The 72,089-nt window shown below is 34.3% G+C and overlaps 1 protein-coding gene across 2 annotated transcripts; it reads left to right on the top strand.

Moving 5' to 3' along the window:
- The first annotated feature begins 31,346 nt into the window (after nt 1-31,346).
- LOC123555298 (FMRFamide peptide receptor frpr-18-like) lies at nt 31,347-50,568 on the top strand. 2 transcript variants are annotated; one of them, XM_045345955.2, is made up of 2 exons: nt 31,347-31,464; nt 48,693-50,568. In XM_045345955.2, exon 2 carries the CDS (start codon nt 48,716-48,718, stop codon nt 49,868-49,870), a length of 1,155 nt encoding a protein of 384 aa, XP_045201890.1. In that variant the 5' UTR covers nt 31,347-31,464; nt 48,693-48,715; the 3' UTR covers nt 49,871-50,568. The 2 variants fall into 2 exon arrangements, with proteins under 2 accessions (XP_045201890.1, XP_045201888.1); XM_045345953.2 differs by lacking the exon at nt 31,347-31,464 and adding an exon at nt 40,501-40,655.
- Nucleotides 50,569-72,089: the final 21,521 nt, after the last annotated feature.

Below are 72,089 nucleotides of genomic sequence, written 5' to 3'. Positions count from 1 at the left end.
AATTGAGATATAGTAATATAGTACGTAATACAGTCAATCTAACACGAGCAGAATGCAGGTTTTGGTCAAAACTTGCACAAAAACATGCCAGAAATCCAAAAACAGTCACTTCAAATCAATTTGTCCCTTCAATAGTTTTTGTACTGTCAACTGTATGACCAAAAACGAATGTGTCGATCTCACCTTACACATGTGGCTATCGAAAGGGTATATCAGCAGTTCGATCAAATGGCAAATAAGCATGTACTTACATGTTTTTTGAAAATAAACCTCCCGTTTCTTTGTTTACACCGCCATCTCTGCCAAGATGACATTGAATTCTCGCTTAAAAACCCGAAAGACATTATATACATCCGACCCCCTGTATAAGCTTGTGGTAAGAATCGACATCTTTAGAGATTATCGTAAATTTCTTCAGAATGTTGAAACTTCATAGGATGATTGGTCATGCAGAGGAGATGACCCCTATTGATTTTGGGGTCACTCCTTTAAAGGTCAAGGTCGCAGTGGACAGAAAATGGAAATCCATTTCCAGTTTATAACTTCAGCACCATTTGACCTAGACACTTCAAACTTCATAAGGAGATAAGAATAACAGAGTAGGTGACCCGTATTGTTTTGTGGGGGTCACTTCCTCAAAGGTCAAGGTCACAGGGGACTGAACATAGAAAACTCTTTCCAATCAATAACTTGAGAACCACTTGACCCAGAATGTTGAAACTTAATAGGATAATTGGACATGCAGTGTAAGTGACCCCAGATGATTTTGGGGTCACTTGATCAAAGGTCAAGGTCACAGCAGCCCGAACATGGAAAACCGTATCCAATTCATAACTTGAGAACCACTAGGCCCAGAATGTTGAAACTTGGATGATTGAACATGCCAAATAGGTGATCCCTATTGCAGCCAACCATCAGTGTCTCTTTGACTTTCGCTCTTCTCCCCTATTGACTTCTTGCATATACGACTATGCAGTGGGGGAGACATGCGCTTTTTTACAAAAGCATCTTCTAGTTTACATTTGAGTATCTAACAAATGATTCGTTTTACGTGTTTGATGTTCCCCGCGTACTTCCGTTCTGGAAAAGCAATCCAAAGAACATCGCTCAGAAGAAAGAAATGTATTTGTTTTCGTCTAATGCAACCATTTTCGTACAAAAAGGAGTGTCCTAATGATTTTTAATTAGAAAATATGTCTCGATTTAGAAGTTAACGTTCGGGTATGAAAAACATAGGCGTGTCTAGTTCGCCAAATATCTTCAAGCGCACTTTAAATACAGCCATGTCTTTCATACACAGATGTAAACTACCTAGTCTGTTTATGCTCTGACTTCCGGCACGCTGAGTACGTTGGTGTAATTATACCTAGATTGACCATATGAATATGTTGTACGTTTATGTGGTACGCCAAATTTGCTTGAAAATTTATGTTCAACTTTTTAAGGTGATTTGCGGGGTTCCTACGAAAATTTCGAAGTATAAGATATAAGACTTATATTAGGTCTGTATGTACTAACATTTCCTGTCTTTCATTTGGAGAAAAAAGAAAATCGTTCCGAGTCCACATTTCCTTTGAAGAGCGCCACCCAGCGGCATATGTATTTTTCAAGGAAATCGCCGTTTTTCTGTAATAATCTCATTAAAATTAATGTTATTAAATTTTTTCAAACACAGGAATATAGCTAAATTCAATGTTATTGTTTACATGTTGCATTTTGTAAATTATTTTATTTAGAAAATGCTTAAATAAAGAGATATCCGTAGTAGGGGTGGGAAAAAATGGCGACAATATTCAATGTGTTTCATGGCCGTTTAGCCGAAATGAAATAAAACGGAACGGTCAAAGTTCTTGATTTTCAAATATATTCTTCTTTAATCATTTCTGAACAAGAAAATAAAATAAAAATATGGGGTCTTCACGGCAGATTTTTTGTAAATTTAATTTTTATTTGTTTTGGTAATGTAAATATTGTGACGTTGATACGTCATTTATGGTGTTAACAACACACAAACGTTTTGTTCATTATGTCCTTGAAAGATACATTTTTGTATATTCAGGATGATGAAAGTACACACAATTGAAATGTTTTTACTAAATAGATTCACATTATTTACAGTGTTAAGTAATTTACAATCTAAGTATATCATCTAGAAATATACTTCAATGTCAGTTCAACAATTTCCTTAAAGACGCTAATTAATTTGTTTATATTATTATGTAAAATGTCATTTAAAAATCATGACCACGGACACCCTTGCCGTTTCAGTCAGGGTATTAAAATTTCAGCCTGTCTCAAATTCTATTAGCCTAGCTGTCTGCAAGAACAGAGTCTACATTCACATGGATTTCTGAATACTGGCGTCGTAATTAGCATTGCGTGCAACCAATACGCATCTGCTAAATTGTTTTATCCATTTTTGAAACAGTTTTAGAACTAACTTAATGCTTGAAGACTTCACTGTAATCAATTCATGGTACATTTTTAAGCCGTGGATCTCCAACGCAATGATCACAGTAATTCATTTAGGAATATATCCAGTCGGTGTTGCTTGTAGACTTCACTATAATCATTTTAATTATGATACACTTGTGATCCATGAAATGCAAAACTGTGAAAATAAAATCAACAGAAAAATCTGACACGGCGCTTCAAAACGCATAAATGTAAAATCTCCATTTGATGCTTGCATATCGTAACTTCTGTTCACTTTGCGCTCAGTGTCACGGACATTCTTTATGCGATGTTGCTTATTGCAGTCTATCGTAGCTGGAGCGGTCTTCTGTGCATGTCCTGCACTGATTATCAATCGGAGCGCATCGTCGCACCACGTAATTTTACGCACACCTATTTCGACGCCATTTTTGTTTCGACCACGTTCTCAATTAACTTGGGGTTTCCGATGACGTAGTTACTCGGTGTAATGACAGAAAACATCATGGTTACTTTTACCGATAAAAAAGTTGGAAAGTTCAGGATTTGAAGATATTTATCAACTTACATTTACCCTATACATATTTTTTAATGTTTCTACTAATGCAAATTTTCATCCATTTTAAAAACATCCCTGTGGAAGCTTAGATTAAAAAAATTACTGGAAATTTTGTTGTACGTCTGCAGCCGACTTTGGTGCTATCAATGTCACATCACTGCCATGTGACATATGTAGTTGCACTATTTTATGCACTGTTTTGGAAGGTGTACGCATTATCTATCAATGCGATCATTACTACACACTTCATTTTTTTCTCTTGTCAAGTAGGCTGCGAACACTGGGTTCATCTAAAGTTTTGTATAAAACAAAATGTGCCAAATTCCTCTGTAAACATTGCAGTCCAGAAAAATGAAAGAAAAAACATCAGACAGTGTGTATAAAAAATCAGAGTGATTATTTATATTCTTAGCCCCTTATGTTCATGAATGTTAAAATGTTTTCAGATTTATTTATATCATTTGGCCTTAATATTGATTATCTACTTGCATCTGCTTTTGTGTCAAGTTTTATTGCAGCATCCATGACAGTTATGGTGTAGCACATTAATTGCAGTGATTTGCACAAATATTTAAGCCAATCAAAAGCTTCGTAACAAGTTTCATGTAAGATGCGTCGAAATAGGTGTGTTAGAAAAAAGTATCGCCGACCACACTAGTTGTTGTTTACCTTTTGATTTCTGGCAGTCAGTTGTTTAGAATAAGATGTTATTGGTATGATTCAATGCATAAAAGGTTAGTGCACATGCAACATCTAATAGAGTCACGTATGTTACTGAATGAAAAAGCGCGTCGAAACTGGTGAGTCTGGGACACGGCAAAAATACGCATATTATTGTACGACAGCATGCATTTAGTGTATAATATGTATAATATACTGACAAAAGGTAAGGGTTAGTATTACAATGGTCACAAAATATATACATTAAAGATAATTTCATTCAAATTGCTTGAATCCGGTATATACCGCGGTCTGTAATTTATACAGGCGTTCCAGGTCTGCTGTGAGTTGCAGTCCTGAAATATCCGAATTTATTCGCATCTGCGTCAAAATGCACTTTTACACTAAAAGCCAGTCAAATATTTTGTTTTAAGCATTCTGGCGAAAACATTTCAAAATACATATAAATGGTGGTTTTATTTATTTCTTAGTTTTATCCGTCTTTTAAAATTTTTGAAACACCAAAAGAAATGAACGAGATGAAATCATAGTGGTTACTTTTTTGATATTACATTCAGCACTGGAATACCATACTTTGATTTTGGAATAAAACCGTCATCAAATAAGAATGATCCCAATTTGCCGCCAAAATTCTATAATCGAAACTTTTTGTATGTACAACAGTGAACCATGTCGAAAGTGCGTTTCCTTGAAAACATCTGACAGAAACAGCGGGTCTGAACAATGAACGCATGCCTCTAAACCTTTCGCAAGAGCAGCCTCAGTTAAACCACCCTTCTTCCATCTTTCCATCCTAAAATATCGTCTGCGTCGACTGTATTTGTTTTATATTATTTTCGGAATGTTTTGAAGCGAAATGAGTGAGAGTTTTATTTTTGTTCTGTCATTTTGAAGCAAGTTTTCAATATAGGTTTAAAAAGCAATAAATATAATACACAGAATTATAATGAAAATCAAAACCTCTAAATAAAGTTACATATCGTAACAAAAAAGAAACACATTGATGTTTTAGCCACCTTCAAAATGTTCTTTTTCGTTAAAAATGTATTTCATTTTTGTCTGGAAAACAGTTTCACCACATTTCGTATCTTGTATTTTCGTTGTTAGCTAGTCACTTGAAATATTGAAAAACAATAAGGAATGTCGTTCACTTTCGCACTTAAACTTTTCATACAAAAGGTAAAATGAGCCGCGCCATGAGAAAACTAACATAATGGTTTTGCCTTCGCGCAGTCTGGTCAGGATCCATGCTGTTCGCTAACAGTTTCTCTAATTGCAATAGGCTTTGAAAGCGAACAGCATGGAGTCTTGACAAGACCGCGCGGATGCGAAGGCTCGTCTGGATCCATGCTGATCGCAAAGCCACTATGTTGGCTTTCACATGGCGCGGCTCAATGTAAATTTGCAAATCACTCTTTTTTTCTATTTTCTTGTCGGGGAATAATTAAAGAAACCTATGTTTGAAAATAAAGAATTTTGACAGCTCCGTTTTAATTCATAGCGGATAAACTGATAAAATTTTTTCTACACTCCCACTCCCGTCCCCCCAACACTTTACTAACCCTTTAATACGGAGCCATCATAAAAATTTCAACCACTTATACCATATTCAGTAGTTATAGTACATGTTTTAGCGCGACATATTCACATTTTGTGCCAAACTTGGTGAACATGAACATGTTGAACAAATTCACCGAAAGTGTGGGCAAGTACCTTTAACTGACTCTGATATATATTACTAGATAATATACTTTGACTGCAAAATACGCAACAATGTACATCATGTGAATATATTCAAATAAAAAAAATTCTAAAGATTTTTGTGAACTCTGAAGGTCCTGTTTATATCAATGAAAGACATGAAATCAGCGTTTGCGCGACGTTAACGCCGACATTGTATATCAACGTCACAAAATTTATATAACCAAAACAAATAAAAAGTAAATTTGCAAAAAATCTGCCGAGAAGACCCCCTATTTTTATGCCCCCGAAGGGAGGCATATAGTTTTTGAACCGTCTGTCCGTTTGTCGGTCTGTCAGTCTGTCCGCAATTTTCGTGTCCGGTCCATATCTTTGTCATCGATGGATGGATTTTCAAATAACTTGGCATGAATGTGTACCACAGTAAGACGACGTGTCGCGCGCAAGACCCAGGTCCGTAGCTCAAAGGTCAAGGTCACACTTAGACATTAAAGGAGAGTGCATTGATGGGCGTGTCCGGTCCATATCTTTGTAATCAATGGATATATTTTCAAATAACTTGGCATGAATGTGTACCACAGTAAGACGACGTGTCGCGCGCAAGACCCAGGTCCGTAGCTCAAAGGTCAAGGTCACACTTAGACGTTAAAGGTCATTTTTCATGATAGTGCATTGATGGGCGTGTCCGGTCCATATCTTTGTCATTCATGCATGGATTTTAAAATAACAACGCATGAATGTGTGACACAGTAAGACGATGTGTCGCGCGCAAGACCCAGCTCCGTAGGTCAAAGGTCCTAAACTCTAACATCGGCCATAACTACTCATTCAAAGTGCCATCGGGGGCATATGTCATCCTATGGAGACAGCTCTTGTTATATTATTTTCTTGTTCAGAAAGGATTAAAGAAGAATAAATTTAAAAATCAAGAACTTTGACCGTTCCGTTTTATTTTATTTCGCTAAACGGCCAAGAAATACATTGAATATTTTCGCTATTTTTCCCCACCCCTACTACGGATATCTCTTAATTTAAGCATTTTCCAAATAAAATAATTTACAAAACGCAACATGTAAACAATAACATTGAATTTAGCTATATTCCTGAGTTTGAAAAAATGTAACAACATTAATTTTAATGAGATTATCACAGTAAAACGGCGATTTCCCTTGAAAAATACATATGCCGCCAGGTGGCGCTCTTCAAAGGAAATGTGGACTCGGAACGAATTTCTTTTTTCTCCAAATGAAAGACAGGAGATGTTAGTACATACAGACCTAATATCAGTCTTATATCTCATACTTCGAAATTTTCGTAGGAACCCCGCAAATCACCTTCAAAAGTTGAACATAAATTTTCAAGCAAATTTGGCGTGCCACATAAACGTACGAAGTAGGTTAAAATAGTACATTTGGATAATCTATACTGGTATTGCAACCGTATCGTTCAGTAGCTCAGCAGAGATATTATATTTCTTTGTTCCACAACGTTCCACAAGGGCCAGAAGTAGAGGGCGTAAAAGATGCTGCCTCGTTATTCAACAAGACCTCTTATTATTTCGCTTGACTGATGATGTGACCTAACTCTTGATAAGTTTCGTTATGAAGTACAAACAGATAGCGGTATCTGCGTTTTATTTTTATATTACTAATGAGATAAAAGGGTCGTTATCTTGATTTTTAATTTTTAGTTTAATCTGAATTGAATCGGTGTAAGTAGAAACACTTAATACACTTGTAATTTGCTTAAGTTAATGTATTTTTACCTGCAAAGGTTAACAATGATGAATTAACCCCAGATAGCAGCGGTAATTACCATTAACTTCTCCAGTGCATTTCACTAGTACCCCCACAGGTATCACTCACTTTTATTCCTGTATTGTTGGGGGACACTTGTCAATACTCGAAATTATTTTACTTTTGAAATCTACTTAGGATGAAATAGCCAAGTCGTTTTTAGTTGTTATCAAAAGCGGTATCGTGCGTAGATGCGATTTGCAAGCTGATATTTGTTCCGAAAAAAATCTTATAATTCTTATAGTTTGCTACTTAGGGTTTTCGGGAACAGTTTAAATTATAGTTTGTTGCGTTAAATGAATCGATTATTTTGAATAATGAATTGTATTTCTCAGGGAGTTCAAACATAGCGAGCTTAATTTTAGTTTCTGAGCTTCCTTGGAAATGGGAATATTTCAGAATTTGTTCAGCTTTTTACAGGGATGTTGGTTATTACTCAACTCTTGAAAAAAAAAAAAGAATGCCAACAGCAAATCAATTGCAACTTGGGAGTGCTCAAGAGATGTGCTACACACATCAAACATAAAACATACACTGAAGTGTTCTAATGTTCGTGCTTAGGTCTACAACGATTCCGTCAAAATCATCGGTTTCCAGTTTGTAACAAAATATGACTTTGTCTTCTGGCCTGTTTCGTCGGGCCCTTAAGGGTGTTTCTCTTGTTGCTCTGTCTTCTGAAAGGGCATTGGGTACATACGTTTTTGGTTCTGAAAGTTTGCTTTTTATATTTTTATACACGAGCATTTTTTGTGTTTTACATGCCATGCCTTTTTGTTTCCATTACGTGTGTTAGAGATTCACCTGGAGGGGATTACTTTTATTTACACTGTCCCGTGTCTTTGGAACATGATGGGGGTAAGAGTGAGGATGGGTGCGCACCATAAACCGGTTTAAGCTCCCCAGTGGTGTTTTTGCCACTGACCGTTCCAAGGCGGTGCCCCACTGTGTTCCTTTGTTTGTTTGTTTTGTCCTCTTGTGTAGGCTTTGTGTATGTGGGTATGTTCCTTTGTTTGTTCGTTTTGTCCTCGTGTGTTGACTTTGTGTGTGTGCACGTGTATGTGTGTGCGTGTTTGTGGTGTGCACGTCTGCGTGCTGTAGGTCTCGTTTTTGGGAGGCTGCGATTTTGGTACGTGGCATTCCCTGTTTGATATTTGTCTTTGTGTTTTTTTTTGGTCTGTCAAATATATGCTTTAAGTCACAGTACTGTTGCAATATATAAAATCACGAAACATTGACCTAACAATTAAATATTATTTTTCTAGAGTGTCTTTTGCATTAATTACTGGTATTATGAACCGTTTGATCTAAATTCTTCAGTGTAACAAACCTCCCTCGCAGGCATTTTTATTTGCTATTCTATATACCATCGGCTGGCGATTTATTTTATGGCAGCTAAAATTGAATGGGTTATAGTTTTCGGGTAAGCCACTAGCTAAAACCTAAACTATCGTTGTATTTTGATATCTGTCTGCACTCGTGACTAACGGAGCAAAACATCAATACTTTAAGAAAGTAATTCTAAATTCAACATGAAAAAATAAATTTTGGTTTATGATGATTTATAACATTAATACCAAATTGTATTGTAATGTGGCTTGCTCTCTCTCTCTCTCTCTCTCTCTCTCTCTGTGAGTTTAAAGGGTGCCATTCCAAACACTTAATTAAACTTACTTCAAAGTTTTAAAACTTACTATAAAAGTTAACATTCAAACCAGAGACTAATAATATGTTCTGCTGAGGTGCTGCTTGTGTCTGACGTAATATCAGAAGGGTCCGTGTGAGTCACCTTATAACAACAGGTGTGATTTAACCTTTAAACCCAGAAGAAGCGTATACAACTTGCACCGTCTGTAGTTTACAACAGGTGTGTCGCTACACTATATATAATGTTTGAAGTGAAACACACGAGTAAGATATTTATTAAGTTACATAAAAGAAGGTCATTATTGTCTAACATTTAAACATGATGCAAATTGTAATGAAGCAGACTTAACTATGTTCAAACATGTGTTTATAGTCTGTTTGTGAAATTCATTGTATCACTGCAGGAAACATATGAGAAAGCTAATTTTCACCAGAACACTTCTTCACTGCAGGTGAGTTTTTGCTGTATCTTACTCAATGAATCTGTTGCGGGAACAGTTGTATAGTTGTTTAATGAATGAGGTACGATACCTAGAATCGGAATCACAAGTTTTATAAAAAGTAAACTTTGTTGAAAACGGCAACATTACTTAGATTTTGTGCGATGTATGCCTTCTTCATATTATTTCAATTCTTCTCATTTACTTGTTCTTTTAAAGCATTCCTCTTACAGTTGTTCATTTCAAAGTTATTATATTAGCCGATCCATGAGAAAACCTGTACTAGTGATGTGATATAATTATTACATTATTAATTAAAATATTGAAAAAATCATTGTTTTTCTTACGGTCATACTAGTTTCATGCAGAAACTAGTATATTGTAATTCATTACAAACACATTTCATTCGTGTTGTTGGTGATGTTAAGTTTGTGATACGCATAATTTGTCGCATAAATGACATGAAAAATACACGCCATGTACGACGACTACATACTGCTTTTATGGCGTTCTTAACGTCACGACTCCAATCCTTTCGGTAATTTTCTTAAAAGCATTTAAGTCTTAAAATAGTGAATATAATTATTTCTCCAACATGAATTTGGGGAGACATATTGAACCAGTTCTTTTCACCCAATCAGGGATATGCTGATCACGAAACAGGCAAGCATACGCATTAACAAGTTTGTTATGATTTTCAGTTGTTCCCTGTTCAAAATAAGCGATTAATTTCTTGCGGTATGTTTCTTCCTTCACCGGCATTAACGGCAAATTTACAAACGTTTATCCGAATGTACATCGCGAAAATACATTAGTTGCCGCTTTGTCTACCTCGCAACACCGGCGCATATCTGCGTACGCGAGATATACAAGGGCAGTGCCGTAAAGGGAAATGCCTAGCTGGTTGCCAGCAGCAAAACGGCGTACGCCGCAAATCTAGAACAAATTGAACCATTGATTTATGTCGTGTCCGTCTATCTGTCAGTCCATAAGTCTGTGTCACAGAGTTTGTCCAAGCAACTCCTCTGTCACCATTAGACGTTTTACACCAAATTTCTGGATTCTTCATTGCCAATCCTAGTTGTGCATATCGTGCAATTTCCTGTTTGATGATTTTCAGCAGAATTCTTGCCCTGGATTCATTAAATTTTATGATGTTTTCGGCATTTTACTTATATTATAGAGCAGATTTCCACCCATACTTATAGGAGCGGTCAGTGCTAAGCCTCATCGTGCATGTTGTCGGCATTTTTCTTCTTTGATGATTTTCAGCACAGTTATAAACCTTAATTCACCAAATTGTATGATGTTTTGGCCACTTCTCGTTTAAATGGGCGGATTGCCACCCAAATGGTCAGTGCTAAGCCTCATCGTGCATATTGTCGTCAGTTTCCTGTTTGATGATTTTCAGCAGAATTCTTACCCTTGATGGTTTTTGGCCATTTCTCTTATATACATGGACGGATTGCCACCCAAACTTACAGGAGTGGTCAGTACTTAGCCGCACTGTGCATGTTGACGGCATTCTCTGGTTCAGTAATTTGCAATAGTGTTATGATCCTTTAGTTGTTGTAATTTACCTTGTCCGGGCTCCGATACAATCTTTCTTTTCTTTCCTCAAACTATTTTTTGTTATAATAATTAGTTATATTATTATTTAAAACTAATAAGTGTGATAAAGACATACATTCTGTATTGAGTATTATGGCTAAATGCAAGTCCCTGATTAGTTTTTTTAATATGAAGCAATTTGACTCAAATCACAGTTCCTTATTTTGAGCAAGAAAAGTAAAACAATTTCTTTTAATGTTCATATATATAAATTATGTAAGTGATACCTAAAGGATAAATGAGCCCTAAGAGGAAAAGCCTGCTAAACCTGAATGCTGATTGGGACAGATTGGGGGGGTGGGTGGTGGGTTGCGACCACGCTCCCACGGAAAAAAAATGAATTGCAGAACAGCTCTAGAGCATTTTATATACTCTCCCCACTATTTTGATATGATAACTATACCTGTGAACATCATGAGCATGCCCTGACCTCAGAACCTGAGACTATTCGAGGGGGACGGGAGACCCTATCCTGCAAAACATTTGATTTTTAATATTCTGTCGAGTTTTAAGAGAAAGCATTTCTGTCCACAAGTGTTTTACTTTTTATCTGAAGAAGTTAGTATTCTAAATGATATATTTAGGACAGCAGTGGTCTACTGGTTAAAGTGTGGGCCACTCAGTCCAGGGATCGTGTGTTCGAGCCCCACTTGGGTAACAACCACGCTTTCCCATATGACACAGTACTGGGTTTTTCCAGGAAGCGGACTCGAGAGTGGTTCAAATAGGCTTGAAGCTTTCGTCACAAGCTAGAACAGATTAGTATATACTAGATGATTATTTTATTATAAAGCGTTAAAATTATAACATTGTTACTCACATGCGTTGCTGCGCATATTATCGTGTTAAAAATGTTTAATGATTTTCAGCGGAATCATGGCCCCTTGATTTGTCAAATGTTTGGATCTGTGCTACTTATCCTATACCATTAGTTAGAATTTCACAGGAGATACCACTGCCAAACCTAGTTGGAATATTATAGTTCAGTGATTTTCCCTGAAGGTATGTCCATTGAATTGTAGCATTTTACAATTTCAACATGGTAAGTGGTGGGAGAATACTTTTTGCGTGAAAAACAACGGTTACTCTAGTTTATTCAAATCTTCATATTTAAAAGATAAAAGAGTTTTCTTCATGAATAATTTATTATCTCAATTTTAAATTATTGTCACAAATACAGGTTTTACCATGGAACGACCCCTAACATATTTTCTGTCGCTCATCTGACCATAATATATTATGTAATATCACACATGTTTTTGTATACTCAACAACACTATATCTCAACATTTTGTAAGAAATACCAAATGTTTACAGGTTTGTAATACAATGTCTTCTCTATATCTTATTGTATAAAATGGTACCATGCATGCATTTATGATAGGAGTAATGCATCGCATAAAGATCTGGGACACGCTTCTCAAAAGTTCTTAAGTTTCATCCTAAGTTCTAAGTACACATTTATTTTATAGGATCTAACTTGTATCATTTTATAAAGGTGTTGTTATTAATTTGTTCGAACGGGTCTTATTTTGTTTATGTCAGATCCTAAGTACTAAAAATAATCTCCATGAAGCATCTTATAAAGTTGTAACATTGTCCTAAATTAGCTTCAAGAAACGGATCCAGACATTTTATACCAAGGTTTTTGTCATGGCTTTTAACTACCATCAATTAAAAAGGTACTGTCCATAGATGGAAATAATTTATAGATATGACATTTATGGATAGATTAAAGTGTTTTGAATATTCAGTCAAATATTGGTTTTATCCGTCGGCATGATTGACAATCCAGTCAAAATCGGTTTGAATGTGTCAATTAATTTTGATGCAATATCTTGAAAAATGCAAATTAGCTACTGTCGTGGCGCATGAACATGCACATTGTCTCGTAAAAAGAATATCGCTGCACACGATATCTGACGGCTGCAATATATAAAGGATGTTTACGTTTGGAGTGTCACGTGATGATTTACTAATAGATATTCGGGCTTCACATTTAACGGTAGCCGACTTCAAAACAAAACTATTATAACTGTATTGATGCAGAATGCGTCAAATACGACCGTCTTTACCTCTAGTCCATATTTATAAGCATAGACTGTGACTTTAACGAGTGCGAAAAATCGAGGTGTTAATTTATAATCCTGACATCGACCTTTGTTAAATTGCTAGGAGAAGCCTAAGCGCATCGGATTCATCCGTGATCGATCACGCATAATCATCGACAATTACGCGAAATTTAAGTAAATGTCAAAAGAAAATGTCAATGGGAATAATTTCTGAGGTCTCAATAATTCTATTCTCAAGTTCATATGTTATTGATAGAATGTGAAATCGTTTTTGCATCGCTTAGCGATTTCCGTGGTAAATTCCTTTGACAAATAATTTATGCATGAATTATTTTGTATTAGCAATTAGGAGTGACCTGTCGCTTTTATTTTTAGATTTGGATTTTCCAGATTTTTCCATTTATTAAATAAGGGTTTGAAAGATATTTGACGTTTTAAAAACTATAAATATATTTTAAATTATGTACAGATTAAAACTGCATCGGTAGCTCAGTTGGTACAATTGAAGAATCTTGTTAGTGATTTAACTTTTTCGATTAGGAGGCTGTGAGTTCGAATCCCACACAGGGCGATTTGTTTTATGATTGGATTTGTTTTATTTACATTTTTCATGTTTTTTTTTATTTCATTTTATTTCATCATTTCATTTTTAATTTCATTCGTACAATTTCAATAAATTCAATACATTTCAAACACACGCGTCCAATGAAGCATCTTCACACTCGCTGGCGGTGTTAGTGTCTTCCGAATCAGTGTCATCAGCTAATTGAAATGACCAAATTTTCAAGTGCTGTATCAACCATGTTTAATAATTAACAATCAAGAAGATATTTGAAAATCTATGTTATATGCGAAAATAGCAAAGAATACAAGTAATGCGACTCAAATACATGTTTAACATTATCATCATTTTAAACTGTATGTTAGCAAAATATTACTTTAAAAAAATGAAAAGAATATATTGATCTCCGTTGGAATTCGAACTCACAAAAGTTAGGTTCTACAGCCGTCACGCTTACCACTGCACCACTGCGTCTAATTGTCGAAGAAGGCAGTCATTTAAATATTTATTATAAAAATAAGTTATAAAAAGGTAGGGTACCCCTTTACTGAAGTGGTTTATTCCAGTAACCTTTCAAATCTATTAATAAAAGCGACAGGTCACTCCTAAATGCTAGTAAATGTACATTATACACTTTGACTGTAAATTAGTTTGCATAATATTGCTTTCGTTTAAAACTTAAAATGTAGTACAAAAATGTTTGTTTTCTATATTTGTCAATTTTAGTTTGTTTTTTTTTTTTTTTTTTTTTTTTTTGTATGAATTATTTCACAAAACGCTCCATTCATGACGACGTTATATGTAATTTTGAAGTAAAGCTGTTCGCTTTGCACTTGTGAAATGTCAATTTAATTTAAAGTTCATAATTCCCTAATCTTACGTTACAGTCAGTCTTAGTTTTTGATACATAGCACGCATGCATATTGTTGTCAGAACTCAACATATACTTAAAGGCACTGGCCTGCGGATTGTGCGACAACAAAAAGGTATCATGAAATGAATGCTGTATTTCTTACGAAAGGTTTGAAACTTAATAACTTACAGACTATATGTTATGGAAACACATGAGAATTAGCTGTTTACACTTTTTTACACTGAAAATTAAAAAATTATTCGAGGAAACTACCTTAATCATAAATATCTATATTCTACGGTCGCTAGATACATATTCCTCCGGTAGGCCGCCCGCTTAGCTCATTAGGTAAGAGCGTTGGTCTACGGATCGCGGGGTCGTGAGTTCGATCCTCGGGCGGGGCGTATGTTCTCCGTGACTATTTGATAAACGACACTGTGTCTGAAATCATTAGTCCTCCACCTTTGGTTCATGTGGGGAAGTTGGCAGTTACTTGCGGAGAACAGGTTTGTACTGGTACAGAATCCAGGAACACTGGTTAGGTTAACTGCCCGCCGTAACATGACTGAAATACTGTTGAAAAACGGCGTTAAGGTTTCGATGGAGGCCTTGAGAAACAAAAATCAAACAACACCAAATCATAGAAAGGAAGAGTTGTTTGACATGAAAATTGAACAGCATGTAAAACATGTATATTACTTTACGAAACAAGTGTCAGTATACTGATATAAACATTGAATTCCGGAAAAGGGCTGCCTAAAGGGGCTCCACTTCCGGACAGTTAAACGCCTTTAAAAACTCACCATTTTCAAAGAACAGTTACACATGTTCGTTTTGATGCATTTACAATAGCGTGCGAGTGGTGAAATTTCGCATAACAAGGTGGAACACAGTTTTCAGCAATTGTTTATCTTTATTTCTTTACAAATGGCATTCATTTTCAAAGGGAGACAACTGTTCCCGATTATTTTAAGTACAAATGGCATTCATTTTCAAAGGGAAACAACTTTTTCCGATTATTTTAAGTAATCTTTGAGAAAAAGTTGTCTCCCTTTGAAAATGAATGCCATTTGTAAAGAAAAAAAGATAAACAATTGCTGAAAACTATGTTCCACCTTGTTACGTGAAATTTCACCACTCGCACGCTATTGCAAATGCATCAAAACAAACACGTGTAACAGTTCTTTGAAAATGGTGAGTTTTTAAAGGCGTTTAACTGTCCGGAAGTGGAGCCCCTTTGGGCAGCTCTTTTCCGGAATTCAATGTTTATATCAGTATACTGACACTTGTTTCGTAAAGTAATATACATGTTTTACATGCTGTTCAATTTTCATGTCCAACAACTCTTTCTTTCTATGATTTGGTGCTGTTTGATTTTTGTTTCTCAAGGCCTCCATCGAAACCTTAAACCCAAAACAAACATATTCCTCCGTGGTTCATTTGTATTGTACTATTTAATTGACCTGTCAAAACATGTTCCCGGCTTTCATGTTAATCTTATATAGGCTCGAACAGAATATGAAAGCCGGGTCCATTTTTTGACAGGTCAAATAAATTGGACAATAAAGACAGGGAAAAGTTTTATTGTCGCGGTGATCCGGGTTCGATTCCCGATTCGGGCATCTTATTAGTCGCCGGTAGAAACCGGCGACTATATTTGATACGCTTTAGGATTCTGCAGCTGGTAGAAGTTATTAAAATGTGACAATGAAAAAAATGATATTGTAAATAAAAGAAAAATATGGCAGTTAATGAAAGGCTTACATAAAGGAATTGGGAGCTGAAAATTGCATAAGATTTTTATTATTTCAAAAGATAGCTTTTTAGGAAAATAGGAAACATGTATAAATAACTTACCCCTATCCTATTCAGCCGTAAATAAAGCGAGCATGATTGGCTGAGTTTTTACCTGTGTCTACGTCACGCTGCGTATATTTAGAATATACTCGTACTACTGCAGACGAAAAAAGATCTACATGAGCGCATGTAAGACAATGGAAATAACACATTTTTAGGACAAATTCTGTGACTGTCTCTTGTCTGTAACACAGCTTAGAAAAGAATGTCATTAAATTTCATTATTTTTTTTCCTTTATTGTCAAACTATAGGCCTTTCATTAGAAGATATATAATATAATTTGTCGAAATGTTTTGGTTACGAGAAATCTTTTGCATTTATTGTTTGAAAATGTGAAAAATATATGCCGTCGTAGATTTCCTTTCTTATTCGTAAGGATGCTTGTGCGTGGGTTTCAGAACGAGGCTTAGCGTGTGTTTTGTAAACAAAGGAAAAAGACTAATTTTAGGTCAAGGATACGACGTTTTCAGTCTTTTATTTCAACGGCATGCAATGAACCGCAATAGCAGTTATTTTTTCAATCTAATCTTCAAAATATTAGCCGACAGTTTTCCGGCGATTTGATGCTCTGCATAAAAATTTTACTTGTTTTTCTTGATTTAGCATTTTAAAGATAGTTTAGAAACAAAAACTCCTATTCTAATGTTCATAATATAACCCAATTTCAATTTTAAGGAAAGATCATTTTCAACACGTTGAATGTATATCAATTAAAGTCACATTGTTTAAAAAAAAAGATTTTTGAAATTGTAAAACTGCCGCCTTAGATAATGAAGGAAACTTCAGTATGCGTTCAATTACAATTAACATTTCCATCCGGAGTGTGTATTAAAGTGCAACTAGAGGACTATGATGGCCCTATATCGCTCACATGAGTTACACCGCTTGCTTGAATAGTTTTGATTGATTGATGTCGAAGCAAGGAAATTATTGTGAAATCATTTTGAAATAGTGTCAGTGTTTTCAGACAATAATATTTAGAATAAATACGGTCGGGCTATGTGTCTGATGGATCTGCATCAAACTTTGTATTATCACTGTAAGTTCCTCTACCAAAGGTAGATATCTTCATATTTCTTTAAATGTATTACGAAACTATTTTAAGTATGTCTTTTACACTCCTGAACTTTTCACTCTCAACATAATTTAAGCTGTTAATGGTGTCTGTCCATATCTACGAGTTCTAGCGTAAAGCTCTTATAACATACCCAATAGCACAATTTGCGTGAAAGTGCTGTTTATATGAAATAACGTTTTATGCTTAAATTCTTTCTTAATTGAACAATTAATATCTCATAATAGATTATAGGCTTAATGAATTAAGGATGTTTAATCCAGTGCAATAACATTATATGAACACTAATGACGAATAACATGTTATATCAAACCTCTATTTTACATCGTTTCTAATTATCATCTTTATTGTCTACAGTAAGTCCTTATAATTTACAATGGGGACGGACTGTCTGTTGAAAACAATTGCTGGCTATGATAATATGGATATCTATTTTCAGTTCTCCATCAGAAAGCTTGGGTTTATTTCTCATTCATCAGTAAAACCACCCTTTATAACAACAGCAATAGTCATTAGCATCTCGAGTGCGTTACGGATACCCCGCAGAAATCACTCAAGTGGCTCAACATGTTATTAAGAAAACATTGCTGATTCTAGCATTACGTTTTATTTAAGTGAATGCTATATTTTCTGGGCTAAACTAATCGTTTCATGTTTTTCAAAGCATCGACGTTTCGTGAAAAAAAAACCCAGAAAGCCATTATTTTTGATAAGTTTTAAAAGGAATTTCAAATATGTATTTTCTATTTGTCTAAAAGTAGTATACATCGAATATCTCCAACTCTGTTATACAAGGTTATACTACCCTAAAAGAATCTCGTTGTCCGCCCACTTAGCTCAGTAGGGAGAATGAATATCAACGGATCGCGGGGGTCTTGAGCGCGATCACCGGGTGGAACATATATATGTTCTCCGTGATGATTTGATACAAGATATTTTGTCTTACTCATCCTCCACCTCTGATTCTTGTGGGGAGGTTAGCGGTTTCTTGTGGATAATATGTTTGTACTGGTACAGAGTCCAGGAACATTGGTTAGATTAAATGCCCACCGTTACATAACTGAAATACTGTTGAAAAGCGGATTTTTAAATCCAAAAGCAAACAAACTAAAATCTCTTTAAAACAATTCTGATCCATGTGTTGTCTAAATGAAATTACTTTGAGATAACTATAGTAGCAATGTTTTACTGCAATGTATGTATATCTTAAAATGTAAGGGAGCGCTTTAAGGGAGTATAGATAACTTAAATAGACATACTAATATATTTGCAGATTCACGTAAATGTAAAATAAGTTTTAATTAACAAATATTAGAAATTTATATCCATAAGACGTAGCAATAACATATAATTGATTTAGAGTGTTTGAGTTAAAACAATTAAATTATGCAAATGATACATAGAAAGATGTGTTACAGTGATGGTACCAACATATTCAAAATAAGAAATGAAACAGTTAGCAAAACAAGTCAACTAGTGACACAATTAAACTATGTTAATAGCCCTTATGCCACGTCATCACTATCACACAATCGCATTTAATCCGACCTGTTTTCTGCTTTGCATGTGATGAACCAGTGTCCTTTTTCCATTTAGGTATCGGTACTATATTATTTGTTCGTGCTGATTTAATAGTACATAGCTAATAATTACAGCAAAACAAAATCTTGAACTGAATTAAATGTCATGCAGATTGCATATCCTGGTTTATCAAGTAATGTTTAAAGCGAAATCTTAACAGATATTTGAGAATATAATCCGCAGGATAACAGGAATGAAACATTATGTTTGGTTTCACTGTATCTTAGCGGTTATTCAAAACTATATTGACCAAATGGCGTACTTCGCCATATAACGCAAATATTCTAGATATTTGCTTCTTTAGCTAAACATTATTCCATTAGATTTCGAAACACTAACTCCCGATTAATGTGGGCTTGAATTCACGATGTGGTTCAGTGAGGAACTCATTCAGATGATTATAGGAAGGTCGGTGGTGCCCGTTCATGCCTAAAAAAATGTTTGGCGGTACACCCCCAAAAATATTTCTTTTTGTTATTTTTAACGATAAGAAGGTGATAGGTATTTTTTCATGAACAAAATGCATGATTTGTTATTCGATCTTACTATAAACAATGACTAAACAACTCATGTTATTATTTATGCTACCTGGCATAACAAATGTATCCTAAGTCGAGAAATATGTACAAAATTTTCCAAAAAAAAAAAAAAAAAGAATTAGAGTGACAATATCAAATAAACTAAACAAGATTTGTTTAGGCAGTCTATTGAGCATAATTATAAATAAATGTCCACAAAAGAAAAGTCATATGTCTAGAGCATGTCTCCAAATAATTAATCATGTTAACAATATATGAATAATACTGTCAGACAGTCTTAAATTTAACAATGAACTAATGCAATCTTTTGCAGAATCTTAATTTGCTTAACACTTTTTTCCTACTTCGTATTCTTGAAATTTAATTAAAAATATGATACAGAAAAGATATATAAATTGTATGCAAACAACATAATTTATCCACTACATGTCAGCCATCAATTAGGTATCCTTTGTGGTGCAACATGTTTTCACAAAAGAGTAAAGTGCTTCATAATCAACAGATCAAAATGTATAACAGCTGGGGCTATATATCACATATGTGAATGGCAATGCATATCCTTGAATCACCAGTCCACAAAACAAGATAATTCTGCTGTAATAGCTTGACCTGAGGAAAGGTCGATTCCCAGGATTTAGGGGATGCAAAAACCACTCCTTTCACATACCGAGTGTTTTGAAAAGAAAGCATAATTACACAAAATTTAAATTGCCTCAGGAGTAATCTCCTGTGAACAAAACAAGGGTCTGAACACAGACTATGAACTGATGCTACACCTGACTGATATTGCAATTTACAGGTGCAAGAGGATTATGAAAAGAAATGTCGATAGAGACGTTCTTCATTTCTTTGTTGTAGCAAATTCACAGATTCCTGTAGATTAGCTGTTGGTAGCACTTGATGCCAGCAATACTCCCGAGAACTATTTCAGTTTTATCTATTCTAAATTCACATCACAGAAAAGGAGTTTATAAGTTTTACCATGAAAGGAAGTTAAAAAATATCACGCTTACTTTGTTACGTAATTAGTATTACGTGATAAATAATTATCAGATCAAGTATTATGCAGATATCATGGTAGTCAGTAAATAATTACAAACATTGTTGTATTTGATCCTACTAGCCCATCACTATAATATTTTATAGAAATTCTATTTAAACAAGACTATGGCCCAGCTTCCGAAAGGGCCCTGTGTCGTATTTGCTGCTACAGGAACAAGACTGTTAATTGAAACAAAATTCAAAGGACCTGCATATTCTCCAAATGACAAACTTTATATAAATAAGTTTTCGTGTAAACATCACCAGCACTTTTGAGGTTATGGTAGAATCCACAATGTGTGTCTGATGGAGTATAGATGGATGAACTAACGTGCATGTTTACCATATTGTCAACTATCTATCTCGTATTCCTTATAGATGTTAAGAAATCTGAGGGTATACATTTTCGTCATTTTTTGTCCGAGCCCGCTTTCGGTGAGCTCGATATAGTCGCCACATTTGACGGTTCGGTGTATGTGTCCGTCCGTGCGTGCTTCCGTCCGATTTTGTCCGGACCATAACTTTGACATGCTTGGACCAATCTTGTTTATATTTTGCATGAATGTTAACCTCAATGATAAGGGTGTCATGCGCAAACCCCATGTTCCTATCTCAATGGTCAATGTCACAGTTGGAGGTCAAAGGTCAAATTGAAGTTTGTCCGGAGCATTTCTTCTTCATGCATGGTTTGATTTTGATGTAACTTGGCATGAATGTTCACCATTATGAGTGTCATGCGCAAGAGCTAGGTGTAAGGTCAAGGTCACACTTGACAGCTGGCGAGCTCGACATGCCCGTTGCCCGTTGGCATACTTGATTTGAATATTTGTTGCTATAACAATCACTACATATTTTTCATATTGCCATCTATAAATGTACCAGGTTTCGTGAAATGATACCTGGTACATTGGAAGTTATCGTAGTATATTTTGTATCCCATTTTGCAAGACTGACGCCAAAATATGTTCGTTGTACGCGGCTTTTACAGATTGCATAATCCTTATTGCTAAAATCAGCCATGCATATGGTCCAGTCTGGTTCTGTATCATCGGCTTAATGTAAAATCGAGACAGAAGCATCCTCAATTTTGACCCCATGGTCAAGGCTGTTGATTTCTGTTACAAGATCTTTGGCGAAGATCGCAATGAGCGCTGTGGAGAGCTTATCTGTACCGTTTTTGCGCTGGAACAACTTTTTAAGTCATTCTTTAACACGTACGCAGGATACTGTGAGACCACATAGTTTTATAGGGTTGTTGAAATGAGTAAACAATTGTGCTTGTACATTAGAAATAATGTCAATAAAAGCAAAGCATTTGCGGACGTCGATAGAAGAAGCTTGAAGTGCAGTACAATGTTGTTTGAAGTAAAATTACTGTCTCTTAGATGTAAACCTGCTCTACATCCATTTTGCTTTACGTGTCCTCGTAGTGCTTAATTCGGTGATAAGTATACTACGACCCGGTAGCCTTGACTTTTTATCTTTTGCCTAATAATCCATGAACATCCCACCAATCACTAATTAATTATACAGAAAATTCTTTAAAGTTCTCAAACATGTGACAATTGCCTGCCAGTATATTCAAAAAGACCACTACAGCCATTCCCTTGCGTGAGACAGATTATTTGTTATTCTCACTCATACCACACCTACCATTTAGGACACAGGTAAGAAATTCTACAAATGCTTGACCATATTGATAGTTTTGTTCTCCTTGGAATGCAATCTGTCTCACTTAATATAACCGACAGTAACCCGATTCTTTAATTAAAATCAGCTGTAATGATGTCAGCGTCACATTCACTGTTTACACAAACTTGAGCCATCAAATTGAAAAAAGAATCCCTCAGCATCCCGAAAGAATGTTTGACATTTTTGTTCGACTGTTACAAATATTTGGATTATTAAAGCACAATGGCAAAAGAAAAATTCTAAATTTTAAATTTCATGATCAGATTTCCTGTATCATGTCACTAGCTTTAATTGAACCCATGTTTTGGTTCAAAATTGCTTGACTATTTTCCCCATCGACATAAATAAAAACGTTTACTTTTTGTAAGGGTTGGTATTAAAGTCTAAAAGAGGAAGCTTTATAGAATGGGAATATGACAGAATTGTTCGACTGTAAGCATTTTTTGAAATTCTTGATCAGATGGAGATCCCGTTTACAGAAGTATTAATGAAATTTTATAATGCATTATTAAATAATTAGCACATAATTTGTGCCACATATTACAAAATGCATGATTAACTTGCAGAAAATTGAACAACATTGCCCTTTTGACAGTATAACATATGTTTACGTACTCGTTATTAGCTATGCGTAATTAGGCTTGTAACAGTTAATTGATAGTTACCATAGTGACAGATACATTTCGCTATGGTTACTGGGCAGTATTTTACTGATACCAAAACGAAAATGGTTTCGTTATTTTGGTATTATTTCTCCCGGTAGATATCTGTAGACTGATGGACTAACACTTTACATAATTACAATACAATTCCTTTGGAGTGTTGTACAATTATACTTAGAATACGTAATGTCTCTTCAAACTGTTATCCCGGCCACAAGAGCAGTTGTTATGACATTTCATCACAGAAAACAATCTTTTGATAATTTTCATTAGCACAGTTTTACAGTCTTAGAACAAAAAACAACATTTATCTCTTTATAGATTGTAGATTAAGTGGACATTTAACAATCGATATCCCACTGCCAAAATGATCATTAATATTAGTTATTCAAATTTAGCATACAGAAATACGTGCTTAATAAGAAATCAAGATATCCGCCTGAATCTGACAGATCTTACCTCCGAACATATTGACAGATTTACATTCCGTAACTCCCAGGATTTCATTTACTATGTACAAAAACGAGTCAAAGTGTTAACTTCAAATTCCTTTACTTAGGTTATGGGAGATCAATTCTATACTCAACCATTATGTAAATTTCATCGGACTCTGGTTGTATACCTTAACAAATCAAAGCGCTCAAAGCGCTGATGGTGGCTGCTAATCAATGTTTAAAATATTGAAGAAAGCGACAACTGAGGAATTGTTAATAAAAACCATAAGAACATGTTTTTGCACTTTGGTTTCAAAATTAATCCTTTTTCACTGCCGGTCATTGTTTAGATACACACTGATTCAGTCTTTAACGAATAGTTTTGATCCTTTTTGATTATTTGTGACGAAAACTACAACATAAATTACATCGAAAATGTTTTGCTATGAATAAATAATACAAGTTTTTTCTCAAAATCATTCAGCTTGTAAGATTTCTTTTTAAACTTTTGGGCAGTGTCTGTCATGAGTTATTATACACACTGATTAAGTCCGTATCAGATAACTGTTGTTTTCATGAGACTTTTGTGAAAGAAAACAACACAAACATGCACCACAAATGCATCTTAGAATGTCAGTTCTTCAGCCAGTGTATTTTAGAGGTGTATTAATTATCACTCCATCTGTTATACTCAAAAGTTCGCTAGACATAACAGCAGGCTTCGCAAAAATGCTGGACATTAAGTCAGACAAACTTAACTTACAACTTTAGTCAGACCGAGAAAAACGTCGAAAAATATGTAACTGGCGAAACGAAACCGTTTTAATTTTTATACATATATTTGTATCAATCCAGATATATTGAGACGCACCATCAGAAAACCAACATAGTTCGTTTGCGACCAGCATGGATCCAAACCAGCCTGTGCATCCCCATAGTCTGGTCAGAATCCATGCTTTAGCTTTCAAAGCCTATTGCAACTAGAGAAATCGTAAGCGAACAGCAAGGATCCCGACCAGAGTGTTTGATCTGGGTCCATGCTGGTCACAAATGCACTGTGTTGTTTTTCTCATGGTGCGACTCGAATGAATTTAGCTGAAGTGAGCAGAATCTGTCTCGAAACAATTCAATTTTTAAGTTGGTCAAATATGTTATCCGACGACTTGCTGCAGTCTGACAGATTGCCGTTTCAAAAAGGTGAGTATTAGTGTCATCGCTGCGCCCACGTGCACTTTCACGGGCTTACAAGTTGATGAAATCGTGATACAGTAGCACCACTTAGTCAAAGTGAGCTTGCAACATTTGTCAGCTTGGGCGACCTGTGTGTTTCCACGTTGATAATTCGTGTTTTGTCAGACGAAATTGTACCGAATACATGTGTATCTCTGCATAGTGGGCAGTGTTGCATTTTCCATTACTGCTCATGAACAGACTCAGTCAAACCGAGTCTGCAATTTTCACTGTTTGCATTGTTTTCGGTGCTTCCGAAGGATCTACTTTCCAGATTTTATACATATAGTATCTTATATTGTACATTTGCTGAAGGAAGATTATCCGTGAGAGAATATTATTTAGAAAACATACATGTCTTTGATTCTCAAGACAGGTCACATTGCAAACAATAACGAATGAATTTTAACTGAATGTTCTTTTATTTTTGTTCACTCTCGTATTGCTAAGCATGTTTTAGTATATTTGGTTCTTGATATAAAGATGAACTGTACATGTTCAAGTTATATCCATAAATTACTGTCCTGTTCATAAATCATCACACTAAGTTTGCGCTAATTAGTGTTAATTGGCAGTATCAACGCCTGAGGAAATCCATATCACTGCTGATTATCGATTTTCTATAAATAGCCTGATTAACATGTGGTCATATTTTTGCGTGCTTGAAACGAAAACGAGACAATGCAGTCGAAAATTCAGTAACATTCTTAGATCACTAGGGTTGCATTAATATAATATCTTACGATTTAATAGCTATGACGAACATTTAAGTTTGTTTTGACATATTTGAAAAGTGTTACAACTTGCTGGAAAAGCTATCAGAGGTACAAACTGGTATTGTCTATGGACCGGAAATGTTTGGAAACTTTTCCGTTGAAATTCCGTTTCTATTTTTAGCCGCGCATTATTGCCAGCAGAAGTCATTGTTCATTATCAAATAAAGCCTTAAATTTCGGGAGTTATACACGTGAGACTGCGGTTATGATACATTTTAGAATTGTCAGTCTGGATTCCCAGGCTAGGTTTCTATATATATAAGCTACCTTTTCTGCGTTAAAAGCTACGTGACCTCTGGGGCATATGCAATAGCTAATCAATTCAGGTGACATGAGGTCATCGTTTTTTCACGTGACCATTGTCAGGATACTCGTTATATGACCCAGGGAAGTGCCTACGCCTTTAGTATCTTGAACAATGGTTTGGGTCCAATCACTAAGGTGACTATGTCTTAGACTAGCTGACAAACGAATGTAGAATGTCCTTTGTTTAAACGTAAAGCTGGTGAGACCAAATATCTCAGATATAGAATTTTCCTCTGGCTACCTTGCCTAAATGATTCGTGTACCAATGATTCGTAAATGATTTCTATTATGAGCTAGACAATTTCAGGGATCAGGCAAATCACTAAATGTTTCAAACTAACAATCTTTAATTAAAAATGATTAGCTCAAACTCCTATAGGCTGGAGACTCTATACTTGACTGGTCTTTTTGTTGAAGTTCCCGTCAGACAATGTCTTTGAATCAACAACATACGAGTCCTATCGCATAGATGCTCGGCCTCTGTCCTTTCAAACTCTATATAATTGCCCTGACTCCTGGATGCTCAGCGCTTATATGCTATCATATGTAGCATTGAACTACCATATAGGTATATCCCCGATGCCTTGGCTGTACTTCGCCAATAATGCTGAATCGTCTATAAGCTGGAACCCTCCTACTATCTCAGTAGATTACCAAACTCTGGGTCTCTGTCTCAGCTTCCCGATGCTCAGCCTATATATGCTATCGTCTATAGCATTCAATTACCTTTAAGGTAAAACTCCTTTGCGCTGGCCCTATAGCTCGAAACCTTATCGAAATTCTGCTACTCTTCTTTAGTCAAAGAACTTCCAAAGCCTTTTTTTTTAATAATTTATCCGCCCTGACAGGGTGACTGCAATAGTCTCCTTCTCAAGGTACTGGGATAAATTATAAGTTGAATCCTCGATGTGTCTTCTTTAACCGCTGGATACCGAATGAGCTCTCTGTCATCCATCTACCTATTTATACCCCAGCAGACGTGCTATTTTTAGACGTGCTATTTTTAGAACTTGTTTCTGATTGGTTCAAATTTAAACACAACGTCTTACAACGAGTACCTGCTCTATTAACTATCTGGTTCCCTTTTAACTTTTGTATATGACAATGTGCGAAGCAGGGACCCAGTCATCCATATAATAAACCCAAATCAGCCATAAATGACCCAAATTCTATTATTAACAGCAATTCAACAATAATTATAGCAAAGATAGCATGAAAATGGAGTCGAGCACTATCTGTGCTCTTATGTTACGTAATCAATACATCAATTCTACAAATTATTCTGACAACCATAAGTTTGCATATTTGTATTCATACATGTGGTTGTTTTAATTAAAGCGTTGACTTCAGTTTGTATTGATTTTAGTCGCCGAATTTACATTAAAAATGGTATTAAGGCAGATATTGTAGCTTTGCATATTCTGCACGTTGTGTAGATAATTGTTTACCTTGAAAGGTTGGAACTATTTTTGGTTGTGTTGTTAGGATGGTCTTAAGAACTGACAAGATTTCTCAAACTGAGTATTCTTTTTGACACTGGTGACAGCAGCCACCAAAAATTGTTTCTTCTATAACTAATCTGCAAAGCAAGAATATATTTTGTCAGAGAAGTAAATTCGAATTAACATGCTTTAGATAGAAAATGTTTTTCACATTTACAGTTTTTTCCATTTATTATAGAAATGATAAAAAAACAATTAAGATTGTTTAATGAGAAAGGAAATGGAAAGTTTGATTTCAAAAGCAAACAAGTACGTTGAGTCAGTTTTATAAACACGTGTTTTTGCACAATTATTATCTTTTGTTTCAAGCTAAAAACGGACTATCTATCGGAACAATTGTTGTAAATAAAGTGGCTTAATTCAATTCATTTAGATTTGAAGATTGAATACTGCTTAAGCCAGTGCTAGGGCAGTGTTGCATTTTCTATTACTGCTCATGAACAGACTCAATCAAACCGAGTCTGCAAATTTCACTGTTTGCATTGTTTTCGGTGCTTCCGAGGGATCCACTTTTCACATTTTATTAAGTAGTAATTGTAAAACTAAATTGAACTAGAATGTTGTCCATAGGACACGGATACCCCCATATAGTGCGCAATTTCACAGGTTCAGTGTACTTTAGTTATGAAAGTGAACCCATTCCTTCAGAGTGTATGAGAAGTTGAACACACAAAATGTTTTCACTATACCCTGCATATAGTAAATTTGTTTGTTTGGTTTAGGTTTAACGCCGTTTTTCAACAGTATTTCAGTCATGTAACGGCGCGCAGTTAACCTAACCAGTGTTCCTGGATTCTGTACCAGTACAAACCTGTTCTCCGCAAGTAACTGCCAACTTCCCCACATGAATTATCAGAGGTGGAGGACGAATGATTTCAGACACAATGTCTTTCATCAAATCGCATATAGTAAAAGCAACAAAGGGCTATAACACTGGTCAAAATGGGCCTTGATGGTCATATTCAGATAAGGTTGTGCATTTGATTAACTTTGAATCCCTTCCTTCAAAAAACCGTATGAGGAGCTGAACACACCAAATTTCTCCACTATGACCCATTTTGTGAAATTAAGAAAGGGCCTTGATTCTAAAAAAATAGCCACACAAAGAAGTCCATGATCTATAACTATGTTCACATCAAGGTCCTTAATCTGTAAAACTTTCAATCATATCCTTTCAATAGTGTTTTAGGGATTGTTTGCATAAGATTTTTCTCCATATCATATGTAGCAAAACTATCAAAGGGGCATAACTGCGGTAAAATAGTCACAGCAGCAGTCTCCTCCTTTATGGTCATCTAAACATGAAGCTAGTTTGAAGCAAATCAAGCAAATAGTGTTTGAGGGGTTGGAAACAAGATTTCGTGACGGAAGGACGTTCGGACAGCAGCGACACTAGTTGCACCCCCATCCCCGCCCGACATAAATTTAAAGGCATAAAGACTAAGAGGCTTTGTTAATATAAATGATTTTAGACAAAGAATAAAAGTAATTGTTGCTTGAGATACATTTTTATACGCCCGTTTGAAAAAACGGGACGTATTATGGGAACGCCTCTGGCGGGCGGGCGGTCGGCGTCCACAGACTTTGTCCGGAGCATATCTTCTTCATGCATGGAGGTATTTCGATGAAACTTGGCACAATTGTTCACCATTATGAGACGGAGTGTCATGCGCAAGAACCAGGTCCCTAGGTCTAAGGTCAAGGTCACACTTAGAGATCAAAGGTCAAATTCAAGAATGACTTTGTCCGGAGCATGTCTTCTTCATGCATGGAGGGATTTTGATGTAACTTGTAACAATTGTTCAGCATCATGAGACGGAGTGTCATGCGCAAGAACAGGTCCCTAGGTCTAAGGTCAAGGTCACACTTAGATGCCAAAGTTCAGATACAAGAATGACTTTGTCCGGAAGCATTTCTCCTTCATGCATAGAGGGATTTTGATGTAACTTGGCACAATTGTACACCAGCATGAGACGAAGTGTCATGCGCAGGTCCCTTCTTTAGAATTACTTCCCTTTGTTGTTATGACTTTTCTGTAGTACAACATGCATGTTACATCCACTTTTGAGGTGTATTTTGACCTGTCTCTACCTGGTAAGGATTTTTGGGTGGACTTGCAATTTTTTTAAGACTAAATTCCCTTAGTTGTTACTATAAATAACTTATATTGTAACTTTGTTATAATTGACCGTAGGGAAAAACTAAGACCACTTTTCTGTGGTACAACATAGATGTTACTTTCAAATTTTAGGTGTATTTTAAGGTATCTCTACCTGGTAAGGAGTTTTTATGTAAATTAACAAAAACAAAAGAATTACAATAATTACTAACAACCACAAAATTAAAATTCCATTTGCAAATACAGGTGCTAGTGTAAAGACATTTGCTGTGACGGGAGTATATTGTGACATTCTGGCACTCTTGTTAATGTATTTAATTTCCATCTAGTTTATCTAATTAATATTGCTTTATCAGGCTTGTGGTAAAAACTTAATCGGTACAATTAAAACATCTGACTGTGTTGTACTAGAAGTTGTCAAATACCTGTGTACTGCATAACTTAAAAAATGTTGTGAAGTCTAATAGAATGAATACAGATCAACTATTTAAGCTACAAATTAGAAAACAATGTTCATCTCAGCACCTAACATGTTATGTTAGAAAACATATTTATCGAGAAAAAAAAGATAATTATCACAAATGCCAGCATGTAGTAGAGAGACCGTACAAGAGTTCTTCGCGTACTTTGACTTTTGTAAATATAACGATGTTAATATGTGTACCGGTAACAAGTAAAAATCTAAACAATGGACCCTGTGTCTATGAATAAGTGACATAATACTGATTGGCAACGACTGTTGATGACTTCATGTGATGCAGAAAGGTATGTAGTTTGTTACTATAATTTCCTACCGATTCAGATCCTCTCCAAACTTGTAAAATTATTGCTTAAATTTGGACAAAGCTCGCTGTCTTTGCCGTTCGCCTGCGGTTATATTTCACTAGTACTGCCAGTTAGTAAGTTTATACTCTAAAAAGCACGTCAGAGAAAATTGGGCAGTTTTGTCTGATTAATAATGTTTGCAAAATTAGATTATATTTATTCTTTACACGAAATTGCCGTTAACTGACAAAGTCAACACGCCGATAATCCGGAGTACATGTTATTGTCACAAAATTGTTCCAGTTCACATAATGTAGTCGGGTAGAGAATAAGGGTGAATCTTCACTACCTAGCTGTAGATGTTGCTGTTACAGCGAAGTGGGATAGTGTCTGCCTTAGGTGTGAGAGGTCCTGGTTCGATTCCCGGTCAGAGCTTAAATTACAGCATGTCTTTTAAAGTTATCAGACTGTTCAAGATGTTCCATATTTTAGCGAACAATATAATGGATCATTGTTTAGGATCTAGATCACTGCTGAAAGTAACATGAAATACACCCAAATAGAAATACTTATGTATTTTATCCCTTTGATGTTTCTGTCCTACATGTCCAAGAAGAGTTACATTTTCTTGATCATAAAATATTCTTTTATATGAAACTATTAAATGCTCATAACTATATATTTCTGGTAGTATATGGACATTTGCTTTCATTTCAAAACTTTTTAACTGCATACCTATGATTTGAAAAAAAAGGTACTATCTCTGTATGTAGTAATGAAAATGTTGTTATGCAGACAGACAGATAAATGATTTGGTGTAAGTTTTTGACCTCTAACACTGTGCCTATAAGTTGAACTTGTCTAATGATTATTCACTTCAGTATATGGGTATCCTCGTCATAAAGATGTAAAAGTTTTTATTTAAAGTTGAACAACACCTTCAGCGTTGTCTAAGTGATAACTGTGTTTTGATTTTTGATCTGTAGTTAGTGTAAACTTGTTTAATTTTTGGCTATACGGCACGTATAAATTCGTGTGATTCCTGGATATGTAGCAAGTATGTACTCGTTTGATTCATAGATATATAGCAGGTACATTCGTTTTATCCCTATGTATGTAGCAAATATAAACTTGTTTCATGGATCTCAACTGGTTTGATTTGGTCTCAGCTTATCATTACAAATCCGAATGAGTTTAGACTTGTGTCTTTCTTCAAGCAGAACACCTGTTTAATGTAGTTAAACTAGTGACACCTCTATCTGAAAATGAACGCTAAAACATAATATCTAATGCAGAGTCATTTCAACGTTTTATCATTTTTTTAATTGATACTCATAAATATTCAAAGCATTCTCATATGACTGCTGACTGTATAAATTATATAATGAACCCACATACATACAAGTGGGAATGAATTATAATAAGAGCAACTCGGTGTGTAAACAAATTGTGAACTACGTGGTTTATCATTTCAATACAGAAGACAGAATACCTTGAACTGCGGTGACATTTACTTCACGTTTCCATTATTAGTATGTACATTATTATTTGTTTTAATTGTTGTTATATTTTCTGGTCTTTTATGATCATGAACATTTATTTTTACTATATATATTAACGCTTAAGCCAGTGTTAGGTGTGAAGGAGGGTGTGGGTGCACACCGTTTTACCTCTCATGATCAGTTTCAATCAAATCGAGTCTTCTATTATTTTGCTTGGCTGCGTTCTATGCTTCTAAGGGATCTTTTATTTTATTTTATTAGTGCCTGACCTGCGAACAAACAAAACAAGGCAAGGTACTATGTTGTTAGCTTACCTGTCACGTAGTGACAGTGTGAGCTTTTGTGATCGTCCGTCCGTCGTCCGTCCACAATTTCTTGTGAACAAGATAATGACCACATTTTGCAATCAATTTTAATCAAACTTGCACACAACTTGTATTGGTATAATATCTCGGTTCCTTTCAAAAACTGGCCAGATCCCATCATGGGTTCTAGAGTAGTGCCCCTTAAAGGGCAAGAATTCGCTATTTTTGGCTTGTGAACATGATAAAGACCACATTCTGCAATCAAACATAATAAAACTTGCAAACAACTGGTATTGGCATACAATATCGGTTTCTTTCGAAAACTGGCCAGATCCCATCATGGGTTCCACAGTTACGGCCCCTTTAAGGGACAAATTTTTCTCTTTTTGGCTTCTGAACACAATAGAGACCATATTTTGCACTTTTATCAAACTTGCACACAACTTGTATTGGCATAATATCTCGGTTCCTTTCGAAAACTTGCCAGATCCAGTTCTAGAGTTATAGTCCCTGAAAGGGCCAAAATATGCTATTTTTGGCCCTACTTTCTTGTTTTTTAAGATACAGCTTTGAAATTTGGATGGCCAGTACAGTTTTGCATGCCGATCTTAAAACCGACTTTCAGTGACCATGAATGTGACCTACTGACCTACTTTTTTTTTAAGATACAGCCTTGAATTTGGATTACATGTTCAGTTTTGCACACCGATCTTACAACTGACTTTCAGTGACCATGAATGTGACCTACTAACCTACTTTCTTGTTGTTTAAGATACAACCTTGAAATTTGGATGACATGTACAGTTTTGTACACCAATCTTAAAACTTACTTTCAGCGACCATCATTGTGACCTACCGACCTACTTTCTTGTGTTTTAAGATACTACATTGAAAATTGGATGACATGTACAGTTTTACATGCCGATCTTTAAACTGACTTTCAGTGACCATCAATGAGACCTACTGACCTACTTTCGTATTCTACAGCAAAAAGATTTGGACCACCTGTAATAATTTTTTTTACAAATTTCAAAAGTAATCTTGTATAATCTTTACCTTGACCCACTCTCCTAATTGTTTTTGTTTTTAAAGCTTAAGCTAAGAAATTTTTCAAGCAAGCAACTCTACTCAGGTGAGCGATATAGGGCCATCATGGCCCTCTTGTTTTTAAAAAGTCTCCAAGTATCTGGACTCAGTATTGTTATATTTTCTGGTCACTTGAAATCATGGAATGCATTAATTTTGCTATAATAGAATAAACATAAGCCAGTGCTAAGGTGTGTGAGGGTGAAACAGAACCTCTCAAAATGTTTTGCACATTCTTACATTTAAATTATATCAAATTATCTACTGTGTCATATATTTCATTTTTTACTCAAAAACAGCATCAGCATTCATCTTGGGCAAATATCCTAGGTCTTTTGCCGATTTGCATATATGCTTAAAAATATAACATGTGTTATGTGTGACATAGTCTCAAGTACTGTTGTTCCACATCTGTTTTTTGCCCTTTAAAAAATATTTGATCAGAGGAGCCAAGAAGGGAAATGGGGTAGAAAAATGCTACTGCCATAATGCCAGATTAACTATCTTTTATTTTATTTTTGGTCTGTAGAGCATATTTCTTTAGATTTAATGCCATGTTTTGTTAAATAAAAATAATATGTATGACATGCTTTGCATTTGTAAGCATTTTCATCATTAAGTCGATATAATATCAAATCAGTCCTGAAAAGGATATCATAAACCGCCACCACATATGTGAGTCTTATATTTTAGTTGATTTGTCAATATTCTGTTTGACTGAAAATATTTTCTGCTATCATGGGGTAGAAAAATATGGAAAAACAGTCGTTTTGGAAATCAGACTGCAGTCATTAAATAATATCGCTTTATTTGACTGGTTGCGCATGCGATATAGCGCAATTGTAGGAACTTGTACTGAACCAAACTTTTCTTTTGATTCTTGTTCAGCATTGATGTTATCATAGATTAAAGCTGTTTAGTGTGTATATGCTTACAACTTACTTGTGTTTAAATAAATCTGGTAATTTCATTAGCCATTCATGTTCGTGTTAAATGAAAGTATTAGTATTCGCTAATAAGTCGATTCGCGTACAGATATTTGGTAAAATACACCTTCATTTTTCAGTTTTTATTGTAATAAACTTGTAGTACACACAGGCAAACTTTTTTTTAAGTGATATACCTGCTTCGAGCCATGTAACATTTTTTGCCATGCCATGTCAAGTGACCTCAATGCCGTGTTTTATTTGCTTACGGCAATTTGCTACTGATCATTTAAAGACTTAATTTGTCTGAACATTTTAAACATGTGTAATATCACGTTTGTGTCTTGTTTTCATTTTGTACGTAAGCAACTAGCATGATTTCACGTTGAAATATTTAACCTCAATTCATTTGTTTTGGCTGATATAAAACAAACAGTTTATTGACTGACATATAATGAAGATAAGTATGGCGGAAAAATATGTGGAAATGCAGTCGTTTTGGAAACTAGTTTTGTATTACAATTTATTTAAATGGTTGTGCAAGCCATTTAAAGAACTTGTAATTAATTGCTAGATAACTCAAATGCTTTATATGTCTGTACCTGTAGTCCTAAACAGTTCTAAAATGACTGTTTCAACAGAGTCTGTAATGCGTCCTTCAAGTTGCAACTGCATTAAATTCAACATCGTCTAATGCATTACTTTTAGATTAGATATTGGCACATTTGACTTTGATGAACTTCAATAAGTAAACATAATACGATGCGGTTTTTTCCTACACGTTGGTTGCTTGTAGATATCAATGAAAGTAACACTCCCAGCTGCAGTGTAATGATAATTAATTCTGGAATCTTATAAATTACAATTATTATGCTTAGTTACGTGTATTTACCCTAAATGCTAAGACTGAAAAATCGTTTACTTAAGCCAGGCCCGTGTGCAGGATTTTTTTTGCTGGGGGGCCCAACCTGGGGTGGGTTCGGGAGGGTTATCCCCTCACGATTGCGAAATTTTTTTAATATGGCACATGAATAGATGCATTTTCCTGCTACCTGAAACACCTTTAAGGATGCATGAATGTATCATATATTTAAGGAAAAGTCTACTTTTTAATCATTTCATTGAGCCTTTTTCAGTGTATGTATGATTGTACAGTCACAGTGTATGGACTTACTTTCTGTATGATACCCAGTTGAAAAAAATGTTGAAGTTTTAAGAGGATTATTAAGAAGACTAGCTCCTAGACTATGATATTTTTTCCCCATTTTTATGATTTCATGTAGTGAACTGAGCCAGTCTATATACTATGTCCAATATTACAATTTTAACATCAGTCCTCTTAGAAAATCTCTAGAATAGACTGGCTTTTGTCTCTATGAACATAAAAAAGAAAAAAAATCATAGAAATGTCATAATTATCAGTCTAGTGACTAGTCTATTTATTAAGGGTATCCTATTTGCAAAATGGCCAAATGTTTTTAGATTTCCAACAAAACAAACGAAATATTATGACAATTACTATTTACATCGTAGATTTCAAATGACAATGAACTCTTAACTGTACCAAAGATCTATAAAAATAAATAGACGTGTATTTTATACTTCTTTGACTGTACAAACTATAACATCACAGCACATATTAAGTGATATTTTTATGTATAAAACCCCTCATAAGTAACGAGTTTTAGATGCGTTTTGTGAGATTTACTGAGAAACTACTTTTAAAACTATGAGAGTTTTTAAGTAAGGTTATTGGACCCAAAAGAGTAAAATTGATACAGTAGTTTCAAATTCATAATTGTTGTAAAATAAAAAGATCAATTTAATAAATTTGGGGAATGTGCCTTAATGTAGAAACAAAATACAACCATCATAATGTTTCAATTTTCAGATTCATTTTAAGATTTACTTAACAAAACCAACAATGTTCTGATCATTTTATAACAATTCCAAAGAGTAAAAAAACATAATAGTTTCTCCACTACCCAATCAAGTACCGATCAAGCGATCAATGAAGCATGCACAGATAAACTTTTACCTGTGACATGCCTGGGGCTAATTTCCACTACCGGACACGGTTTTATGACTCTTTAGCCTGTGTATTGCTGTCAAATCAAGCCAGTTGCGCTGGTGTATAAATTTGTTAATTGAGGGGCCCATAGTAATAAAAATCGTAACTAGGCAGCCAGCTGGGGGGGGGGGGGCCCGGGCCCCCTGGCCCCCCACCTGGACACGTGCCTGTAAGCTGCGTGTGAAATAAAATAATATCTCGAGTTTTAAATCTAAAGTAATTCATATCTGTAAATATATGCGTAATTTATTTTAATGCTGTTAAATGCATATATCTTTTCATATCTGGGTAATATGTCTACCTTTCCTATATACATTTGATCTGTTGACTGATATTTTTCAAGTATATTTTTGTATTTTAAATAGAGTGTCATGGGTGTAATAATATTTATAATGTATGAAATCAGAAAATATTTGTATAATCTATATGTATTAGCCTTCTAATTTTCATGTCAGTTTCTTGTTATTTGTGAAATCACATGCTGGAGTGTGTACTGCGCTTATAGCTTTTTCATGATGTATTACTATGCTCCGCTTCCGATAGTCTATTTCAAACATTGTGCGTCTTTCGGAACTATCTAAGATGTCTTAAGTAACGCTTTAAACAGTAACAGTCAAAAGTATATGTTGTTAAAAATTAATTCATACAGGTTTAGTATCTCGAGGTTTTTTAAACACTAATATGTGACCTCTTGTATTATTTTACTAAATGTAAGTGTTTTTGTAGTGTTTAAGCAATTAATCTTCAATACAGCAAAGTTACACAGCAAAGTTGATAACTTAACTTTAATCCTTCAAATCAATCCTTAAATAGAATCAGTATTCCATCAGGAAATTTTTGAGTGTGTTCAGTTAGCTGAATGCATTTCCTGAATGTTTGTGAGAACAGCAATAGTCTATGATTGATCTGATTATAGAACAGCAATAGTCTATGATTGATCTGATTATATAATGTGAGATAAAAACTGTGTTGAACGCTTTGTTAGCCCGATCAAAAGACTGGCTGTTTTAAACATTGTGGTAAAAAATCTCTAGATTGTAATTTCTAATGAAACGACTAACATCAAATTTTATCAAAATAGTTGTTTCATAACTTATTGATAGCTTTCTTCGTTCTTAGTTCTCAATATTATAGTTGACAGCTTCTTTATTAAGTTGTTCTGTACGTTTGATACACTTCATGTCATTTATTCCGAAATAAATCATGTGTCCGACATACCGAACAAATGACGACGAACAATAGCTAATTGAACTAACGATGTTACAAGCTTCAATGCAAAGGTTCAATTTGCAATTCAGTTAGGCTGTAAATGATATATTAAAACAGATAAAACAGCTGTTAAATAAGTGCTCCCCAGTGGTGTTTTTGCCACTGACCGTTCCAAGGCGGTGCCCCACTGTGTTCCTTTGTTTGTTCGTTTTGTCCTTGTGTGTGCGCGCGTGTGTGTATGCTTATTATTCGTCTTGTCCTTATGTGTTGGCTTTGAGTGTGTGTGTGTGTGTTGTTCGTTTTGTCCTGATGTGTAAGCTTTGAGTATGTCTGTGTGTGTGTTTGTGTGGTACACGCGTTTGCGTGCTAGGGGGTTCGTTTTGAGGAGGCTGCGCTTTTGGTGCGTGGCATTCCCTGTTTGATATTTTTCTTTGTTTTTATGCATAACGATATACTGCTGAAAGCACTATTTTCAACTAGGGACAAACTTTATAGATAATAGGATTTAACAAGAAATTTATACACCGCGTGTAGGTTCATTTAAGGTTTATATGGATGACTTATTTTCTCAATTGATTTATCAGCATGTTTTTTTTTCTTTTTTTTTCCATTTTTGCTGCAATGACCATTCTACCAGGGCTGTTAAAAATAACGTAGACTTTTGCTGTCAAAAGCCGGCAACTTTATGTAGTGCAATGTGAGAAATTGACTGAAATTCGCAATCTTTGTGTAATTCGGTCATACATAAGGTATATAAAAAAGCACAAATATAAATTTTGAGCATCTCATAAGCCCTTGAAGAAAACATGAAATGCATTTGTATCGACAGTTCCCAGTCATAAGAAATTTTAAAGCCTCTGTTACACATTCAGTCAGAGCTGTTACATTTCGATCTCTTCAGATTATTCAGCACGACATTTATGTTGTGTTATTGTACTGTTTAATATTTCAGCTTGAACATTTCGGCTTGGGTGGTTCTGATACTCCCGCTTTAAAAGCTTTGTGTATTGTTTAATCACCTTTTGGATATGGTGCCTGGTTTTAATTTTGTCTTTTGGCAGTTTCTGAGATATGCAAGATCCCCACTCTGAATCCCAGTTTGTTTAGTTCTGTCCATTGTTTTCTCGTTTAGGGCAAGGCCATTTTTTATCGGGGGACCATACACTGCTTTTCATGGAATTGCACTTAGTGCATCATTGAAGGTTCCATGTGCACCGCTGCATGAATTCATCTGCGTATGTCTCTAAATTATACTACTTATAACATGTGTTAATGTTGAGTTCTGCTAGAGGGCGTGGATGGTAGCACGCATTTCCACTACCGTCCATGAACAGGCTCAACCAAACCGAGCCAGCAAAATTTTCATTTATGTCGTGTTGGGCAACCTGTGGATTCCCACGTTTTCTTTATTTTGTTGTGTAATAATTTAAAGAACGTCGAAAATATAATATACAAGACACCTCTCAGGTAGACTGGTATTTGCTGCATTGTTTTGTTTTATGTCCGCAATTTCAGTTGAATCCACTTGTTGCCAGAATATTATGTGAAGATTTGCTGAGAGACAATACGTCTCATATTATCCGTCGTACACTTTCAGATTGACAAAAAAAAAGATATATAGCAGACACTTGTATCCCTACGCATTTAAATTAGTTTTAATTGAAAGGTTGTTTGATAGTCTTGAATTGCTTATAATTGATGTTCAATTCAAACGTGATTAGAAATAAGACATTTCAAATCGGCCCTATCGTAAGCTATGATATACATGTACTAGATTTTATGTTAATTTTACAATTAATGAAGTACAGTTCCTTAGACATTACTAGTTAGGTAGATATTTTAAATAGGTATATAAAAGCACAAATATAAATTTTGAAAGTACTTGATTTGAAAACAATCAATAGACCTTTTTACCCAAGCTACGGTAACTATGCAAATTCCACAGATGTTTTGAATATATCGCGCATGCGCTCTTTACGTGTGGCAAAAAAAAACTCTCAACGATAAGAAAACCTACACAAAATCATCATTTAATTACGAATCGATGTTGAATATATATTTTTCTCCGACCTGATTGATATCTACATACTTGGGGGTCGCGGCTCCATGTCACTGAGGTTGCTGTTTTAAGTGATCTACCGGAAATCGTTACGTAACTATTATGCAAATGACATGATAAAACAAAGGACAGCATGGTAATAAAGATCCTTTCAGGGATGTCCCCTAATTAGAGCGGATCATAAAATTTACTGAAGCATATAAGATGGCTTTGATTTGATGTACTTTAATGCATTCGGTAATCAATGCCATAATGTAAGAACGCACTCGGATTAATTTATCACGTGGCGGAGCCGTTTTGTGAATCAAAAATAAACATTTAACGAGGTACCTAGTATTTTAAGTTCTATAAGAATATATTTTGGAACTTTAATGGACATTTTCATTTAAAACTATAAAAGTGTAGTTACAAAAATCTAAATTCGTAAGATATTAATCAAATCCTGGACTATAACTACACACTGAAGGAAAACACCTAATATAAATCTCTTAATTATTCTATTTCTTATGTTTACATGCTAGATCATTTTCATATCGAAAATGTATCGTGAGCAGAAGCCATTATTCTTAATTCAATGTAATAATTATGATAAACTTGAAATTCCGCAAAAAAAAAAAAAAAAATAGAACAAATAAAGAATGTAAATGTAGAACACCCCTCCCCGCTACACGCATCATCTCTATTTAATCTGACCGCGTCCAAACCAATTCCATAGTGTCATATAAAAACTTTCAAATTCGAAGAATCAACAGAAATAAAAACTAACAGTTTTAAAATGATTATTATTATATTTATGATTTTTATTTATTCTTTTTATTTTTTTTCTTTGAATTCGGAATTAATTGATCAGTATGATTGGATAAAAAATCAAAGGCTGAACTTTGTTTTTTTCAACTGCGACATTAAATTATATTTTAAGAATCATGTAAGCTAATTGCGACAGGTTGTAAGTTATGTCAGATCATGTGAGGAAGTAGAAAAAAAAACTTTATTAAATCATGGAAAATATCTTCTTTTCATTTTTCTTACTCTGAATTTGTCGAGAACAACCTTGCTGAAAAAATGTTTATTAATCCAAAATCATCAAAGCTAGATAATGCGCGTTAGTTAAACTATATCAGCTGTGACTTTGAAAAGAGCTACATAGATTTTCCTTTGTCTTTAAGTGGATATTTACTATAAAATAAACTCATTATTGATCGAATATATTGAAATAAAGTATAACTCTAACGTAATTTATATTGTGCAGTCATGTCTTTTTGCCCTACGTAGATTGCCCATGCGCGAAAATTGTTTCCCGTTGCTAAGGAATTAGTACGGAGTAAAAAGGTCTATATTTGTTTAATGAAAATACTTTCATGTTTTTCCTACATTAAAAATTGAAATATCGATAGACGAGTAGGCTATGCAGGAAACACTGCTTAATGAAACGTTGTTCAATAGTTCGGGCATTGCGAGTGCTTGCTGTTAGTATTGACTTTCTGTATACACTTTTCTGGAGGTATTATAGCATCACTGAAACGGATATATAGAAGACAATATTAGAAATAATATTCAAAAATTAAGTAAGTGGTTTTTAGATTACAACTTACTTTTTTCAGATTTGTAATATATTTGAGAATTCATATTTTTTTCTATTTTGTATCATCCAAGTATAGAAGAGAAGCCAAAAACATTTGCATTTAAAAACTACTACTTCTTTAATGATTAAAGTGTACACGTTCTTTCTCGCAAAGTAAAGTGTATAACATGCACTGTCTTAGTAGATGTCTAATTCTTAGATTTTAGATAGTTAATATAGAATTTTAATTAGTGGTAATACTAGTAAAAGTAAATATGAATATGTTTTTAAAAACTTTTGTCTGGCTTTTTGTAGTAGAAATCAATTTTATCTCAGTCTCTTATAATTCATATATGAATGACATTGTACATTGTATTATTGTTTCTTTAACCTATGTTGTATATTGATGTACTGTACAGTGAAGAGACTATAATAAATAAAATAAAATAAATAAATAAACATGCTGAATGAAATTTACTGTAATATAGTTTGTTACACTATGCTTCAGGCGTGAAAGGTTTTTAAACAAAAACGCATAATTATTAAAAAGACATTAATACTGACGGAATTAAAAGGTTAAGAAAATAGTATATCACATGTTGTAAAATAAACATATTGCGTCTGATTTGGCTATCTTCGTTTTTGAAGTTAATCGAGAAGGGATGCCTAACCATGTTATTTTATATGGAAGCCGTCGTGTAACTGCTTTACACTGAAGGAACTTTTTAAAATCGGACCACTGTCGGAAACTGATCTAGAATTTTGAAATGTAAGAAAATGGCTAACCATGGAGACAGCAGTTTTAGTGTTTATGGCGTCATCTACATTACTATTAAATTACTTATTTATCAAATACTTTTGAATTCATAGGGAAAATTTTAATTTCTTTTCACAGAAACGTTTTTTATGAATATTTATGTTGTTCAGAAGTAAAGAGTAATAAAATATTTTCCATACAGTTGGTAAGTTAAAATGGGGAATTCGCGTTCAAATAAATATAAATACATGAGTTAAAGACTCTGTAAATCTGCCATTATTAGTTTTAGAAGTCTTGCATTGGAAACAAATTTGTCATTTTTATAAATGCTTAAATCGTATTTATTACTCTTATTCATTAAAACTTAAATGTTGAATAAAAAAAAAAGTTTGAACAGTGTACTTATATACATGTTCATAATCTAAAAAGTAACCCGTAATTAAGAACAAGTTATTTTAATAATATAAACTGTTGTATACCTTATCATCATCAGTTGAAAAAGTTAAAACTTGTCGTTTCTGACTAAGCACGAAACGAAGAAAAAAAACGCATCCTTAAAAATGAGCCTGCATTGGACAAACGATGTGAAAGTAATGAGCGGCAGCCGTGTGTCACACGTAAACAAAAGGAAGTGTCTAGGGGTACGGATCCATACCTCTAGAGTCTGATTCTAGAGGTACGGATCCATACCTCTAGACAAGCCTGTTAGGGGTTTTCTAGGGGTACGGACCTCCGTTTTTCTAGAGATTAAGGGTTATTTACATTTCAAATTTTGTTGAAAATGAAATAACAAATAAGACTTCCTCAGTATTCACCTTAAACTTGGATCTAAATGGTTTACAGATGCCAACGTTCACCCGATTGGTTACATTTTCTTTCGAAGCGTAAATAACCGAGGAACACCAAATAAATCACGAGGATTCGAATTTGCAGAAAAAAGATTAAAGATTAAACAAAATAATGTTAAATTATGTTGTGAAAAAACGAACTATTTTTAGGGTGATAATTAACCCTTAGGGTATATATGTTTTTCCATACATTTGGTAGCCGTTACGAGATACAAGGGACGTTTTCACAAACAGTTTCTTTTACTTATCTCGATCGGTTAACTGACTATCAAACAATCAGGCCCGTGCCTATTATCATTATATCTTGTTAAATAACAAAATAAATAGGTGAATATTATTATGTGTATTTTTTCTGCTGAATTTCAATTATAATTCATTCAATTTCAAGAGTAAGATTCACTCATTAATTTGTTATCAACATATTATTTTACAATAAACTAACTGGCACGGAACAGTGTATTCATTTGGAGTTCCTCGGTTATTTTAGGTTTTGAAAGAAACGGTAAACAATCGGGTGAACGCTGGTATCTGTAAACCATTTAGATCCATGTTTAAAGTGAACACTGGTTAAGTCTTATTTGTTATTTCATTTTCAAAAAAATTTTAGATGTAAATAAACCTAAATCTCTAGAAAAAGGAGGTACGTACCCCTAGAAAACCCCTAATAGGCTTGTCTAGAGGTACGGATCCGTACCACTAGAATCAAATTCTAGAGGTACTGATCCGTACCACTAGAATCAAATTCTAGAGGTACGGATCCGTACCCCTAGACACTTCCTAAACAAAAATGGACCGCTAAACAGTTTTGGCGAAGGTTTGGTGTCATACAACCTGCTATTTCTTTGAAAATATCATTTTTCAACCTTCTGTAACTTGCATTTGATTTTTTTTCTTGATTCGGTTGTATTATCACGCTTCAGCAAGTTTTCACGCCGCCATATAATCTTTGAAGACAGTACGCAAAGAATATTTCGAAGAAAAAAACAATTGCTTTATTAAAATGAATTTTTAATGCGAAAATTAACAAACTAAATTGAATTATTGCAATAATTATTTATAAATGTTTTTCTGTCAGTCTAATGAGTGATTCCAAATGTAGACAGTCAGTTTAAATGATATCTTTTATAGCTGTTGAACAATTGATAAACAGGGGTTTTTGTTTTGTAAATCAAAATATGAGTTGATAATATCGACGTTTTCGTGTTTATTAAAATTTGTTCAAGACACAGCGGGATGCAAGGCAAAATAAATGTTGAGTTACAAAATAAATAGAGATGATTTGTACTTTGAACAATGTGCGTATCGATTTCTTAAATCACGATGTTTACATCTAAAATAGCGTAAGGTGTCACTTGTACGTTGTGTAATAGCAATATGTCATCTAAAGATAGCATTTATGTGCACCGATTTTACAAAAAAGGAGTCAAACTTATCTAACATGAAATTAGTAAGAAGTCATCACATGATGTAACGGAATGCTTCAAAAGTTGTGAATTACCGTGCAACATATACAAAATCTGCACAGCTACTTTAGGCATTGGAAATGTATAGATAAAACATGTGTCTGTAAAAATGTGAAACAATGAAACAAACAAATAACCTCTATTGTCTATGCAACAACATCTGCAGAATCCATTGGGCTATGTTGGTGCACAAGTTCAATCCCATCCAATCCATCAGAGTTAGGCGGACCTTGTTACACGAAAACGATCGTTAACCCTACATTTCTATTAAAAGTAAATAGCACCAAGTTATTCCTTATCCGCTTTTGTTACATCTTCGCAGACCATCTAGATGTAATCCACTTATTGCATTTCTATTAGAATTGGCTACATTATCTCATAGTTTCGTGGTATATATATCGAATATAAAATTGTCTATCACCTGAGGTAGAAAAATTGTTTGTGGACCATAAATATGCCCAGTGTGAGGAAAATGTAGTACTTTAACCGTTGGGCTTTGGGGGCTGAGGTTCAGTTAGTTACCGGCTACAATAATTTGAAGACTTAATGCTGCATTTTTGTAATCATGGTAATGTGACCACTCCTGTTGGCTCTTGCCTTGATTCTTTAAATTGAATTTCTGAGCATTTTATCACACTGAACACTACGAAAGCAAGCTGATGTAATTATTTTGTAATTACTTAATAGTCTTTAATGAAAATAAAATTATATCTCTTGAGGCAGATTTAAAATGTTTACGTGCTGCACATCTGCATGTAGATTATTATCTCTAACATATATAAGATAGCCTGAAAGCATTACAACAAATATCAAGGATATACGATTTACAATTTAAATGCGTGATCAAACAACTGTATTGTAGATACATGGGAGCATGAAAACGGTAAAATTGTCTACATTACCTGACTTTTATGTCGACTTGACGCTCATTTGCTGCATTTTTAAGTTATTTAAATCCTGGAAAACCAACCTGCCAGAATATATAACTCCACAGTGAAGTTGAGTTCTCTAGGCTAAATTTCATTCTTGAAAATAATGAACATATTTTAAAAACAAAAACAGTATATTTTTACAAAAGTTCCACACATACGTTTGCTTTCCTACAATATATGAATACCGTCAAAATGTATGGACTTTACGGGACCCACCTCTTTCACTTCTGATTTAACATTTGGTATTAGTTCATTAACTTATATACACATACTGTTTCTGAATTTTCACGTTGTGATAATAGTCAGAATACAGCCTCGTGTATATTATAGCCAAGGCGTCTGAATATTTTCTTACATTATGTTTAATTATTTATGATAAAGGCAAAGGGACATTAACACATATACCTTTTTATCGAATACTAAACGTGGTCATGATATATACTAACAGACAATTACATGTCAGAGCGTCAAATAATGCATTTTCACTGGAACTTACAGTAAAGAAACTTCGGAAAGGCCCCCATAGCACTCAAAGGTCTTTAGTCATCACACTGACTAAAACGGTTTCGGATAAACATTGAAAAGTAATAAAAGGAACAGTCTACAAGAGTGTGAAATGTAATGCTAGAATAACACAAGCAACATTATATGTTTAAAGTTTTCGATCTTCTATTTTATAGGCCAGCGGTATCACGTTCGAGTTCATGTGTACGTGGTGTATGACCTTACCTGAGACTCTCGAGCAGACAATGTAAATTAATTTGGGTTTTATCTCTACTGTGTAGTTGTTTGCACAACGATATCCATAAACTTCACATATCAACAAATCTTATTTAATCATGATTACACATAAAATTACAGTTTCATTTTTTTAATAATCCCTATGCCTTTGAACACTACAAATATGGCAATAAAGGTATTAAAGCGGTTTCTTTTAATTTAGTGTTCTAATAACTGTTCAATTTATGACCCTAGGTTTAATATCAGACTGCTATATGATGTTTCCTTTATCTCAAAAACAAAGAGAAAAAGCTTCTCAACTGTATAGGTTTTCTTGCTAGCAGTCGTCACAAAGGGGAAACTGTTTTATCTATATGTAAATCATTTAACATCTACTTGTATTACAATGTGAGCTTCACCTCAACTTTTCTGTTATTGTCTACAGCTATTACCATGAGACAATACATATAATTGTCAGTCAATTCAATGATTAAATGAAAATAAACTAACGCAACAGGTATCACTTTGCGGAGTTATCGGCATTATACATATGTCTTATCCCACAAACAAACCATCCTGTTATATATTAGAGTCACTTATGCTGAAACCGAAATTGCAAATGTCCCCCTAACAGGCTGAATTTTGAAATATAACTTGTATTCTGATTTCTTCCAATAGAGGACAATTACTGCTCATCTTTTTAACAAGTGTTTGCCTTACAAATGATTCTATGTAATGCGAGTGTGATCGAAGACTTGCACCTGGTAAAGTTGTTACTAAAAGTGTAAATTGTCCTTTCTAAATGGTAAAGATATTATCAAAATGATTAAATTAAGTGTATCCGGCAAATCAGTGAACGGTTTATCCACCAGAAGCTTTACTAAGGGGGGATAATCTTTTTGCAGACGAGCTTGATAATCTTTTGAACGATCATCACATCTTAAATCAATGTGTGCTGTACATGTACTCAAGCACCAGCCGTGTTAAGGCAGTGTTATGTATAAGTGAAAGATTTACACGACATCCCGATTTTAGGAGAATAAAGTGGTAGAGGCAGGATAAGATATGTACGATACCAACATTCTTTGAGGCTTCCTGATTTATTATTCGAGATTTTGTGTAGTCATTAAATATAAGTTCTGTAAAATTTGTGAAAAAAATATTGTTTTTGTCTATAGGGGCGTGCCAGCAACGTTGTGCAAATGCAAGAAACGAAAAATCTTACTCTTTAAATCAGATTTCAAGAAGAATCAATTGTCTTATAAATTCAGAACATATTTCATTAAGCAAAAATGTGGCATGTATTCATATCTACTAGGATGTTTTTATTAAATCAATATTCATTTTACCAAACCATGGCGCAAAATAATTTCATAGTCTACCTGACTGGAAGCCATTACTATCCCACCTGAGAATTTTTTTAATAAATAGTGGTGCCCTTTACAAAAATATAGTATAATTATTTCAGGTTCTATAGTGTTACGGAATCAATTCAAGGTTATGTTTCAGTCAAGTCCCGCTTGAAATAGTTCATGGGGCGTGGCTGGTGCTACGAATTGTATTACCTCTCATGTCTTTATCAAAACCAGGCTTGATGTTCTTTTACTCGGTCGCGTTCGAGGTACATGTTAGAGCACACATTGTTTTCTTACATATGGATGCTGAAAGCAATGCGACCCACAATAGTTGTTAATCTTTGAAAACTTTTCGGTAATGCACCACCTGACGTTTTTGTCACAGACGTCGCCATGCTATTACAACATGTATATGTGAGACAGGTTTATCAATGCTCCGAACATGTGTAACATCAATACTTTACCTCCAACCGACGCACTTGATTTTTCGTTATTATTAATATCAAAAATATTTTTACAGTATGTATGTTGCATTAATTATGTGAAGTAAAGAAAACCTGGAGATAAAAGTTACATATATACAGTACTACACGTAGCAACGTGTACATAAGCGAAAGTATATCCTTTTATCAGTGGACTTGGTGTGGATATTTTGAAGTGATTGTATATTTCTACTTGACTGTTAAAATCATGTTTCTTAGATTAAACGCTACAACAATTGATAAATAAATCAGTATTTCTTGAAAGGAAACGGATTACAATAAGGAGTAAGGATGAAAGTTGAATTTCAAGATTTGAACTGCTCAATGACTGACATGGATATATTGAAGTACATGTAATGGAAATGTTTATCGGCCAAAAATGTTCAAAACCAGTGTAAATGAGTTTATGTGTTTTGTTATTCAGTCAAAATTAAATCCATTGCGTAAGGCTGGTGTTATTTAACCCGTGAAGAAATGTAGAATTTAATAGGTAATATACTGTAAGATAATTATATGATAGGCCCATTGGTCCGGGTGCTGTACATTTTTTGGTAGATGTCTACATGTATTGTAATGTTTATGCACATGCCACGTTATTTTACTTACTTACTTACTTGATTACTTAAAAATAATTACAGAAAACGGATTATGTACATTACTTTCTTTCAAATTGTATATCATTCTAAAATTAGCTTTCTGCAGTCTCTTTTTGTTCTGCTTATCATGATAATTCTATGGGCAGAGAGTTTTGCGCTTACACAGTCCTGCCCTTATTTCTTTTGGAAGAGAGCACCATTCTTCGCATGGAGAGCGCTGATAAATAGTTTATGAAAATAAGTGAAAATAAGACTTAGCTCTATAACTTACAAGATAAAAATGTGGACATACAGTGAGCTACAGAAAACATATTCTAGTCTATAATGAATCGTTTTTAAAATGAATTTTCATTAAAATGTCAAAATGTCTCAAAACATGCAAAATCTGTCACTGTAAAATACAATTTACAATCGGAAGTATAGTAAGCAACTAATCTAAGTAACAGCAGACTCGGTTTGATTAAGTCTGTTCATGAGAGGTAAATCAATGACTGCAAAATAAGAATCGAATAAATCCAAATGACAAGAGAAAATTCGTAACAGCAGTTATTGAATTAGCATCACAAGCACTTTTATCATGTAGGTTTTTCCAAGGAATAGCAAATTCAGCGAACATAACACTGACTTGTAATAAAATATGTCTTTACTGTAATAGTAGGCAAATTCCCTGGATATTGATATTGCGCAAAAAAATCGTTATTTTGGTCAATGCATACACTACCTTACGTAAACAAGAAACCCTACTTATGTATCAGAAAAATTTGGACATATTATTTCATGTAACTAATTTATTTTTCAACAACACATTAGAGTCCGCTCGCGCCTTCGAAATTTATCTTGTTTTGTACGAACACAAACTAAATGTGTTTTTTTTGTTTGTTGTTTCAGTTAATGGTTTTCAAGGAGCATAGATGGCGCGCAATGTTTCTCTAAGTGGAGACATGGACAACAATTCTGCATTGAATGCTTACAATTCCACTATCAACAACAATCTGAAAGAAGCGGGGAATGACATCGCTCTTGTTGAAAGATATGCCGTACCAATAATATGTACGCTTGGTTTGTTAGGAAATACTATGTCATTTATTGTATTTATCCAAAAGTTCTTAAGACAAAAATCGTGCAGTTTATTTCTAGCGGCCCGAAGTCTCAGCGATAATGGATTTCTAATCACTCTAATGATAATGTGGACTTCTTCCGTGTTTGACTTACGACTCAGCAGAATAGCTGGAATATGTCAGATCATAGTTTTCTTGACATATGTTTTCGGATGTCTTTCAGTTTGGCTTGTTGTATTTGTGACGACAGAAAATTATATCAGGATATGTAAACCATTTATGGTTAGTAGTTTATGTCAGACAACGAAAGCCAAATATGCTGTGATAATTTTACTGATATGTGTGTTATGTTGCTATAACTTTCCACTGTGGACGATGACCGAAGAATGTATTCCAAACGAGAAACATCACAACTTTCTTAAAATCATGGTTTACGTGGATAGTGTGCTTACACTTGTTGCTCCAACAGCGATTATGGTATTTCTTATGTATCGGATAGCAATGTCTTCTCTCTCATCTTGTAAACGACGGCGCCGGCTAAGTTCATCTTCATCACAAAGAATCAGCAATCTGACGACAAAAGTAACAACAATGCTCCTCGCCGTCACGCTAATATTTATTGCCCTGAACCTGCCTTTACACGTTGTGAGATTGCGACTCCTCATAATATCATTCATTAAGGACCAGTTAGATATATCCACACCGCTTGATTTAATAATTCAGTGTATTTCACAACTGATATATTATCTATCTCTTTCGGTAAACTTTGTCATTTACTACCTTTTCGGTAGTACATTCAGGAAGACATTTAAAGGCCTCTTCCGTGGCAAGACAAAAAATGTGTATGCTCAAACTGAGTATAGTGTAATATTATCATCTAAGGCACGCAAAGTTGGACTTGGTTCTCAGCCTGCAACTGATGGCGGAATTACTAACAATAACCTTTTGAAACCTAATGACATAAATGGTGAAAGACCATTACGGAGGGTTAGGAGTTCTGAAATGTAATGTAAAATAGTGGTACTGTTCATTGGCAAACGATCATCAAGTTATATATTCAGACGTTGTTTCTTATTGGTATATATTATCATAAATGATATGAAATATGCCACTGGTATAACATGTGCATAAAGCGTATGTTGACTCTTACGATAAATGTGTTTTCTTAAAGACATTCTTGCTGAATAAGTAATTAAGACATTTTAAAAATGTTTTTATTTTGTATATAAAAATATTGAGGTCTTGAGTATCAAACTATTCACCAACGGTTTGCCGTTGAAATGAATATCAAGAGATACAAAACGACGTTTGTAATTTATTTCATTACGAGTACTGGTAGTGGCATCTTTTGAATAAAGAAAATGTTATAAAGTACTTTGCCTCCATAACAATAAAATATATGAATCAGATTTTATTTTCTGGGAGGTTTTTATCTTGTTTGAATCTTTATTCATACAAAGTTATATCCATTTTTCCTTTGTCGACAGCAGAATAACAAACAAAGCGAGTGCGTCGTAACGTATTTAATCAATACACATTAAAATAATTCTGCAATAATAATGACATTTTCAATAAAAGTTATGAGGATATTGAACGTATTTTATGTACCGTAATAGATATTACATTTAGGTATTACCTCATGTTGCGGAGTTACAAAAAGATATGATCTTGTTTAAAACAAGTTTTCCTTATGAAATAAAACAAAAATTGTCTTTGTAATTTTTGGTTACTTTTTTATACTTCTTGCCCAAACGAATTCGCAAATTGCTTTCTTTATAACTCTTATCAATGATCTCATTATCCCTAACACTAATGTTATATGAAAATTCTTGTGATAATATTTATGATGTAAGGGAATACATCGGCTTTTTTCATAATACCAAAACAGAATTAGCAAATTTGAAATATAGTTGCCCTTATGTTCTACGGTGGGCCAAACGTTAGACAGGAATATCTAACAAATAAAACGTGTAAGGATCTTTCTTAATACACGAGGTAAACATTGTTTCAACCATAATCAGCATGCTTTAAACATTGCGGTATGAACTACGTATAGTTTTGATATTTTATTTGGTATATTTTCGAAGAAAGGCATATCAATATCGTATTCAGGGTTAATGGCCAAACGTAATGGATCTGCTTATTTGAATCAAAATGCGTATACTGTTTTAGTACAAAAATAAAATCCCTAAAACCAAGCAAGATTTAAGCAGAACAGGTTTGATTGCGTCCATACGTGAGAGGTGATGACATGTGCGACACCCTGCTCGTGAACTACGGCTTAAGCAGAATGGACTCCATTATAACAAGAACTTGTAACAGAGTTACCAACGTCCCACGCCTAGGACATTTTTCACAAAACATATTGCATGTCAACACAACATTTGCCTGTGCAATGAGCGCAACATACTTACAAATGTGTATAAATCATAATTTCAGTTTATATCGTATAAGCCACGAAGAAGTTACATAGTTTGTCTAGAAAGCTATAATTGGTGAATGTTTTCAAATTTTAATAACTGTATTTTAAAGATTTAATGTGATTTTTATTTTTTCAGTTGTTAAGAAAATGAAATATTTTATCATATTAAATGGAGGTACGTAATTACCAAATGAAACGCATAAACTTAATACTTATTATGCCCCACTTCGAAGAAGGAGAGGTATATTGTTTTGTAGATGTCGGTCGGTCGGTCTGTATGTAGACGAATTCGTTTCCAGATGATAACTCAAGAACGCTTGGGCCTAGGATCATGAAAGTTGATATGACGGTTGGTAATAACCAGCAGATGACCCCTACTGATTTTGAGATCTGTACGTCAACGGTCAAGGTCACAGTGACCCTGAACAGTAAAACGGTTTCCGGATTATAACTCCAGAACACTTAGGCTTAGGATCATGAAAGTTGATAGGAAGGTTGATCATTACCAGCAAATGACCCCTATTGATTTTGAGGTCAGTATGTCAAAGATCAAGGTCACAGTGACCCGGAACAGTTAAACAGTTTCCGGATGACAACTCAAGATTGCTTGGGCCTAGGATCTTGAAAGTTGATAGGGAGATTGGTAATCACTAGCAAATGATCCCTATTAATTTTGAGATCAGTGTGTCAAAGGTCAAGGTCACAGTGACAAGAAACAGTAAAACGGTTTCCGGGCGATAACTCAAGAACGCTTGGGCCTAGGATCAGGAAAATGTAAAGGGAGATTGGTTATGACCATCAGATGACCCCTATTGATTTTGAGGTCATTAGCTCAAAGTTCAAGGTCACACTGGCCAGGAACAGTTAAACGGTTTCTGGACGACAACTTGAGAACGCTTGGACCAAGGGTCATAAAAGATGATAGAGAGGTTCATCATGACCAGCAAATGACCACTATAGATTTTGAGGTCAGTAGGTCAAAGGCCAAAGTTACAGTGACCCGGAACATTTAAACACTATCCAGACAATTACTTGAGAACGCTTGGGCCTAGGATCATGAAACTTGATAGAGAGGTCGATCATGACCAGTAAATGATCCCTATATATTTTGAGATTAGTAGGCCAAAGGTCAAGGTCACATTGACCTATAACAGTTAAGCCCTTTCCGGACGATACCTTGAGAATGCTTGGGCCTAAGATCACGAAACTTAATACGGAGGTTGATCCTGAAAAATAGATTTTGAGGTCAAAGGTCAAGGTTACAGTGACCCGGAACATTTAAACAGTTTCCGGACAATTACTTGAGAACGCTTGGGCCTGGGATCATGAAAGTTGATAGGACGGTTGGTCATAACCAGCAGATGACCCCTATTTATTTTGAGATCTGTATGTCAAAGGTCAAGGTGACAGTGACCCTGAACAGTAAAAAGGTTTCCGGATTATAACTCCAGAACACTTAGGCTTAGGATCATGAAAGTTGATAGGAAGGTTGATCATTACTAGCAGATGATCGCTGTTTATTTTGAGGTCAATAGGTCAAAGGTCAAAGTCACATTGAAGCAGAACAGTAGAACTTTTGTTTACAGTGAGCAAATAATTTCTGTTCCTTCTGCAATTACTGAATGCATCAAGGTGGGCATTTCGTGTTCGACGAGCTCTTGTTTTTAAATTACACTCCAGGGAAAGTTAAAGCTATGTTGATCTTTGCAGAGCTGCACTACATATCAACCTAATGTATTGCAATCATAGTAATACCGTATTTACCTATATACAATAATATAAATTGCATTCTGAAAATCTTCAATTGTTAACAGCTTTTTATATCTGTCAATACTAATCATCCTAGTACTTTAAACATAATCTGATTTTTGAATTGGTGGGAAAAACTGATATAAAAACACATGTATTGTGAAATATCATGTAAAACAAAAACAGAAATTTAACTTGGATGCATGTGACCTTGACCTGGACACATGATACATTGTCTTATAATGGTGAATATTCATGCCAGGTTATAAAGATATACATCCTTGCCTAAAAGAGTTACAGATCGGACAAAAAAAAATCAAAAATGTTTTATCTCCAAAGATGACCTTGGCCTTTAGGCCTCACCAAATTAAAAAGTTGTTCATCGGATTTGCCGCTCGTATATTTTCAGAAACACAAAAAAAAAATATTTTTTTTTTGTTTTTGGCTTGCGCTCGCCCCATTGAAAAAAATCAATCCAAAGTTTTTTGGTGCGCTACTTTTTACGGACGTAAAAGTGTATAAATACTTATACTTCCAGTCCCAGATTGTTCTCAAATGGATTTTAATCAAAATAAATACATACTACGCACACATCGTCTATAATAAATCATAATACTTATATCTAGTTGCATTAAAGTTATTTCCCCTTTATGCAGTTACGCCATTTTCTTCAAATGTTTACCAAATTACATACTACAAAAAATCGATTTATTTCATTGAAACTGGATGAAGAAAAACATACTAATTTGTTTGATAACATCAATCTACATTATTTTGGAAAGGGTAAATACTTATTGATGCATGTCACATCTGTTTTCTGTTTTTTTCCTGTCCAAATGATCAGCATTTGCATACGAAAGTTGGTGGGGTAAGGAATTTACATTACGAGTTGTTTTCAGGACAGTTTTGATTTTCAAATTTTCCAATCATTTAGTAGACTAACGTTAATGCACGTTAATCTCCATTTCAGACTTTAATTGAGACTTTGTTTCAACAAATTTAATATGTTATGAAAGTTTAAAGTTAGAAAAAAGAGCTGTACATAAGACATGCTGGACTTTTCTAAATCAGAGCTTTGCCAGTAAAAGGGACATAATAGTCAGAAGCTATTGAAGTACAGAGCTATTGGTCATTATATAAAACTTAATAAATGTTATTACCTTTTTTCACGAGTTCGCGTTGTTGTGCGTCTGCGGGTTAGATTTTCTCAATCCCTGGGGACTTACTTTTTAATTTAAAAGGGCTATACATTCTATTTTAAGGTTTTATTAGTCAGTCGAGAGCCAAATGAAGACAAATATATTTCTTCGCTCTTCGCTCGCTCCTGATTTTCTCAAAAACCAAAAAAAATATTTAAATTATTTTTTCGCTCGCCGCTTCAAATTTTTCAGAAAAAAATCCGATGAACAACTTATCAATTTGGTGTGGCCTTAGCTAGAGGTATAAGTCTTACATGTAACACTCCTATCTGTTATGGTGACTGTCTGTATCAAGTTAAATATCCATCCATGCAAAGGAAAGTTACAGACCAAAGCAAAACAAGTTACCTGATATCTTTGACCTCTAAGTGTGACATTGACCTTTGAGACAAGGGCGGCCTGGGTAATGACATATCGTCTCATTGCTCGGAACATTTATGCCAAGTGATTTTGAAATTCCATGAGAAATATTAGATTTTTTTACCAGATGCTCGTAGCCTGTGACTCACATGTGTGACACATTTTCTTATTATGGGGAACATTTGTGCCAAGTTATTTCAAAATCCCTTTATGTATGGAATAGTTATGCACCGGACAAGATTCAGACTATATTAACCTTTGACATCTAAATGTGACCTTGACCTTGCAGCTAGGCGTCTAGGGTTTGCGCATGACACGTCGTCTTATTACTGGGGAACCTTTTTGCCATGCAATTTTAAAATCCATTGATGAATGGCAGAGTTATGGATCGGTCACGAAACAGACCCTGTTGACCTCCAAGTGTGTTCTTAACCTTGAAGCTTGCGCATCACAAGTCGCATCAATATGGGAAACATTTGTCTAATTTATTTCAAAGTCCCATTAAGGATGGCAGACCCGACACGAGGTGTGAGGGACTGATGATAGCACGGAAGGACGGAAGGCGGGAGTGGGGGTTGGGGTGGGGATGGAATGGGGAAAGGACAAAAAAGTAACACTGAGTTCAAGTACCTATAGACATTTTTCGACCACCACACTGCACTTTTAAGTTGCTGTTTTCGTATACATGTTTTTAAAATATAATCAACTGGTATCAAAATGTACTTCTGCCTCCTTCACTAAGCAATCATGCATAGCATGCTGTGCATCATATAGACTCAATCTGTTTTTATTATAAAACGGAATAATATACATATGCAATACATAAACTTGTGAGTTGCAGATAACCTATACGTAAATTGACGACTCGCTTACTTGGACGGAATTTTGAATCCACAATGATAGGAAAATGAACAATACTTAATATACTTAAAACAAAATTGTGTACTTTGACAGTGTATCAGTTTTACAAATAAACCGCGTATTTTATTTTATTAATAAAAGTACCATTTTACTGTGCATAACAACTTTCCATCCCATTAGGTTTCTGAAAAGCCTGATTAACTTTAATGTGTACTTGAATGTTTGTGCAATTTTAATGTAACATGAGGCATTCCGCTTAAGTACATGTCTGCAGTGAACTAATTATAATAGCTGATCAATAGATGAAATTATTTACGACAGGTTAACAAAGTGTGAATATATTTTCTAGCAAAATTCTAGCTTCATTGTCGCTAGTTTGAATATTGTGAAGTAATTCGTCAAGGATAGAAGAAGTGAAACTATGATATAAATCATCAGAACATAACAGCAAAATGACTTTCAAACTTGAACATTATGCATGTTCGTTGCATAGGGCTGCATGTTCATTGCATAAGGCTTATACTGGTTTTCGAACATTATAGACTTATACTGGTTTTACGAACATAATTGACTTTCAAAGTCTATTTAAATAAGTATTCTGTAATAATGATAATTTCTTTCTTAGAAACACTGGTGTTCTTTCAAAAACCACTTTTCTCTCTAGACTCGACTGCAAACTTTCCAGAAAGTGGTATTAAAGAGGATATTATGGCAGACAAATTTGTTTCAAAGGACTAAAACGACTGTTGTCAGTCTATATACATTAACGCCCACCAGATTTACGTTGGAATATATTTTCCATCTTTGAAACCTTTTGTATTCGAGACACAAAATACCACATACAGGAGTGTTACCACAATTACTGAAATAACAGGTTGTACATAAATTGTGATTGGAACATAAAAGACAGATATTGGCGTTTATTTGCCAAAAATAAAGCATATCGGTTTTCCTCATTCCCACAAATAAGTTCAAAGAAATAACGTTCATTGTAGTATCAATAAAAAGACTAAATTTCATTAACTCCGAGATCACTAGTGAAAGTTCATTGGATAATTAACTGACGGTTTAGCTCTCATTATATAATGTGGACAGTCATGAAGTCCACCAATTAATTTGCCTTGATCAGTTCTACACTAACTAAACGACTCTCAGTTATTAAAAAGTTAATGATACACGTGATGTTTCATAAGTACATGTTTTTCGTCAGCGTATATTCGTTAGAGCAATAAGCTTAGTATTAAATGGCTATAAAATACAATCCTGCTTAACAACTAACTATTTATTGTTTTTTAATGAAACATAAAGTACATAGGTGCAGTCTGTAAAACGTAGAGGAAGCTTTGAATATGCTTAGATTAGTAATTAAAAAGGCCAAATTGTAAATTAAAACCGCATATAATGAGGTTTCTAGTATCAAACTTAAAAACAAGCAAAGCAGTTACAGTAAGGAGCAGTACGAACGATTTTACAATCCTTTGTATCGCAATATTTTGTTCTTTTCATGTATGTATCATTGTTTTACTATTCCATTCATTTTTTATTTCTGTGTATGCGTGTACACCATCTGTGTCTCAATTCCTGTCTGTTTGACTTCATTCTTGTTTTGGTTCAAATTTTATTATGCACTAACTGATAGCATTTTTTACACTAATGTTCACGTTACGAGACCAAAACTGTTTCGTTTGGCTTCACATTTTCAGTCGCAGTTGAATGTAACTGAGATATCAACCAGTAACTTATCATTTGTTTTTTGTTTTTGTTGTTTTGTTTTTGTCATAGGCCCTGATCAGTTTTTGTTTCACTTTTTTGAACACTTTCGATCAAAGTATGAACTTTAGCCAAATTTATTTCAGTTCTAAAATCATGGAAACAATTAACACTATTACATTAGTGAATGATACATTGATGTAAAAGGCCAATTTTATGAATAAATAAATAAAAAAGAATTTGAACCATTCTCACATTTTTGGCTTTTTATAGAGTTCCGTTTAAACTAGTTCTACTGGATGCGAAGCAAATATTGCTACCTTTCATGAAAAGTTCTATGCATCCAAGGGACGATATGGTAGACTTAATTTCACTAATACCCAATAAAAATTGCAACGATAAAATTGAGATATGTAGAAAGTCAGTTGAAATCTCACTGATTATTTTTATTTTATTCAAGTGCAGTGCTTTCATAACATGATAAAACTCATTTGAATAAATTTGTTGGGTTTAGCGGCATATCAATCTAATAACTGGTCATTTTTTTTGGAGGCATAGAACGCAACACAGCAAAATAGCAGATCTGGTTTGCCCGAGACTATTAATGAGAGGTTATGAATTGATCACAACCCTCACGTCACCTAGCGGCTTTAGCGAAATGTTGAATTGACCCAATGATCGCAAATGACTAGAATACTGACTCAAAGTCCGCGTAGTAGTTTTACAGCCACCGCTAATCACTGAAAGACGGGTGTTGTGATAGTGTTTGATAAAATATTGGTAGATGGAGTTTGAATGAGTCAATATATGAGAGGTCATTTAATTTGCGTACCAAGCATCAGCTTCAGCAGAATTCTAGTAAATTCAAATGGACTCCACGATCACAAATGGTCAGATAATATACACACTGACCCAAAGTACAGGGAGTCAGTTTACAACAGCCACACATCACTTAAGGACTTCTGTTGCGATGGTTAATAGAATGTAAAAGAAAATCTTTCGGAAGCATAAACGTAACCAAGTATATTGTAAAAGACTCAGTCTGACTAAGTCTATTCATGAGAAGCATTTACATTTGAAAACCCTTCAAGTCCCCAAAAGTACCGGCTTCTTAACTTTTCTAGAAAAGTTAAGATTGTCTTCGTGGTAACAAATAAGCAGACTCAAGTACGTAGAGCCCTTTTGCAGCCACCACTGTATTCATTTGTAATCCTTATGTATTAAGTAAGGTAGAATAATTGGTAGATATGTAAAACCAAACTGTCTATACTCGCTAGAATGCATACGCTATTAAAGTAAATAACTGACACGAAATATATTCTAATTGCAAGGACATAGACATCGTGTTTTGAACTGAACTATGTTTATACAATTATCTAAACTTATAGTCATGAAACATAAGCTTTATCTTCTTTTACCTCTTTAGAAAACAGGTATTTTGATTTTATGCACAGAAGTTGACAAACATGACTGAGTGAGTGAGTTTACCCTATCATGAATTATTCTAAACAAATCTAATGTACTTCATAAAACGGAAACATAAACAAGTAACGATTTGCAAAATGGATTGCGTTTGTTTTGCTTAATTAGTTTGGAATGAAATTTAAAAATAAACAGAAAAGGGTGGTTTCGATCTCAATGTTCTCCCTAAATCTAGATCTATTATTTACGTATTATAACAAGAGAATGAAGAACTAAAATAACCGCAAAAGAATACATGATACAACTTCTATTTACAATCCTGTGACTTTGGAACATAGTCGGATTTACCAGTTAAAACTCCTCGACGAGTATTTTGCCACTGACAGTTGTGTTACTGATTTCCTTTATTCGTTCGTCTATTCCTCATGACTGTTTCACTCAAAATCATCGTCCAGTCCCAACAAAATACTTGTATAATGTACAATGATCGACGCCAGATAGTTCAACACAGTATTTTTGTTCTTTGCAAACTATGATGTAACATAACATTTTGTAATATGATTCTTCGAAAATAGCGAATCAATGATTTCTCACATATGCGATATGGGTATCGTGCAAATAAAATCATTTGAGCGCTTTTTGATTATAATATAATTGTCTTGCATGACCTACACATTCCGATCGATTTGTCGGTTCGGTCTTGCATGACTTAGTCTTACACATCCGGTATATTATGGATGTAGTTTATAAAATTCGAAAAATTAAACATAATGCTTATTTTAATCAAATATTTGTAAAACGTGTCAAAAAATTATCAAAAGGGGATACAATGCGAAAATCGTTAAGCACAGTGCATATTTGGTGATTGACCCCTCTATAGTTAATCGCTACGCTTTTCTATTGGATGGTGCGATGAGTAATAAAGTGTAAGATTCCTTGAATTTTTCTCCTAAATCCTACAAAAACGGACTAAAGGGAGTGGAATTTTTTCTTGCAGCTTTCTTAGTCGTGGCTCTTGGTGCTCTGACTTTAGAGAAGGTGTCGAGTACATTGGTGTAATTTTACCTTAAATTAACCCTATTTGTATGTTTTACTTTATATGATCTAGTATTTAATGTTATAGCCTTTCTCAGCGTGGAGTGATTTTATTTACACTGTCTTGCCTAACTTGTTGAAAATAGGATAAGTGCGAGATTGGCATTCCCTAAACGCGTTTAAACCCACAGTTTCCTTTTTATAGGTTACTGACCGTTCCAAGGCGGTGTCCCTATTTTCAGCTTGTTTTCTGTCCGTTTGTTGTTCTCCTCACTACCCCTGTTACCCCCATCGCTCCATCGCATCGCTCTCCCTTGCATTTAGGCTTCCTTTTACCATGAGTAAGTTACCATGCATACCATAAATTTGTCCGCCCGCCGTCCTTACCCCTTACCACCCCACCCCCATCTTTCTGTATTTTGGATATATTTATTATGTACTTGTTGTTTTTTTAAGCAACCGTCTGTTATATTTTTCCGTTACAGCTTCTTTTTTTATGGGCATACTTGGCGATGCATAGCCTTATGGCTGTGTTTGGGGTGCTCTGTGATCCCTTACTTTTTTATCTTTTATACATTCCAGTCGATTTGTCGGTTCGGTTCACCTGTAGATCATTATGTCTGCGTTCCAGATATTTGGTGTATTGCTCCATGATTTGAAAAAGTACAAACACAAGTTTATACAGAATGCACGACACCCAAACCATCAACAGTTGAAGGATATTTATCATATACTTCCTATTAGTAGAATTAAATCCCTTAGAAACAAAATCTAAGCCCATAGCGCCGAGATAATCGTGCCCAACTGTAGCTTGTTTTAGTCTTTAATCATACAAAAAAGCAGACTCGATTCCTATTTTTAAAAATAAAGTGAAACTCTACAATGAAAAAGTGTTGAATGGATTGCAGCTAGACATTTGTGATCAAGAACGTCAACTAACGAGAGATGTAGTCAACCAAGTGTTTGTCTTACATAAATCACGTTGCTAAACAGTAAATGCAATGTTGCCAATAGCCCGTACTTTGTAAGGACATAAAAGACAGTTGACAGGAGAATGCTGTATCATTTTTATATATTTTAAAGCTTATCATTTTGTTAAAAATATTGCATTTTAAAGATGACAGCTATATGCCACATTTTAATCGCTTTTTTATGTTGCTCTTTTCGTAAAATATGGTATACCTCCTATCTTGCATATGCGGCCTTTTTGCGAATGTTTTTTATATTTAAGCTAGCACTGTTCAGAGTATTTGTTTCACTATTGAAAATGGAAGAAGTGTGTAAATGGCTAGCCAGGGACAAACAGATTAACCACAATTACACTTAGTTTATGCACACATTTCATTGTAAACTTTGTGTTAAGTTTTCGACTAGCTTGATGGCATTAGAAAAAGCGATATCTATGCATTTTAGCATGTAATTATGTGAAGCAGTCTTTAACCAATTACACTTTCCTTAAATCATACTAACATCTTAAAACCTATTTCATGCTACATCTACAATGCATTTTGAGAAAACAGTTACGTGATTTAAAAATAGCACATTTTCGACAATTCATTTCACAATAAAATTAATGTTTTGAAACGAGCCTTCGTCTTTCCAGTTTTATTGGAGAATACATAAAATGTAGCTTTTGTTTTCGTATGATGTGAATCTTAAGTTTGTAGTTGCGGGTCCGCTACATGTCCGCTACATGTTGTTGTAATGTATTTCAATATCGGTCATAAAATCATTTACATCTTAATGAACGTGAAAGACCTGATTTATAAGTTATTCAAAATTGTCTTCACTTTGTATAATGTAATTAAAAGATAAAAGTGTTTCCTTACGAAAATTATAACCTAGAAAAACGTCGCCCAGGCGCCAGAAAAAAACATTGGATTAAAGCATTCAAACAATTAACCAGCAATGAAAAAATGATATTTGGTGAAGCATTATTGAACTATGTAAATGAACCAACGCACAAACCTTGTAAGAACAATGCAAACTTCATCATTCTGCAAAACAATGGAAATTTATTGGTAACATAAAACATTCTTTTAATTTGATTTGCTGTCTTAATTATAAGTGCAGTTCCATATGAAGAACCCCAATGGAAATTATCGTTCACTGTACCAGAGTGTCCTCGTTCGCTACATTAGTTATTGTCTCAAGTGCATTGAAATTGTAATATATCATACTATAAATGTGATAAAAAATGGGGAAATGTCCAAATAATGTTATGACATAATAATTATGTCGTAATAAAGACCGAATTATAACTTGTAATGCTCGTATATTGCATTACATAAAGATTGTTCAAAATGATAGGGCCGTACGCTTGATTTTTTGCAAAACTGATTTGAAAAATTTGGAACTCACACAAGTTTCCATAATGGTCGTCTATTGGAAAATCACAATTTTGATAACACGTCCAATGTTTTCCTCAATGTAGATTTTTACTGAAGCTTTTCACCGTCGTAAATAAACAAATGGTCTAAAATATAGTGAAATAAAATGTACAGGTTTGTGAGTTGTGTGCCCATGATTAAAGGGATTTGCACATAACACACTCATACTAGGGATTATTTAACTTATCAAACGTTTAATATCACATTAAAATTTTAATCTTTAGAAAGATTTAACACGTTGCCGTTATAATAGATTTACTCAAGGCTGTATTCTACTGTGACAGGGAACAGAACAAACCTATTTGAACAATTTACGCTCAGAACAATATTTAAAAGTTTATTTACATGAATGAATATTTACAAAACAATAAAAAGGGGGAAAACGAATGATGAGCTCATTTTCTATTAAAGAAGTCACAATTACAGACGTTTCAGACCGATACTGGTTAGTACTGGTACAGAATCTAGGAGCACTGGTTAGTACTGGTACATAATCTAGGAGCACTGGTTAGTACTGGTACAGAAACCAGGAGCACTGCTTAGGTTAACTGTCTGTTGTTTAGTAATTAAAATAGATATCTCTTTTAGGGGTTTCCACATGTTTCCAGTCTGCAATAAAATAGCACGTAAACGAATTACACAACTTATTATATACTGTTCCATCGTCGGGTACAAAGATCTTGGCGGGTGAGGCACAACCACGGAACTAAATTCTTCAGCTCTGGGTAATCACATTCAGGCGAGATATGTTGATCACGGGTATATCACTTCCGGGACGTGACATCACCAGGAAATGTGTCGTCCGGTGGAAGAAGCTAAAATATATAAAATATGGTAAGCACCATAGCAAATACAAATAAAAGCACAAACTGATATGTTGGCTACACCATACCTCTGAAGGCTCCCATGAATAATACGTGCAAGTAATACAACAAAGTATACGTGCCATCAAGTTCATACGTCAACTGAATACAATACGTCACCTAGTATTCCTATCAATCCTCGTGTTAATTACTTACTTGACTTACTAAAGTTTCAGTATGATAAGGACGTGAAAAGATAATGATAACAAATCATATAAGTACAAAATTCCTTTTATAGACAAAAGAATAATTGCAGTTATTATTCATAACAACAACGTAATGCAATAGCCGGTAGGAACGATAACTCTGTATTATCGACTTCCATGTAGAAAACGGACAAATTGAAGGTTATGCACAACACACAAACACAATATCTTCAAACATATCTTTACACAATATGCAATGAAATATTGAATATTCTATATACAAGTCAAACTTTTCATTTATAGTAAAACACGCGTCATACCAAATACGTAAAAATGGTACTAGTAGCTTCCTCGCTTGGCGCTCTGTCTGGTCAGCCCGGTGTCAGTATTATGTGACTGGGTGGGGTATCATATCACGTGTCTACGGCGTGATATTCCAGTGAGGCAGCACTATAAAGTTGGGCAGTGTGCTCACTGCTACAAGTAGACACCGTCGTTTATATGACTGAAAAATTGTTGGAAAAGACGTTAAACCCGAACACACACACACACACACATAGTAAAACACACGGTGCACGGATACACTGATATCGTACATGGACAAATACAATGCAATACTGGCGTTCCATAGGGTACAACGAAATTTGACAAATAAGGTACTTACATAACATTACACAACTTTCGATATAAATTTGACACCTAATACAAGTGAAAATTCCTAGATTCCTCTTTCGAAATAAATAATATATAAAAGTCAGAAACATTTAGTAAATAAGCATGGCAACTCGAAACCAGCTAATAGCTTGCAGAAAAGTAAACATTTTATACAGTTCTTTAGAATAAACAAATATTTACTAAACAAAATCACATTTAAAAGAAAAATACAAAAACTAACAAATAAACTTCTTACCTCGATCGAGCAAAAACAAGTTCTGCAAAGAATTGTGTAGAGTGACATTCTGTCAGTTGGTAATGCATGGTAATCTAGATTTGTGTTCTTGGCTTGGCTTTGTCCCGTCTAAATATTGTTTTTTTTTGCAATTGAATCACGACAGAGTCGTGAAATTGACTACTCACCCATGGCAGAAATTTCTACAATTAAAGGCCCGTTACAGTGGTTTGAGGGATAAAAACATGAATTACTGTTTTAAAATTAATAACTTCCTTATTACTGAAACGAATTTCATGGACATCTATGTTATTAAATTCAGAAATACGTGAAATCTGACATTAACTTAAATTTATCGCATAGTGCGGCAATTTTCCTTTGATCTTTGCAGCATGTTATACATAGTAACACACATTATTACTACAAAACTGTGCTGATATCTTATAAAACTGTTGCGATATATATCAACACGGAAATCTCTATAGAGTTTCATAAGAAAAAAAGTGTTCCGATATATATCAGCACAGTAAAACTGTTCCGATATATATCGGAACACTTTTTCTCTATTGAGGTCCTATCAAGGGAGTATAATTTTTTCCTTTCAAAGAAAAGATGATTTTAGCTCCAATTTACAGTTCACAGAGAAAGAATTGTCACAAACACCTACATTTATAAAGTAAAAGAATAAATAAACTAGAATATTTCAAAAACTTGATAGTTATTGCCAAATTCAGAAATACATGAAATATATGAAATTCTGAGATTTCTCAAATGTTTCTTTTTCTTTGATTTTTTTTACAAACAAAACAACAAGTTTTACAATATGTCTGGCCAATGAAATGCAAAGATTTAAAACCAATGCAGAAATTTGTTGGGTACTTTTATCTGGGGAACATCTAAAACAGAAGTTTTAGTGTTTCAGTCAGCGAGGCGCAGAAAGGGAATCAAAATAGTAAAAATAATAATAAACAAATTTAAATGAAAATAATATATAAATTTTAATGATAAACTATGCGATAAAACAGTTATAATATGTAGTGCTCGTGTGTTACCAGGATATATCAGAGCTAGGGGTACATCTCGTTATTTTTCTCTTCACATATCTGTCTCGGCCTACCGGCCTCGACGGTATGTGCAGAGAAAAATACCCTCGATGTACCCCTAGCTCTGATATATCCTGGTAACACACTCTCACACATACTATAACTATTACATCTCAACAATTTACAGAAGATGATGCAATAATCTGTCTTCTTACTATATATACTTTGAGGCCCGTATGTTAATTTGTGACATGAACGTTATCCGGAACTTCCGGTTTTCAAACGTGCACAGCTACCTATAGTGGGGACAGTTATCGCTCTTTACACTACCTAGAACAAAATGAGGTTAATTTTTACTCGATAATTTGTGCAAACCATTTGGTAAAAAACATATTTTCTATGTCTGTTTCTATGAGTGAATGTTGTAAAAAAAACTACATCTAAACAACCCATAACCTTTATTCAAAGGATCCGGTCTGTATAAAAATCAACTTACATTAAGCAAAATTCAACCAAAATAACAAAGACTTTACTAGTATATTTGCAGAATATTCAATCCAATCAACTTACTTTAAGCAAGTACGCCCGCTAGCTTAACAATGAAAGTGCAGATCTACAGACCGTTGGGTCGTGGGTTCGATCCCCGGGTGAGTTGTATGTTTTTCGTAAAAATTGATCTGTCTGAAATCATTCTTCCTCCTCCTCTGATTCATGTGGAGAAGCTGACATTTACTTACAGAAAACAGGTTAGTACTGGTATAGAATCTAGGAGCACTGGTTAGTTCTGGTACAAAATCCAGAAGCACGTGTTAGTACTGGTACAGAATCCAGGAGCACTGGTTAGTACTGGTACAGAATCCAGGAGCACTGGTTAGTACTGGTACAGAATCCAGGAGCACTGGTTAGTACTGGTACAGAATCCAGGAGCACTGGTTAGTACTGATACAGAATCTAGGAGCACTGGATAGTACTGGTAAAGAATCCAGGAGCACTGGTTAGTACTGGTACAGAATCCAGGAGCACGGCTTAGGTTAACTGTTTGTTGTTTAGTAATTAAAATACTGTTGGAAAATGGAGCAAACCAAACGAAAACATGAAACCTTAAGAAAGTTCGTAACAAAAATTCACAATTTCAGTTGTATGTTTGCCGTGTACTTCATCCGTTCAAACAACTTTACATAAAGCTCATCCCGAAAAAACACTTACCTTTTTCTAGTAATTCAATGATATTCAGAATCAAACTGAAATCAGATATATAAAATATTCTGACGCAACACTTCCGTTATGAAACAAAGACGTCAATGTAAGTTCTAACAAAAATAAAAACAACAGTAGAAATATAATTTGTTTCTGAATACATTCTAAACGCCAAAAAAGATATGTGCCTTCGAGTCTCAAATAGAGCATTAAATAACAACATCGCGTAACAGTTATCAGCAATCTTACTGCATGTCTGCATTACCTTATGGTCAGTATGAAAGGGAAAGTATATTGGGACCTGCTCGAGCTTCATCCCTAGAACTGTCATATGTATGGATATTTAAAACACATTTCCGTCATAGAATATAACTCGTAACATCCGTAATTCAACAAATTAATGAATTTTAGTTCGGATCAGGTTCAAGGAAGATCACAATAGTTGAAACGAATCTACTTAAAATGATGTTCGTGAAACAAGTTACACCTAACTCTTTGTCGTAACAAGGCTTTATAACACGGGTCCCTAAAGACAAGTAAGAATTAGTTTGAAACATTTAAAGTACTGGAAAAATTATTTCTGACAATTCTTATGCAATTTATATAAGCTTTGCCGAAGATCAATAAGGTCCTCGGACAAAAGACGAGATATTTCATGAAGTTTGAACGTTTGACTGAAAATAAAGTATTTATTGATTATGTTGATATCACCATGGACGATTGTTATTTGGCATTTGATTTAAACAGTCATATGACAATGTCATTTCAGCTTATTCTTAAAATTTCTAAATAACAAGGAATTTGCCTTCTGTTGTATACGAATACATCAGATCAACATAAACACTTGATTAGTAACATAAATACAGTGTTATAATCTTATTAAACAATGCTACTTTCATGAAAAATAAGGTCAAGGTCAAGCTTCATCTACCTGTACCATGTCTGTAAGCCACTGTGTATGTGCAAATGATGGATATTTACTCGTAAATACTTGTACTAATGTATGCTTTATTTTCAGTTAAATTTATACTGAAATAATTATAAACGATTATCTGATAATTCCTGATAATTTCTTATTAAATTTGGGAATATAAAACTATTTGTAACATGTTAAGTTCTGCTCAACGTAAGACTAAAGGGCGTAGACGGTAGCATGCATTTCTACTGCATGCATTTCTTGTACCGTTCATGAAAAGGCCCAATAAAATTTTCATTTTTGTCGAGTTTGTTGACCTGTGGAGTTTCCACTTACTCTATTTCTTGGTGTTGTAACAATTACACCCTCCAAAAATGCATACTGTTAGGCAGAAAAAGCAAAAGGGTGGTTTCAATTTTTATATTAGATTGTGTATTCTACGTGTAGATGCCAACGTATGTATATGAAATGTACCTCTTAGCCGGAATGAAAGAGCAGGACAGACAAATATAACGTGCACTCGTAACTGACACTTTAGAAAACAATGGGATTGAATCATATATTTTCCATCAGATACAGTACATGATTAAGCCCTTTAGCAAATATGTATTTATATCTGCTCTGCGGGATACGGGATTGTTTTCATTTCTTAAAGTTGCAGTTGCATGTGTGATTGAAAACTGCACCAGGCCGTATCTTAATTTCTTGTTCATTGTAAAATCATTATTCCTTATCGGGTTCCACCAATGCAAGGGGATCGGAAGAATACTGAACTTTTCATCACCAATAAAACAGTTTGTCCAGTTTGCGCTGCCAAAGGTGCTTCTATATCAAATACGTTTGTATAGCCGACGAGTGTGTCTCTTTTCTTTCCTCACCAGCTCAAAATCAGTCTATTTTGCATAAGTATCGGTTATTGTATTATATTCACAGTCTGGGTAATTGTGAACAGAAGTGCGAACAAGCATTGTTCCTAGACAAACAAGTTTCCAAGTTGGGATTTTTTTTCAGGAAACAGACACTCGGCAGAACTGATGATTCTATTAGCATTGATCTTGGAGAAGTAATGTTGTCAAACATTTGTACTGATCAAAATTGAATGAATAAGTCAGACAGAAGGTAACGAATCCTTAAATTCGCAGAAAAGATCAAACGTCTTAGAGTTTACAATCATTAATTTTAGATTTTGTTATCTAGAAAAAGACACAAACCAAGTTTTTCTTTCATTCAAAAGTTCAAAAGCCCCTGTTATCAACACTCTGACAGGTTGGACGTTTTTTTTTCATTAGATAAAAACTCATAATGTATTTACCTCTCCAGATCAATATTCTCTGTATATATCTGTATTCCCAGTAGCATTTGATCAAGACTGATTGTACTGATTATATATACGTTTATTATACACGTGCATTGCTGGTATATAATGGATAAGGTATCGAGTAACAATTGCCACTAAACTACTGGTTTCTTAAAATCACCCAGGATATAAATGTTACCAGTAACGCATATCAACATACAGTCAATGATTATGGTATTGCTATAAAATAAAACTATTGCGACCTATTTAATACATGTTGTTGTTTTTTTGCAGAAGAGTATTAGAGTGAATTATATCTGGCATTTTCCAGCGGAAAATAGCAAATATAAGAAATTATAAAATGGGTTAATGAATATAAAATATGAAATAAAAAGAAAAAATGTTGTTTATTTTTACATGTAAGATATTTCACTCATTAACACCATGTGTACCATTTTACTCTTCATCCTGTGTTCACTCGTGATAGATAATTCAATATAACACTGAAACAAACAATATCATGATAATGTTAGTTTCAAATATCATTGCCGCTTTAAGTGTGTTGTTACTGCATATTCGTTATCAAACTAAATTGAATTCGTAACTTCTTGATTAATTCCCTCCTTGGCTGCCATATCCAAACATTTTCCGTTTGCATGATTGTAGTGGCGTTATGGGGTCAATGAAATAATTAAAGCCAAAATAAAATAAGCCTACATGTACTTTTTGAAAGATCTTCATTCTTTTACAGAACTGGCTCATTTTAACGTGAACACTGGGAACAAATCGCTATAATATGGAGGCTATTGAAAGAAAGTCATTTCTGCTGCAACAGCTGCTATGAAAAGAAATAAATCAACAATATCTACTTTTCCGTCTTGGTTTGAATGACTTTGCTTGGTAATAATTGAAAAAGAATCTCGTGATGATTATAGTACATATAACATTCCTTCTACCAAGAAATTATTTTGTAATCATTATTTTATCTCCAGGCTACATTACAAAACAGGATAACTGATAAGAATGATTTTTCAAGAAATCACAATTAACTTCGTGGTCACGTAGACTTGGCGTATCAGAGACATTCAATTAGTAATTGAAAATAATAAAACAGAGTATTTTCTATATATACTTTTTGTACTCAAACACACCCTGCGATACAAAATGCCTGATAGTGCGTTATAGTCTGTAAGTAATAAATTAAGTAATAAATAACAAGAAATAAAGTCATCCAGGGGTTCCGTAGTAGCTTACCAACTGATATATAGACATTGACACTGGAGAATGTTTTATATCTAGTAACAATAAAACAATAATAAATTAAAATTCTAATAAATGTCCCGCCGGGGTTTAGCAAGCTAAGAATTTTAATGATATCGCACATGTGTCTGCTAAGCAATGAAATGTATAAATAGTTTTGAAATTATTTTCACAAATTCTGTAAGGAGTAAGTCTAATCAGCTGAATGTGTTTCTTGTATGTCAGACTGTACGGTCATATCTTAGGTTTGATATTATTATTATTGCTTTAATGAAGGCAAAAACTGGTATAATCATTAGCTTATTAGATTCCAATGTATTTTGGAAACAATATGCCTTATTCAATCAATACTTTAATAGCTTCTGCCTGTTTGGACTGTGTTTGACGTTCTTAACTTATAACGTGGCTATTTTTCATTAAATCATTGTTATTGTTTTAACGCTCACAATTGTACTGTATCTTGCTGCGACTGTAAAATAAAATATGTTCCCATACATGTTAAATCAAAGTTGTTTACGTTGCTTTGTATTCTGTGTTGTTAGCTATAACCCCTTCCACCTTTTGAATTTTGGTTTGTTTCTAAGATTTTTCTTAGTCTAGTCTTAACTAGTACTAGTAAGTCAGTTTAATCATCTTGCCTACTTCTATACTTGTCGACTGTCAGACATATAGGGAGAAAAGACCAATCACTGTGGCGGCATTGGTTTTTTAATAATTGGAAGAATTTGATTAATCCTGGCGAAAGATAACACAAGGACCATTTGTGTGAAAGTATTTAAAAATATGGCCAGCAGTTTCAAACAAGAACATTTTTTAAGTTTCCTTTCTCTATATATATACAGGAAAAACATACCACGCCCTCTGGCGGCCATGTTTTTAAAGGAATCTGAGTAATTTGAACAATCTTGGTAGATGATCACATAAGTACCATATGTTTGAATGTATTTAAAATCGGACCAGCAGTTTCATACAAGAAAATTTTCACTATGTACATATTTGGAAAAGAGACAACGCCGCCTGGTGGCCATATGTTTTAGCGAATCGTAATTATTAGACGGTTACGTAACGACCATTTGAATGTTTGAGTGAGTGAGTGAGTTGGGTTTTCCGGCGAATCGACACAAATGGTCATATATCGCCGAGAAGAAGTCATATTGCAAACGCCAACTGTAAAGCCTAAACATTGATTTAAAAATGTAAAGCATACCTAAAAACATCCATGTAAAAATGTAAAGAACACTATGAATAATGTATAACATATCTAAAAGCATCCATGTAAAAATGTAAAGCATATCTAAAAACAGTAATGTAAAAATGTATGTACGTGTGTGTTGAAATAGCAGCTGCAAACATAATAATATTGCAAGATGTATATAAAAATAAGAAGTGTTAGATCTTTTGATATATTCCTATCTGCTTTAAAAACGATAAAATATTTCCAACTGAAACGTTGTTAAATACAGTAAACCTCGCTTATAAGGAACAGCTAGGGACCTCTAAAAATTGTTCCTTATAACCGAGGTTCCTTATATCCGTATAGCGAAGTAGTTCCTTGTAACTGAGGTTTGTATAACGAACACAATTTGTATAGTGAACACTATTTGACTGACGTTTCATAAGGGCTATGTGTTCACACTCCGGGCCGACCTTGAATCTTTATGTGAGGAAGTTGCTTTTCTAGTACCGGTCCTATCCTGGAGAGATGGTAAGGTAAACTGCCTGCATGTATATGACTGAAAGAGTGTTGAAACACAGCGTTAAACCTAAACCAAGCCAAAATGTTCGTCGGTAAGAATGACCGTAATTTATGTTTATTTTTTGTCGTCATTTCTATCTTCTTTTTAGAGAGCGCTACATGATGACTATAAGATATATTGCTGTTACTCCCCTTACCTTGCTTGACTGCATGTTATATGAATAGTCATCAATACTAATATAAAATAAATGTTCAATTTTTTTTACAAAAATGTTAAATTAGACTACCCATTAAAAATTAAAAGTAGGGCATTTATGACATACAGTGTATTATGACTAAACAACGGCGCCATACATACAGATTAAAGTGTAAATTATACCTATACTTTTGCTATTGTACATTTTAGCACCTGCTATAATTTTTACAATTGGAAATTTGGTAAACTGGACTGTTTGCCATTGTTAATCACGTGTAATTAGCACATTTATTTAGGATTTTCGTTCACTATTGTTAACATGAAATACCCAATATATGTAGCTGTCGAACATAATCTTGAGTAAATATAATCTACTATCGTTTAGTATTTGGTAATTTGATGATATTATATATTTTCTTTTTATCGTATCCGTGAATTAACAAACGAAAGATCATAGAAATGAAATAATTTGTGTTTATTCATGTGCATGAAAGCGATTTCATGAAAGCGCGTGATAGTGCCGACGTTGCTCTGACGTCATCAGCATTTCTCATGTTTATTTCCGGTTTTCAATAA

Source organism: Mercenaria mercenaria, chromosome 7 (assembly GCF_021730395.1).
Source record: "Mercenaria mercenaria strain notata chromosome 7, MADL_Memer_1, whole genome shotgun sequence".
NCBI classification, from domain to species: Eukaryota; Metazoa; Mollusca; class Bivalvia; order Venerida; family Veneridae; genus Mercenaria; species Mercenaria mercenaria.
This window is presented reverse-complemented; position numbering and strand designations above follow the sequence as displayed.

What these genes read in the sequence shown, in the direction of transcription:
- LOC123555298 (XM_045345955.2), top strand. Translation starts at nt 48,716, where the DNA reads ATGGCGCGCAATGTTTCTCTAAGTGGAGACATGGACAACAATTCTGCA.